We start from the raw sequence: 71585 nt of genomic DNA on the forward strand, positions 1-71585 counted from the left end.
AGGTGAAGGTAGTTGTCTGGCGTCAAGGTGGCGTCGATGGCGGAGTGGCCTGACAAGGTAGAAGCCTCAATATCTGCTCTGAAGACGGACCTGTGGAAGATGGCGGCGATGACACATGTGAGTGCGTCAGACCAGTTTATGCCCCAGACCCGGTATGTGGCTCGGCTGGGGCTTCTGGCTTTTAATGATAGGCTTAGGTGAGTAGATCGGGTATGTGGCCCAGGTAGCACCCTTCATCATATGGATAGGAGCAGTGGCATATGTTGCCAAGATGACGGATTCATGCATATTGTTGTAATACTTTGTAAGGTCCTCGAGAATAATCAATAAAGTGGCCGTATGCATCTGCCAGATGCAGAGGCCGGAGGTCATCCTCCTTTTCTAAAAATAAAAATAAAATGAATTTTAGGAAGATATGATCAGCCAGTAGGGTACGTAAAGGAAGAGAGTTGTACCTAGATCGGCGACATCGCATGTAAATCTTAGGGCGCGAGATCAATTACTTACCAGTTCCAATCCTTATGTCATAGGAGAATGGTGTACTCTCTCTGTAAACTTTTATAAGACGTCTTAGATCACAAATTATTCCACCTAGCTAATTAAAGACAGGCACACCATCGCAAAAAAATATTAAAGACAGGCACAGGCCGCTCCTAAACATAGCAGATACAGGACCAACAGATAGATACTCCCTCCATTTCAAAATATAGTGCACCCGCGCTTTCCGAGGTCCAACTTTGATCATAAATTTAACCAACGAGACCAACTGCGGCAGGAGAAAAAATTATATAATTGAAAACTTCTTTCGAATACGAATTCATTGATATAATTTTCGCTCCCGCTGCAATCGGTTTTGGTAGTTAAATTTACAGTTAAAGTTGAAGCACGAGGATATAGGAAGCATTACATTGTGGAATGGAGGGAGTATGTGAGAGGGTGACGTTTCGTCTTTCCTGCCGACCTTCTGCTACACGTTTGATACTGTACAACAACTGAGGTTACTGCTGAAAATGATTTCAAGGCTAGGGCTGCTGTATCTCCGTCTGCACGCGCGTGTCCACATCATGTAGTCGACCTCCGGGCTGATCAGGTCGAAGTCCCTCTCGTTCCAAAATAGTACTACTATTAGTAATTTCCTCATGACACGTGACTATGCTCTTCCATTTGTGCATCATTTAGTTCCAGGTTTTTCAACCCAAGCTTTCCATATTCTCAAAGAAATAATACTCTTAATGAGTGCAGCGATTCGGTGTCTAGGCTCGTCTGCACCCGGCCAGAAAAAAATCACAAAAAATACTAGAAAAATTCAAGAAAAATCTAATTTTTTCCCATGGTATACAATTTATTGTGTGAGGTCCGCTCCAAATTCTAGCTCATTTGAACATCTGAGTAGCACTCAGAAAAAAAAAGACAAATTGGGTCAAAACATTACATGAACAGTAAATTGTTTTACAGACCCCGAATTTGACTTTTTGCCGAGAGTTGCTCATTTGTCCAAAGGATTTGAAAATTGGAGCGGGTCTCACGCATCAAATTGTCTACCATCCGAAAAAAATTGATGTTTTTTAATTTTTCTAGTATTTATTTTGATTTTTTTATTCAACACAGGTGCAAATGAGCCCGGGCTCAGAAAAAGGATTTTCTCCTACATACTAGCAACTAAGAGGGTGTTTGTTTTCAGGGACTTATTGGTTTAGTGACTTTAAAAAGTCCCTATAAGTCCCATCTAAATCAAACAGGAGGAAATAGGGACTTAAAGTGGGCATTTGATACTTATGAAATAAGACTCACAAGTAAGGACTTATAGGGACTTATAGTTGTAATATGATCTTTTAGTCCACGTTAAGTCCCAGAAACCAAACAGGTAGGGACTTTTTAAAGACTTGAGACTTATAAATTAGAACTTAAAAAAGTCCTAGGATCTATGAAACAAACAGAGCCTAAGCAAATCAGACAAGAGGGCATGAACCAACAACTTGCACCATGCCAATGGTCCATCGTATCTTGCCATAATCTAATTAGTCAAGCATACGAGAATCCAATCATTGTGACATGACCAGGAAAAACACGCGTACTGTATGTCAGTTTTCACTGGTCAGGTTTCTATTAGTCTTGGAAAATCAAATCAATACCATCCTTTGCCTTGTCACACACTCTAGCTAGGATGCCTACAGATATTCCATCAAAATGTCATTACACTTTTAATAATTGTCACAAGCATCATTTATGGAAAGCAAAGAGTAAGCAAGAACGCTGTCTGTGTTCCTGAAAAAAAATGTACATTACAAATCGTGTCAATGGCAAATGTTTTTTTTGTGAGAAAATCACAAATCATGTTAACGGAAATCTCAGTAAGAACACAAATTACATATCCTTGTCTCGGTCATGACCTAAACAATGATAGTATATATATTTACAGAAAGCAATTTCTCATAATTAAAGGCATGGAGGTTGATACAAGACCAAGAGATACAGTCGCGAGACAGCTTCATGTCGAGCTTCTGGTACACGTTTGGTTTTCATATTCTCTCATGCTAAGCTAAATATAACAGCTGAGGTGTTCACTTAGTAGTAGTTAGGATATAACCATATTGATTACGGCTGAAAATTGTTGGAAGCTAGGGCTGCTGCATCTATCTGCCCAAGTCATCCCCATCATGTCTCCCTCCTGGTCATCCGCAGTCCCTGTCATTCCTACAAGAATTTCTTAATTACATGTGTGACATGCGTACGCAACATAGTCCAAGTTTCAAACCAAGGCTTCAATATTCTCAAAGGAATCAATCAAGCAACGACTGATGAGGCAAGAGAGCGACAACCAACTTACGTACATGGATGCTAATCCATATTTCACCATAATCCAATCTAATCGAGCACGCGAGGGTCCAATCGTTGTGACGTGACCAGGAAACAATCGCACACATGTTTTCTTTTCTATTCTTCAGGTATATTTTTGTAAAAGAAATGGGCAGCTCGCAAGATGCCTTCCTTTGCCCGGCCACGCACTCTAGCCAGGGTTCTTCTTTTTAGCAAGGTTGCATGCACACGCAGCGGCTAAGTACAAAGTCCTGGACCACCGTACAATGTCATGTACCGTACGCAACGGACGACCGGGACAAGGAGAAACGGCGTCGGCTGGACCGGCCGGCCGGCCGGATGCATGCGTCTTCACCGGTGACATCTCGCCACGTGGCCCCATGCAAGGGATGGCCTCGGCTCGATCCGGTCTTCCACGTGCATCACGCTACCCTCAAAACTTGTTTAAGCTTGACAAAGTTTATGGTAGTACGTACGTATGATTTTCTTTGTCACGTCTAGAGTGGCGGATAAAATACACTGGGGAAAAGAAGAACATTTCATGATGCACTCGATGATGTTGATTGCGTGAATTCATAATTGTGCGGCGGTGCATCCATTTTAATAGTAGTAGTATTCGGGTGTTCCAATATCCAATTCGGTGCCCGGGCTCAGAATGAGCCCGGTGAATAGTAACGCAATTAAAAGTAGAAAACAAAAATAAAAAATGATTTTTTTTCAAGCAAGATGTGCATATATGTGATGTTCGTGCAAAATTTGCTGATGTTTGAACATTTCAGGAGCGTGCGGCAAAAAAAATCCAAGCATGAACAATGTTGTTTTTCAGATGTTTCTTTCAGACCCGGATTTGTTTTTCTTTTGTCACGAGCTCCTTGAATGTTCAAACATCATCAAATTTGGCACGGACATCGCACACTCAAGCATCTTTCACCACAAATAAAATGGGAATTTCTTGAATGTTTTTAGTATTTTAAATGACTTTACTATTCACTCCCGGGCTCATCTGAGCCAAGGAGCCAAAACGCTGCTTCCTCGGGTGTTGTTGTTTTGTTGTATCCCAGGCTCCATTTTCATATTGAAAATGGGTCCATGTGGCCCCTTTGTCGATATTTTTTTTTTTGCGTGGATGCGGATTTTTTTTGTTTTATGAAATTGCTCAAGCTTAACTAAGTTTGACTTGAGACAAAGATAAACATGGCTTGTACTTAAGAACAACGGCGCATTTTGCTTTGTAAGTTACGAGCGGAATGTTGAATTCTCACAAGACAAATGATAATGGTCCTCGTGTTCAATCTCCTGACGAAAGCACCAAAGGAACCCTTCTTTGACATGCTAAAGGGAATTTAGCTAACACTCATGCATATCTGAGAGCACAAGACGGACTAATGTTCTTTTCCAAAATGAAAGCTGGTTTATATGATATCAATAAAACATCAAACACAATCCGATATGACGGGGGAAACTGAACCTAGAGGCACATAGGCATTGTTTCCAAAATGAAGATGCGGGTGAACCTATCGTCGTTGCACCACCGTAGATCATACCGACAATATAATGGACAACATGAAGAAATCCAGCCACCGAAATACTTGCAAAGGCATTAGAGGGACATGTCGCCGCAACAGTAAACTACCACGCACGATGGAGACTGGCAATCACGCCAAGCATATCGGCGAGGGGATCGCCCCGAGATTCAGGCAGACAGCCGCGCTACCAATTTGTTATGTATGGATGATGGATGAGATTCCATGGATAGAGAGCCTGTTCCAATAGACTTATGGAATGTTTCCGTTCATGTGCATCCAGCAGGGATTGAACCCGCAAATTTACCAATTATGAGTTGGACGCTTTAACCATTCAGCCATGGATGCTTAATAGGGATCACCGGACATAGTAAATAAACAATTTTCATATAGAAAGACATAGCATCGTCAAACCAATCCGATGTTGAAACTATTTTTCTTTCCTTATTTAGTGTACATAGATAGAGAAACCCAACACATACTAGATCACAAAATATGCTTTGCCATATAAATCATGTAATAATAGCTCTAAAAAAATCATGTAATAATAGGTCCATGGCCGACATGGCAGACCATGTGCTCGCATTCGCATTCCCCTCGGGGTGGGTCCCGCCTGTCAGTGCGTCGGGTACCATCTCCATCTCCCTCTTCCTCCCCTGTCCCCCCTCCGCTATAATACCTTCACCTAAAAATAATATGACGAGCTCGACGGAAGCAGCTCCCGGTCGCCGTCGTGGGGTCCTCCTGCTCCCCCCCTGCTCCTCCCCCGACCTCTCCGTCCAGCGCCGCCGCCGCCGCAGCATCCGTGTGGGTGGGAGGCCGAGATTTCCTCCTCCGAGCGCGCCGCATCCAGCCCCGTAAGTCCGAATCTCCGTGCGTTTCTCGCTGTTCTTGCTCTGCAATCCCCTTCTCCGGAACCAATGCCCGCCATTCCCCCGTTTCTTGGGCCCTCGGGTCCAGGAATCCGAGGCCAAGCTGCGTTCTTGCCCTCCCCTACTGGCCGTGGACTGACCCCCCGGCAATGGCGGCCGTCGCCGCCGGGCCTACTCCCGCCGGTCCTCGCGGTGTTCGACCGGTTGCCGCCGTGCCATGCCGTACCGTACCGTACCGTGTCGGTCGAGCTGGCCCTGGGGTTTCACTCCGTTTATGGTCAGCTGCTCAACTGACGAAATGCTGAAATTTGTGTCAGTTGGTTTGGCCCAAATCTGTGCACGCAAATGCTTCCATTTTTGCAGGCAGATGTTTCCCTTTTTGCAGGAAGCAACCTTGAGCGTCACTGGTAGTATCCTGGCCGGTATAATCTGCTGGCGTTCCTTTGTTCGCTTGCTGTCCGTCTGATTGACAAGAGAAAAGGGGTGAAGCAAGGAATAGAATAGATGCCTTGCTGCGTAATCTAAAGTTCGGCACCTGCAGGCTTTTGTTCTCCCTCGCGCCGTACCAATAGTGTGTGCGGAATCTGCTGGGTCACATGTTTTGGCTGGCAATCGAGGGCGGCCACATCGCTTCTTGCTTTTCTTGGATGAGTAGGTGTGAACAAAAATGCCGGCCCGGCCTAGGATCTGTATCTTCTTCCTGGGAGCAGTATGAGTGGATGACATAAATGGCACAAACCAAATGTTGTGTTGCTTACAAGAAATGGGTGTTTTTCACATTCTTGTTAACGAGTGAGTTTGGTTGAATCATCTGTTGTTGTTCTTTTAACTTGCTTTTCTTTGCGACATTCAGTTCGTTGGTTTTTTAATTGCTTCCTTCAGATTGGCACTTGCCTCTTTGTTACTGTTTTTCTTTCAACATTTGGATTGACCCCCTACTGGCTGTGGATTGATCTCCCGCTAATGGCGGCCCTGGTTGTTGTGATGGTGTTACCACTGGGTCGGTGTTCGGCTGATTGCTTCTTACGGTATCCGCTGGCCTGGTGTCTTTTGAGTTCTTCAGTCCGTTTATCGTCAGTTGCTAAATGAATGAAATGCTGGAATCTGTGCTTAGCTGGTTTGGTACTTTGCTCAGCTGGCATCTTAGGCAGTGTTTCCTTTTTGCAGGAAGCACCCTTAAGCATAGTATCCTGGTATAATATGTTTGTTTGTTTGCTGTCTGATGATTGACACAAGGGGTTAAGGATTAGAATAAATACCTTATACGTTACATAATCCAAAGTTTGTTCCCTGCATAGCAATAGTGTGTGCAAACTGAAATCTGTTGAGAGCAGTTTGTCCACACCATACGTTCGGCTTTAATTCAAGGACCACGATGATTTGTGGTTTTGTTGGATGAGTATATGTGAACAAAAATGCTGGATGCTTAACGGCCCAACCTACGATCTCTATCTTCTTCCTAGGAGCAGTATAAGCGGATAACATCAATGGCACAAACCTAAATGTTGTGTTGCTTACTACAAATGGATTATTTTCATTCTTAACGTGTTTGGTCGAAACATCTGTTGTTGCTCAGTTTAGTTGCTTTTTTTTTTTGCAATATTCAGTCCTGCTCTGTGATTTTTTCTTACAGGGGGATCCCAACTCATTAATAATCTGCTAAGATGCGAATAAGCATCCAGTAGCCTTTGCACTGTTTGAGGGACAATGGGGACAGCTTTTCCCATGTTGTTGGTTCTCTCTCTGCTCCTGTACCCTAATGGCATCTCCAAGAGCTTAGCTGCAAGGCCTCCAGTTGTGAATATTGGGTCTATTCTTCAATTGAACTCCACCACTGGAGGTGTTGCGGCGATTGCCATCAATGCAGCCTTGGAGGATATCAACTCTGATCCAACAGTTCTAAATGGAACAACATTAAAGGTTGAAACCAAGGATACAAATTGCTTTGATGGTTTCCTTGGCATGGTTCAAGGTAGACTAGCTTTAACGTCACTCATTCATTTTGTATTGTTAAAATAGTTGCTTCTGTTCTGGAGTTGTGACAATGATACCGTATTCCTTGTATCAGCTTTACAGTTCATGGAGACTGATGTTATTGCAATCGTTGGCCCCCAGTGCTCCACAATTGCTCATATCATTTCATATGTAGCAAATGAGCTCCGAGTCCCCTTGATGTCCTTTGCGTCTGATGCTACTCTTTCATCGATACAGTTCCCGTTCTTTGTCAGGACTGCTCCCAGTGATCTCTATCAAATGGCGGCTGTGGCAGCAGTTGTGGACTACAACCACTGGAAGATAGTGACTGCCATATACATTGATGATGATTTTGGTCGAAATGGCATTGCTGCTTTGGATGATGCACTCACTGCGAAGCGCTGCAAAATTTCCTACAAGATTGGATTTCCTGCAAATGCTAAAAAGAGTGAGCTTATTAATTTGTTGGTTAGTGTCAGTTATATGGAGTCTCGTGTTATCATCCTCCATACTGGTGCTGAACCTGGACTCAAGCTTTTCTCTATGGCAAACCGACTAAACATGATGGGCAATGGCTATGTATGGATTGCAACTGACTGGCTTTCTGCATATCTTGATGCTAATTCATCAGTTCCTGCTGAGACTATATCTGGTATGCAAGGTGTTCTTACTTTACGGCCACATATCCCCAGCTCAGAAATGAAGGGTAATTTGATCTCCAAGTGGAGCAGGCAAAGTCAGAAGTACAACCATAGTGATCTTCGTGTAAATACTTATGGTTTTTATGTTTATGATAGTGTATGGGCAGTAGCTCGGGCTCTTGATGCCTTCTTTGATGATGGTGGTAGCATTTCCTTCTCAAATGACTCGCGGTTGCGTGATGGAGCTGGGGGAACTCTTCACCTTGAAGCAATGAGTATTTTTGACAAGGGAAAGAAATTATTGGACAAGATTAGAAAGGTAAACTTCACTGGGCCATCTGGGAAAGTGCAATTCGATGCTTCAGGTGACCTCATTCATCCTGCATATGAGATCATAAATGTCATCGGAAATGGCATGCGGACCATTGGTTTTTGGTCAAACTATTCTGGCTTGTTATCAACTGTCCCTCCAGAGGCTCTATATTCAAAGTCCCCAAATACTTCTCTAGCCAATCAGCAACTCTATGATGTTATTTGGCCTGGGCAGACTGCACAGAGGCCTCGAGGATGGGTTTTTCCTTCTAATGCCAAGGAGTTAAAAATTGGTATTCCCAACAGATTCAGTTTCAGGGAGTTTGTCACGAAAGACAATGTTACCGGGTCAATGAAGGGTTATTGCATTGATGTCTTTACCCAGGCATTGGCTTTGCTTCCTTATCCTGTTACCTACAAGTTTGTACCTTTTGGGAGTGGTACTGAAAATCCTCATTATGACAAACTCATACAGATGGTTGAATCAAATGTAAGTATGTATGTTTTTTTTTCCTTTTTCTACACATTCCATCATACCGTACTGACCAGGGTTATCTTATTCTGCAGGAGCTTGATGGAGCTGTAGGGGATATCGCAGTTACAATGAAGCGCACAGTAATTGCTGATTTCACCCAGCCTTTCATTGAAACAGGATTGGTTATCTTGGCTCCGGTTAAAAGGCATATAACAACATCCTGGGCATTCTTGCAGCCATTTACTTTGGAGATGTGGTGTGTTACAGGGTTGTTCTTTCTTGTTGTGGGTGTGGTTGTTTGGGTTCTTGAACATCGAATCAATGATGAGTTCCGCGGCTCGCCACGACAACAAATGATAACTATTTTCTGGTAAGGAGCTTAGCTGCATGTTTTGTATCCTCACTAGAACAACTGCCAGTTAATGCACCCAAATGAAGCATCTTCTGATTATCAATTAACTATTATATATATGATGCATTGGTTTTATTGTCTTCTTTTTTCACATACTCTTGCAAAATGCTCTTATGACAGAGTCATTCCTTGCTCTCAAAACTGTGATTATAATCTCAATCTTCTATTGTCTGCAGGTTCAGCTTTTCGACTTTGTTCTTTGCACACAGTGAGTAAATGAACCTCTCTTGTGTTTTTTTGGCTATATATATAAAGTAATTTTGTTCTGACACATGGCTCGTGATTTTCGTCCAGGAGAAAATACCATGAGCACCTTAGGGCGCGGTGTGTTACTCATATGGCTATTTGTTGTTTTGATCATTCAATCCAGCTATACCGCGAGTCTTACTTCCATCCTGACCGTGCAACAACTTGATACTTCTATAAAAGGAATCGATGACCTGAAAAATAGCGATGCTCCTGTTGGTTTCCAAGTTGGTTCTTTTGCACAAGACTACATGGTTAATGAACTGAACATCTCACGGTCAAGGCTAAGAGCTCTCGGTTCCCCAAAAGAATATGCTAAAGCGCTCGAGCTTGGCCCTAAGAAAGGAGGTGTTATGGCCATCGTTGACGAGCGCCCCTATGTTGAACTGTTTTTGTCAACTTACTGCAAGATTGCGGTAGCTGGCTCAGATTTCACCAGCAGAGGATGGGGCTTTGTAAGTACATTTAAACCAAGTTATTTAATATAGCTTAAAAAATTATAACGATACAACATTTTGGTGTTAAAATCCTGCAATGACAGTTTTAACTTCCAATAGTTGTGTGTGCTGTCTAGTACAACCTCTGTACACTAATATAAGACGTTTTTGCAGTTCAATTTGAACTGTAAAAACGTCTTACATTAGTTTACAGAGGGAGTATTATGTAACCTTTCTTGCACTTATTTGCGGGTGAAATCTAAAATCTACACCCGCTTTATTTCATGAGCCAAGACATAGCACCTTACAAAGTTCATTCTGCCAGGCATTTCCACGGGATTCCCCTCTGCAAGTGGACCTGTCCACCGCGATCCTGTCACTGTCAGAGAACGGGGAGCTGCAGCGGATCCACGACAAGTGGCTCAAGACAGGCGAGTGCGCAGCCGACGAAAGCGAGATGATCAACTCGAACCAGCTCCGCCTCGAGAGCTTCTGGGGCCTGTTCATAATCTGTGCCATGGCGTGCGTCATCTCGCTGCTCATCTACTTCGGCATCATGCTGCGCAAGTACATGAGACACGAGCCGAAGAAGAGCCTCAGGAGGTTCATCTCGTTCATCGACGACAAGGAGCCACCGAAGAACCGGAAGAAGCGGTCCATGAGCCTGCCTGCGAGTGCGACGGCCACCACACCGATGACCGCCCTCGACATAGAGAGGCCGGCCAGACCGGTCAGGAACGGCAGCGTTATTGATATAGAAGGCTAGTTCTTGTGTACAAATCTAAGACATTATATATATACAGGTTTTCGACCCGAGGTACGCTAATCTTCGGGTCAGCTTACCCGATGTAATGGAGGGGGAAATAGATTCAGACTTCCAGAGGCTGTGTAGGGGAAATTATTCTGTAGGTTCCTGGCAACTGGGAACTTGTATATAAGCTGTTGTCCTTGATGGTGTTGTGGTGAAATGAAGGAATGTGTTTGTCTGAGTGCTTTTTTTCTCTTCAGAGTTTCTGCAGTTGCCTGCCTTGGCACTGAATGGATGTGAGAAGGCAGGTCTATCATTTAATTTTATTCTTGTGAAATTGCACAGATTTGAACTTCTACATCCCAGATTTTTATTTGATGTTCTTGGTTGGAATACAATTAGTTACAAGGATACATTCTGTAAAAAAAATAAAAGACACCACCTTCACTGCTTGTGAAAACACTATTAATAAAATAGAGTACTAAATAGGAAGCCAGGAAGAGAAATAAATTATGGGGAAACACTAAAAAAATATAATGTAATAAATGATGAAGTATAAAATGGGGAAAATGGAATATTCTGTTTTTTCTGATCCCTACCGTTTATGGATATGCTGATGTGGTGGCGGCAGGCGGCCGAGCGCGCGCCATTCCGACCCACCATCATCCCTTCCCCATGCCTCCTCCTCCGTCGTCCATGGCGCCCTCCGCCCTGCCTTCCAGAACCTTCCACCGCCGCCACCCTCTTCCCTCCCCAGCACCCCCTCCTCCTCCTCCCTCGACCGTCCCCTGCTGCGTCTCCCGGCGGAGGGCGGCCGCGCAGCTCCTCCTCTCGGCCGGCCTCCTCACCGCCGTCTCCTCCTCCTCCCCGCCGGCGCTCGCCGCCAGGAGGGGCCGCCGGACCATCGCGCCGGAGGACTACGCGTCCACACGTACGTCAGCGCCCCCCCTCCCCCTCAATTTCTGCTCAGATTTCTGCCCCAAAGCTTGGCCTTTTCCGACTGAAATCTGAGGCTAATTAGTCTCAGATTTTATTTCATTTTGGCTGTCAATTAATCCATATGATGTTAAGAATTGCAACTGCTGTTTACAGTAAAAATTAAAGACTTTACGACTCATGAATCATCATTACTACGGTACATTGGTTAAATTAAACTCTGATGTCTCTCGCAAAAAATAAAATAAAAAAATAAACCTCTGATGTGAGAACCATTGGAGGCAGCTGATGGCCTGAAGTACTACGATCTTATTGAAGGGAAGGGCCCAACTGCCGAGAAGGGATCAACGGTCCAGGTAATTGCTTTAACCTTCCATGCCACCTACACCCTGCTTTTCATTCTTGAGCTGGAACTAATTGCCATTGCTGTTTTTCTCAAGGTTCATTTCGACTGCATATACCGTAGCATCACTGTGGTGTCGAGCCGCGAGGCCAAGCTCCTGGCGGGGAACCGGAGCATCGCACAGGTTATGTGGCAAAATACTCCTGACACCATATACGGTAGTGCTGCTGGTTTAGCGCGGTAGGAACTAAGATTTTTGTCTGCCTTCCTCTAGTAGCCCTATGTGTTCACCGTCGGATCGCTGCCTGGAAAAGAGAGGAAGCGCGATTTCGCAGACACCGCCAACGGGCTGTTCTCCGCGCAGGCTTCGCCGAAGCCTCCACGGGCCATGTACATGATAACCGAGGGGATGAAAGTTGGGGGGAAGGTATGGACAAGGAGAACTAGCACATGTGAAGCCAAGATAATCCGGTGTTTTCGTCTTCGGTATGATACTGACCTGATCTACTGTTCTGTTTGTGTGTTGGTTATGCAGAGGAGGGTGATTGTCCCTCCAGACCTGGGTTATGGGAAAAAGGGGCAGGGCGAGATACCGGTAAAACCTCAGTTTCTTCTAGTTTGATGATTGAGCATCTGAGTGCATTCAGCTATTGATAAGTTATTTAATTCCATCCTGCTTTGCAGGCTGATGCTAGTTTTGAACTGGATATAGAGCTTTTGGAAGTGATCCCTCCTACAGATAGTTGAACATTTTTGCTTACACATGGAAAATACTGATGAGGTACCTGTGAAGCTTCACAAATTTTAGAGGGATGTATTTGCTTTATACATTTTTCATTCTTATCAACGAGAGCTGTAACCGAGAATATGTTAATATTATATTTTGGCTGGACATATATCGAAACGTTGGGACGCAAAGCTTTTGCATTTTGTCGATTTTGTTTGTTTGCCCTGAAAGGACTTGTTTCTAACAAGTACTCCCTCCGTCCCATAATGTAAGACAGTTTTTGACACTACACTAGAGTCAAAAAACGTCTTACATTATGGGACAGAGGGAGTAAAATCTAAGATTAGAAGCAAAACTTAAGTAGGTAGAAATGTTCACTTCAATGTATTTATGTTGAAGCAAACTGTATCACAGATAATCACCACAATGTCATGGTGCATGTATGACTCATAGCAGATTCTATATAGTAAAATTGATCTGCCATTGTGATGTCAGCATGTTCTGATGCTCATTTAAAGGTCCTCAGGGCCGTTGATATCCTGAAATAAAAGAAATATATATTTTGTTATAGCAAAGATGGATGGTGCTGGCAGCTTAGTTTTTGATTGGGACATATAAATGGACGTCTCAAATAAGTTGTTTTAGTTTGTTACCCAGAAACTAAATAATGAAATTTAGTCAATTATGTAAGACTTATGATTATTTTAATGATGTCAGTAATTCTTTCGTTTAATTTGAAACTTATTCCAATGGTGATAAACAAGTAAACAGACAAGAACTAAGATCTCTGTTGCTTTTAAACTGCTGAATTCATGAAACACCAATGAGAACATGCATCTTGGGAAAGATACCTTGTTCTCAATCACTTTTCCATCTGGGATTTCCAGCTTAACACCAGGTTTTGCTGTGATGGTCACCTTGCCCTACAAAAGTTTAAAAAACATACATCTTTACTCCAAGGTTTAAATACTTTTGAGATGTATATCTTCATAAATAGCCATAAGTCAGAACAGCAATCATATGAGAAGCGAAGCTACACATTATCCAGGTAATGCATGCATTGAAAATAGCAGGTCATAAATAGTCTGAACATGTTGTCTAAGAACTGCAACGACAGTAAAGATTGTAATAATTCAACAACTTTGTCTGAATACCTTCAGCACGATGCCAGAACCAAACCAAACATCACCGGAAACCTTCAAGCTGTCGAGCTCAACAATGCTAGGAATCGACTTGAAGCGGCCAAGGAAGCACCCAACCTGCCAGTGTTTGTATAAAAAAGATCGGATTACTTACATTTGGAGTGCAAAAGTCAATGGTAAAACTCTTTCGTTCTGGCGAGGAGTTAGTGTTGGAGCCTGACCTTCTTGAACTCAGGGCCAAGTTCAATTGAGGGATTTGATGGATTTGTTCTAGCTGAATTGCGTGTAACGAAGCCATCAACCAGGGTATACAGATCAGACTGCAGGGTAAAAGTAATTTGAGTTAGAATTAGGAGTGTTAACTTAAAGAATTTGTTCAGCATATAGCACAAACCTGTACTAGCTGCAAATCTGATGTTGCCTTCACTGGTAGGAACCGGGACCTCGGAACATTCATGCCGATTGCGTGGTCAAAGAACTGATTCAAAAAAAATATGATTTGTCATATTTATATCTAGCATAAGGCTATGATTATGGGTATATAGGTTAGTAGTAGTTTGTTAGTACCCTGATTGCGGCACCAGCTGCAGTTTCCAACTGAAGGACTTTCACGCCCTCAACTTCCTGAAATGATTTTATTGTCCATCAAAATTCATGTTAAATTATTCACAAATCATAGGTATAACTAACAAAGCTCATGAAGCAATCCTTGTGTAAAAGTAGTTCTCTAAAATGCATTATTACCTTCGGGTTTGGAATGATCTCCATCTTGAGGGCATCAGCCTCGACAAGGCGCTTGATAGCCTTCAAGCTCACCCATCTATCAATCCAGGTAGCTGTGTTATATAACAATCAAATGATCTTTTAAAAACTGAAATGAGAACTATGAATTCACTTACAAGTTGTTAGTGTTGAAGATCTTGAATTTCTCGATCGATTTGAATTCATCCACCTACATTCAGATAAATGTGGAAGTAATCTCATAAATTATCTACAGTAACTTCTATCTGTTTCTGATCATTTATATTATATCATTGCAATTACTAGCTTATTACTTACATGTGCATCAGGAACTTGTGCAATCTCCAGAAGCTGGAAAAATAAAATGGAAACTTGTTGTCGTTATATTTAGGGAAAGCTAGGAGAAATGAGAAATGCCTAGTCCTAAAAGAGCATGTTTCCAGACGCGATTCTCCACTGTCATTCATAAAATTGGTTTGCAAGCTTATGCTGCAACAAGGAACGAAATATAAGCTAACCTGAACCCTTCCTTCATATGAGATCAGTGTGCCACCTTTCACATCGGCCAAGGTTTTCGGGGTAACCTGAAGGAAGGCTGTTAAACTTCTTTACCACCAAACCAAATTTAATATATCTTCAATGTATATTTATGAAATTACATACCTCCATGCAGTATTCATTCTGCTTGTGGACCAAGTGGTTCAGTATCTCTATTCAATAGTTAAGTAAATAATCAGGGTATCTTTTTTCTGAGACCTAATTTTTTGTCAAAGTAAATATTGAATATACATAAGGATACTCATGTCGACTATAGCGCCCAAGTTGTCTGAGTTTGCGATGAAAACGTATTCTTTTCCCTGCAATTGTCAAAATAACAATAATGTTACATGCGTGGAAACTTGTGATGAAAACTTTTCCCCAGATGATTGCAAACCTGCGAGAGTAGTAAATCGAGCTTGCCGCTGTTCATCAGGGATGGGAAGATGTCACCATGGCCAGGAGGGTACCTTCATATTTGTGCAATGGAGAGGTAGTTAAGATTAATCTGTGATTGTTGTTAGACAAGAATTTGCTGATCAGGCTATGAATGAATGTCTTACCAGCCATCCTTGTCAGTCTTCCCCTTGGAAGACCACGGCAAGAACTCATCGGCCACGACACGAGGATACTGGCTCTGCATATCAGAACAGAATTGGTAAATGTCATGAGCATACATACCTGACTGAAGCACCAAAACAGAATCTGTCTTGACATACCTGGTTGAACGTATGGATTTGGATGTTTGAATTGGCGTATTTCTCGACAATCTGCGGCGCAAATGTACTATCAGCACGACGAGGGAAAAATGTTTTTCAAACAGGCTTCTAACCGCGAATGTCAGGAGAGATTCGGGTGATGGTAATTGATCTACCTTCGAGGTGTCATCATGGGTGTTGAAGGAGTTCATCAGGAGCAGCGGCACGTTGCTGCCATACTTCTTGTTCAGGGACTGCAAAAAGAAACAGTGTCAGTGAGTGCAGCCTTGCAAAAACAGGTAGAACAGCAGCATTTTCTTTGGATCTCAAAAAGAAAAGGACAATGGGTGATCATGCATGCATGATGCTCGACCCCGGCCCCCTACCTCGATCTGGACCACGATCAGGTCGAGGAAGGTGAACCCGTTTCGCACCTCGATGACCGACCTGTAATGTTCATCGAGAGATCAATGTACTAACTGTCAGCACCATGTATGTGGATAAGATGAATGTGGCAGCTTACTTTGGGCCTGTGCACCCCATGGTGGTGCCCAGGCCGCCGTTGAGCTTGAGCACGGCGAGCTTGTCGAGCAGCGCCTTGGTCGCCGCCAGGTCTGCAAAAAAAAAATCAGGAGACAGGTCAGCACAAAATTCAGTTTCGTGCCAAAGACGACGAAGGAGAAGGAGAAGGGGAAGGAGAAGATGGCCGTCTCATCGGCGCGCACCTTCCGGCGGGGCTGCTAGGGTGTCGTACGGCACCACCACCTCGTCGGTCGGCGTGTGGATCTTGCCCCACTCGATCTGTTCCTCATTGCCGCTTCTCGCCGCCAAAGAAAACCAACCATGGTCAGAACTCAAAACGGGAGCAGAACCATCGGTGATGCAACACAAAGAAAGAGAGATAGATTACCTGAGGTAGCGGGAGACGAGGCTGATGAACCCGGACTTCTCCTTGTCGCTGCACGCAACGCGGCACAGAGAAAGAAATTAAGCAAGCGGTCCATCGGACAAGACATGCATACAGGTAAAGACATGCGGCAATGGCGCCGGCTGGCGTCCGATTGACAGGGAGCGAGCGACCGACCTGATCTGGCCGAGGCCGGCGACGGCCTCGCGCAGCTTGGCGAGCTTCTCGTCCGCCATTGTCGTTGCGAGAGAGAGAGAGCTTGGCGCGTGTGCGGGGAGAGATGTGCGTGAGAAGAGGAGGATCGAGGACGATCGGAGGTAGGAGAAGGAGATGGCGCTGGCTATTTATACAAGGGAAACAGGGACGCCAAAGGAGGGGACGCGCGCGAAGTTAACGGCCGGACCGTTAACAAGCTTTGCCATTCAACAAAAATCTTGACAGCTAAAAATTAATAGTGCCAAAAACTAAATTGAAAAAATAGAAGACCCCACTAGCTATCATCTATTCTTTATTTGAAAAAGGCCGGCCCTATATTAAGTATCACAATACCTCACAAAAACACCCTTACAAAAAATAGAAATACATTTAAAATCATAGGGTGCCTCGGTACCTTTTCTCTTGCATCCACCGACGGCGTGTCGTGAGCATAGCTCGATGCCTCCTCTGGGCCTCGGCCTTAACGGAGCAAACTGTTTGAAACACAGAATTAACGGCCGAGAAGCCGTTGACGCCAACAACAACAATCTACCAAGCAAATCGTCGCCCTGGAGAAAGAAAAAGTCGATAAGGGCTTGTAGGAACTCCAAATACCACGAAAGCGGGCCGAATTCACTGGAAACCTAAATGGACCGGGTCCTAGAAGTCTCGCCGGAGACACGGCTCCACCCACCATCCGCTGGCGAAACACACACCAACATAAAGTAAATAGCATGAGGAGAGCATTATTCCTAAATTGGGGCAATGCCGCCTATTCGTCGCCCCACAACAACTACAATGACTCCCTAAAGAAAATTTGACAAAAAGATCACCATGCCGTTTACGACAGGTCTGAGTTTGATGTCGACCGGCCACTGATTCGTTGCCCCACCAGCACCGATGCCCTCTTCTTCGACGATCCAGCCAAACCGGCCCACGATGAAGATCTCCACGTTGGATCCCTCCAGCTTCACCAACGCCGCCGTCGCGCACCACCTGACGAAGACCGCCGCTAGAGCACATATCTTTTTCGCCGTCCCACAATAACCGTCCAACACTTCGATAGTAGACCTTGATCTAGACCTCCCCTCTGTATCTGGGGCCGCACGGGGCTTTGCCCGACGGTGAGAGGGGGAAATGTCAGGTGGTGGCTAGGATTTCTATGTTGCCTGTCTTAGAAAATGATTCGCTAAAATTACCCATCGTTTATCTATGAGCTTTAACTAAGTCTCATCTAAATAACATCAACATAAAAATGTTCTTTTTCTTCTTTCACTTTTATTTTTTACTCATTATTGTTTTCTTTCTTCACCTTATTATATTATATTTCTTCTCTTGAAGAAATACGCAAGGACACTTGGGCATGTAGATCGGGGATTTGTCAGTCCAAGCAAATCAGTGGTCAGTCAGAAAATTTTAAAAAAAAAGTCAAACAAATTCAAAAAAAAATGTGCGGTAGAAAATTTGATGCGTGAGGTCCGCTCCAAATTTCAAATCATTTGGACATCTGAGCAGCTCTCAGCAAAAAAGACAAATCAGACCAAAATAGTACATGAACAGTAAACTTTTTACAGACCCTCAATTTGTCTTTTTTACAAATCGGGCCAAAACATTTTTTCTAAAATGAAGTTAAGTTGAAAGCAATTAAATGACTTGACTCGAATTCGACAGAGATGGCATATGAATACTCTTCCTTCCCAACTTCCAGCAACAATTTCATACCACCATAAACCAGCATCGTGAACCGCAAAACAGGAATCGTTCCATTCATCAATCGTATTCAAGCCCGCACCGCACCGCACCGGGGGCTGCAGATCTTAACACACCTAAACGACCAGGATTTTACCATCTGTATGTATGTACAAACAAAAGAACAAGACCAGCAGGCCGTTCCTGGTCCTATGGCATCTAACCTTTTGTCTACTGTTCTTCTATCACCGTTACATTCCGAAAAAGGGTTCCCCGCTTTGTATACAAAGCAACCAACCGAACCATACATGGATAGGTGCTGGGGCGGAAGCAGCACAGTCACGCCCAAAAGAAACGACAGAGAAAAACAAAAGAAACAAATGCCGAAAACGGCGGATCAACAAAACGAAGAAGCCTCGCGATCGCAGCGCCCACTAGGATCTTCCACTAGACTCCAAGACTCCGAAGCGCCGGCACCTATCAACACCTCCAAAAAGGATCGCGACGATGACGACGCTGCTGCTAAGGGTTTCCCCCGGTACACGACGAGGCGAGGGGAAGGGTAGCTCCGACACCCTCCCGGAAGGTCAGGTGGCACCCACAGGCGCCACCGCGCCGGCGTTGGCCATGCCGACAGGGGTTTCCCCCGATCCCAACCCGCACCTTGGGCGCCCCGGAGCCTGCCACCAAACCAACCACCATCGTGCGCCAACGCGGTCTTGAGGTCCCCACGCCGTCTCACCACGGCACCGCGAAGTGAGAATAGCACGACGAAGAATCAGAGCCGGGACTAGGGCATCAGCACCATCGGCACGCGGGAGGGGCCCACCTCCACCGTCCGCGACGGTAGCCGTCCGAACGCAATAGGGGGAGCACACCAGGCCCGTGGGCCCACCGGCCCGGCCGAGCCCTCGTGGGCTCGCAAAGCTCCCGCCTTCGCGCTGCTGCCGGCACGCCGGCGGTGCCGCCGCCCCAATCCGAGCCACTCTTCCTCCTCACCGCGCCGCAGACAACGAGGCTACGCCCAGGGACCAGCCCGCTAGGACCCAGATGGAGCCCTAAGGGCCCAGATCTGGGCCGAGGACGCGCCGCCGGCCACCCTGCGCAACCAGGCCGCCCCGCCGCCAAAGGACGGCGCCACCACCGCGACGGGCCGCCGCCAGCCACCTCTAGGCCGCCGGGCCGCCGCCAGTCGAGGGGCACCCGCCGCCACCCCTGCCCCCGGGTCAGGAGGTGCGCGCGCGGGGTAAGGGAGAGCCCGCCGCCGCCAGCCCGCCCGGCCAGATCCAGGGGCGCCGCCGGCGGCGGCGGGGGGGAGGGGCACGGGGGAGGAGGAAGGAGAGGCGAGCGGGGGGAGCCGCCCCGGCCGCCCCCCGGGGAGGCGGCGCGGGCGCGGGGTCGGGGGAGGGGAGGGGAGGAGCTCGAGGACACTCAAGTCGTCGGCTGTAATCCAACAACTTACCTCATCATCACCGTTACATTCATGCGCCGATGTATACACAGACATGGAGGAAGCATTCGGGGTTCCTCAGGTTGTTGGCCACCCAGAGAAACGGCGTATCCAGGCCAAGCTCCATGCCTTGTATCCTCACCAGCTTCACTCTGGCCTTCTTGGCCACATCCATCTCCTGTGGACTTGCCGAAGCTGGTTCTCTGTCGCGAGGAGTCCCTGGAGTGGTATCTGAATCGCCAGGTGCCGAGTCTGGACCAGCAGCTCTAGCTGTGGGCTTCGAGCCAAAGAACTCTGGCAGCAACGTCTCCAAGGCATGTTCCAGGGTAGTTATCCTTCTACCTGCAAAACAGCACGATGTGTATATGTGAAGGAAATCTCACTGTTATCGCAGCTCCACAACAACCATCATGAAGCAAAGAATGTGAGCGGAAGGCAGTTGGTAACATGTAGTTTGGACAGTCTCAGGGGGTGATTATACTCAGTCACACTTGTTTCCTCGTTAAAGATAATAAAATGTTAGACCCATTAGTTTACAGCCCTTTGCCCTGGCTTGCTCAAAAGGGGTCGCAAAGCAGAAGGTTAAATAGTAGCAGGGTCTTTACAATAGATTGATAAATATCCACTTGAAATAACAGAAGCTTTCACTGGCCTCACAATTAACTTCCAAAAGAGCTCCTTTGTTCCCATTTGCGTCAATCCGACGGTCTGACAACAGATTGAACAAGTGTTACACTGTCAGTCTTCTGCCTTCCCTTGCACCTATCTGGGATTACCCTTATCTGCACACAAGATTACCCATGGACTGCTAATGCCGGTTATTCACAAGGTCGACAAACGCTTGTCAGGCTGGTTGGCCACTTTCCTATCCTGGGGGGGACGGCTCACTCTGATTAATGCCGTTCTAGCGACGATACCCAGCTACTTCATGGGCTGCTTACTCTGGCCAAAACAGTCTATACAGCAGCTTGAGCAAATCATAAGGGGCTTCCTATGGCAAGGGAAGAACCAGACAAAGGGGGGACAGTGTCTTGTGGCATGGGACTATGTGATTATGCCGCAGCAAAACGGAGGTTTGGGAGTATGGGATCTCGCAGCACACAACAGGGCAATGATATGCAAAGCAATGATGAAGATACTACAGTCCAGCAACGTGCCGTGCTACCAGTGGTTTGCATCAACATATTGTCGTACAGAACTGCCACTTACAGTACATAATGCAGATACTGCCATTTGGCAATGCTTCAAATCTTCTATGCAGTTAGTTATCCAGTCAACCAAGTGTGAGCTCGGGGATGGCAAGATGGTATCTTTCTGGTTTGACCATTGGATGGAAATTGGTCTACTCTCTCAGTCCTTTCCGACCCTTTTTACGTTCTCCAAAGCCAGGTACTGCACTGTTGCTTCACAGTACGACAACGGCCATTGGTTGATACAGTTGCATCCCAACCTGTCCTGCGACGCGAGTTGGGCACACTGATGGATCTTCTGGTTACCATCTCACCAACCCCTAGTACATCGGACGTTAGGAAGCCAGTGACGCTGGATAACAAGCTATCAACAGCCTATTTTTATAGGCTACTCACCTTCAGAGGCATAGATTGCCCCTCGGCTCCTTATATCTGGGATCGAATTATACCCCAACGACACCAGGTCTTTCTATGGTTGGCCATCAGGGACAGGCAGAATACTAGGGATAACATGGTGAGGAAACAATGGACAAGGATTGTAAACCACAACGGATGCGATATGTGTCCAGCAGCCGAGACCATGCACCACATTCTGCTCAGATGCAAACTCGCACAAGCTGTTTGGGCCAGGACTGGCCTCCTGGATTCGGCCACATCTGCTGAAACTACTGCAGCTTTCATGACCTCGGAGGTAGCAAGGGAAACGTATGGAACACTTTGGCATGTTCTCTTTGCTGCAAGTGCAGTAGCGCTTTGGGATGCCAGAAACGCAAGAGTCTTCCATAGCGTTTGTTGGACAACTGCAAAGGTTATCACTGAGATTGCTCAACTACTTATGCTATGGAGGTTGAGAGCACCAGAAGGAAATGCAAGGGAGGTCATAAACTCTTGGGCTAATGTAATGATGCAACAGTAGATATAGACATAGCTTACACCACTAGCCCCTGTCTCTTCTTCCGCCTTCCCTCCTTTTTTTGCTTTCCTCTTCAGGCTTGGCGATGGCCTGCTGCACACTCTGTGCAGCGCTTACATCGCCTTCATGTAAAACGACTCCGGTCTATCGGGCTACGGCCTGTTTTGAATGCATAAGGTACAACAAGATCTACCTTTTCTTTCAAAAAAAATAAAAAATAACAGAAGCTGCACCAGTTTCTCAATGGAAGAAATGTACATGTGCATGCTTCCCAGTTTGGGGATAACCTCCAGATGGCGGTAATACAAAATACTCCTACTTAATATTTTTCTGAAAAGCACTACTACATGGTTGGTGATTACGACAAGCAAAATCCTTCCTCAATCCATACTGGCATTCAAATGATAACATAAATGTTGGCAGCAGAGCTACATACCTCCCTCCTTTCGGATCTCGAATGGCCGATTTATATAGGATACACTTTCCCAGTCACTCACAGGAATCGCACCTTCTAAATACTCAAGGTCTTGTTGAACTCTGCGCACGTATAATCGAACAGGTACCCTGCCTAACCAGGTATTAATAGAATAGATCTATCAGAGCAGTGATTTCTTAATGTGGCACAAATCCATTTTTGTCATAGCCGTATTTTAATGGCATACGAATACAATAACGTATAGGTCCATCATTGTATAACTTGAAAATGTATATGAAGTTTTAAAAATGTGAAAAGCATGCAACAATTAACTAATATAAAAAATGCCTAGACCAAAAAAAAGGTATGAAACGTTCAACTAATACAAAAGTAGACAACTCAGTGACAGAAGAGCATACATGGTTTGACAGATCCAGGAGATTCAGGCTCATCAGAACCTTGTCGAGGCTCTAACGAGGAAGTCCAGAAGTGATCTTCAAACGGTCCAAGCTTAAGCTTGGTAGAGATATTCATATAACTATCCGTGTCTCCTATAATAAGTAATAACAAAATAACATGTCTGTAGTCAAAGCATTGAGAGAATGGATCTTCCACAAATGGTAGAAACTAGGTATACTTCATACAGAAAGGTAGTTTCTGGCGAGCATACTTTTCCTCACTGATTCCCACATAGCAAGTTGATCAGCCTGGGACATATTCATCACATTCTTACTGTTTCCAGTTATGATGAAGGCAGCCTGAACAAGAGAAAATATTACGTTATTGTTTGAGATCAGACGAAAGAGTTGTTGTGTAACACTAGTTCTCAAAACGAACCTCTTTCAGGGAATTGTTGTAGTTCCACTTTACACTATCTTCACCTTCGCATGGTGATAATATATCTGCAGGATACCCCCTAAAATGAACCTATAAATTTGATGCGTAAGTTGTGTGCATATGGCGAACAACTGGAGCAAGTAACAGGGGATACCACATAGAAACAGAATAGCAGATTCATGCCAATGACTTGTGTTTTCAGAAAGACAAACTTCTCAATAAAAAAATGTACCCTGTAAGAATAGATGGTTCTAAACTTGGTTTCTAATATTCGTACACTGATGGATGGCTGGTTGCAATTAAGCAAGGATTACAAAATGTGTGGCATGCATATAAATATTTTTACACTCTAATTGGTAATTTATTGAACTTAATTGCTAAGTAAGTAACTAACTAGATCCTGAGACATTATGGCATAAATCTCTAACAGTATTTCCAGCAAACTTAAACATTAAGAGAGTAAACATTTTTTTATCAAAAGGTTTCTCCTAATCCAGTATCACATTATGGCATAAATGAACCTTCAACACCAAGAAAAACACCTTGCAAATTAAACAAAACATAAAAGAAAAGATGTATAAACAAAAGTCCTAGAGGACTCATAGTCTTACCGTTAGATTCCATGGCCTTTCTGGTTCAGCACAAAGAAGGTCGAAAAGAACACCAATGGGCATATACCTAACAATGCGAAGATATAAAGTGCTGTCAGCAAATAAAAGCGACAGCAATAACATGGGTTCTGAAGATTTAATAAGGCGATAGACCATCGTTAATATTAGTAGGAGATAACATATGTTACCATTTCAGTGGCAGCCCTTTATACTCAAACCAAACAGTATCGACGCCTGGTGGGAGTGAAGTGCTGAAATGAGCCTTTATAATCGAGACCAAGAGTGGGAAATACCCAATTCTTGGCCCAAAAAGCTGTTGTAGACAAAATAAAGATCAATAAATGAAACAAACACTCCTATGGGAAGGAAGATGAATGCTTTGGCAGGAGTGAAAATAGAAGTAGTGTAGCATACGTGCCACACACAGGGGTATCGTCTTATTTTGTTACGCTTGCGGATAAGAAGAAAATAAACAGTGGCAATCATGTGGAAACTCTATGCAACAACAGATGCCAACAAAAGGCGAGCAGCAATTATCTAGCATACCACTATCAGCTCTGGCTTCAAGCCAAAATAGATTGCAATGTGAAAGAGGATTATAGGAGTATATTGTGTTCATACAGCAAATGTATATTTATCTTCAGCATATCAAACATATGCAGAGCATGCCAGCAGCAAACTTAGCCTCTTACATAAACAGGATACAAAACATACTTGAAAAGATCATGCAAGCTAACTGATAACTTCATTGCTTGTGAAGAACCACAAGCAGAATCACCTCCATGCTCATATGCAAGAATATACTAGTCCCACAGAGTTGTACTAAAACAGCGACAGTTAATATGGATTGGAGGGAGTAACAAAATTTGTCGAGGGTTTGCCTTAAAAAAATTTAGGCTTTTGGAGCTCACGGGCAGGCTGGACTAAAACCTATCAGCAACCGTGATCCTAGCATCCAGAACTCGAATCGCGCGGCGCCGAGATTTGGGATTTCGGATGGCGGGCACAGTGGATGGGGAGTGGCTTCTTACATGGAAGGGCGGGGGCGGTGGGAGCGCGGCGACGTCGGCGTCGTGGAGGTGGACCTGGAGCGGCACGGCGCCAATCCAGTGCCACCCCGCCGCCTCCTCCGACCACGCGTCCCGCGGCGGCGCCGACATTGCTCGCGCCGGCGGAGGACGACGGACCGGTCCCGCGCGCGCGCGGTAGACTCAGCCGAGCTCGCCGCCGGCGATGCCTCCTCCACCGCCGTCCCGCGGACCAATCTGCCTCGGCTCGGAAGTTCGGAGCTTCGGATGCTTTGCTTCTGCTTGCGGAGAGGAGGATTCTTCTGATGAAGAGGGAGGAGTTGGAGTCTCTCTTTTTTCTTCACGTTGCCGCGATGGATTTGATTCGATATCCACCGTCCGATTCTGAAACGTAGTTCATCCGAATCAAGTCTCTCCTCCAAAAATTCCATACATAACAGATCCAACCGCATATTTTTTTTTGGGTCCAACTATGTTACATCTAGATGTGAGATATTGATATTATCTCACATCTAAGTTGATTTCATCATCTGTTTTGTGGCCCCTTTCACTTGTTTTTTTTCATATTTTTTAACAATATATACACAAGAAAGCTATCACGATTCACGTATAGCTACACGCGCTCAAAAAAGTTCGGCCGTGGCCGCTACACATGCACGCTACTGTAGATCAATCAAAGTGCTTGCTTGTGTGCTTGGTTTGAGCTAGCTTTGCACATACGAGCGAACGGCAGGGAACTTCGAATATTTTTCTGTAAAAGGGAGCAAATTTAAAATACGAATATTTTTTGGAAGTTGTGGACATTTTGCGAACATATTTTGAATCTTGAACACAATTTTGATTCCATTTAAAAAAACGCAATCATTTATTATTATTTTTAATCTTTTTGAAAGTTTTAATTCTGAACATTATTTAGAAAACGTGAACAATTATTGAAATCTGAATTTCTAAACGAACAATTTTTAAAAAATACATTGACATTTTTCAAAATTTGACTTTCTGATAACAGAAAAGAAAAAATAATTAAATAAATAAAATTGCATGTTAATGGTGAACTTGCAACTAGGACAAAAAAGTTTCGACCCAGTTGTGAGTCGGTTGTGGATTTGCAACTCGGGTAAAAAAATGTCGAGCCCAGTAGTTAGTCGATGATGGACTTGCAATTGTGTCATAAAAATCTTGGCCTGTTGCGAGTCAAGGATGGAATTGCAACTCGGGAAGAAACATAATCTAGGGTGTGTTGTGTGTCAATGGGGAACTTGCAACTGGTTAAAAAATGGTCTGGCCTAGTTGTGAGTCGATGGTTGACTTGCAACTACGACAAAAAAATCAAAGGTCACGCTTGCATGTCGATGGTTGACTTGGAACTGGTATAAGAACCGAGACAAAAAAATGTCGGACCCCCAGTCGTGAGTTGAGGGTGGACTTGCAATTGGGATAAAAAAAAGTTGGGTCCTAGTTACGAGTCGGGGCTAGGATTGCAACTGGGACAAAAAAAAGGTCGGACTCTAGTTGCGAGTCAAGGATGGACCTACAACTGGAAGAAAAAATGATCGGACCCCAGTTGCGAGTTGAGGATGGACTTGCAACTGGGACAAAAAAGACCTGACCCCAGTTGCGAGTCGAGGGTGGACTTGCAACTAGTACAAAAAAGGTCGGGCCCGAGTTGTGAGTCGAAAAATGACTTGCAACTAGGACAGAAAAGGATGGGCCCAGGTTGCGAGTCAAGGGTGGACTTACAACTAAGCAAAAAAAAGTCGGTCCCTAGTTGCGAGTCGTGGGTGGACTTGCAACTGCGACAAAAAAGATTACGCCCCAGTTACAAGTCGAGGGTGGACTTGCAATTGGGACAACTAAGAAACAACGAGCCCAATTACAAGTCAAAGAGTTGACTTGCAATTGGGATGAAACAAACTATGGTCCTAGTTGCGAGTCAAGGGTGGACTTGCAACTAACATGAGAAAAACTACAATCACAGTTGCGTGCCAATGGTGGACCTGCAACTGGGATGAAAAACTAAAACACATGCTCTAGTTGCGAGTCGAGGGTGGGCTTGCAACTCTGACAACTACGAGCCAGTTGCGGGTAGATGGTGGTCTTGCACCTAGGAAAACTATAAAACTACGTGCTAAGTTGCGAGTCAATGGTGGGCTTGCAACTCTCACAACTACGAGCCCAGTTGCGAGTAGGTGGTGGTCTTGCACCTGAGAAAACTACGAAACTACGTGCTAAGTTGAGAATCAAGGGTCGACTTGCAACTAAGATGAGAGATAATATAGGCCCAGTTGCGTGTTAATTGTGGAGATGCAACTAGGATGAAAAACAAAAATACATGCTCCAGTTGCGAGTCAAGTGTGGACTTGTACCTGGGACAACTACGAAACTAGGAGTCCAGTTGCGACTCAAGGGTCGACTTGCAACTAGGATGAAACAAACTACATGCCCAATTGCATATCAATGGTGGACCTGCAACTAGGATGAAAATAAAAGCACATGCTCCAGTTACAAGTCAAGGGTGGATTTGCTCCTGGGCAATTACGAAACTATGCCTAGTTGCGAGTCAAGGATCGAGTTGCAACTAGGATGAAACAAACTACACGCTCAGTTGCATGTCAAAGGATGGACATATAATTGGGATGAAAAACAAAACACATGCAAAATGACAGGGCCAAAGTTTGGTCAGTGAGAAGATAGGGGATGAGCTTCACCGTCGAGCCCCCAAATGACGAGATATATAGGCCCAGGTGAAAAGAAACGCGAGAACATGACAACACAAAACAAACGAGACAGAAAGACGAGCGACAGAAAAGGACGAGCTAACTCAGACGCGCATGATCGAGTTTGTGCAAACATTAAAACAAACAAATCAGACATTTTATAGATTTAGATGAGCTAAAACTCATCTAGATTAGATTTAGCCAATCTAAAGAGAAAAATCTAGTTACAATCTTATCTTGCTACACGTCAAACCAAACAGAGAATAAAAAGATATGTGGCCCTCCACAAAAAGCCTAAGCCGCAAAAAAACAATACACAAAACATAATAACGGACCACTAAAAATGTCATATCGGGTCTCACTGCTTTACGAGGGACAAACAAAAAACAGGACACAATAACGACGAGCACGACTCAGAAGCACGTGCATCTAACAGTATTATGAGTTAGCTAAAACATTGTTAACTCTCATTTGGATGAGAATTAGCAAACCAATCCAAAGCAGGACCTAGACCACGCCGCGAAAATGGCACAACAAAGACATACGCACGAATAAGTCGACAAGTAGACACCAAACACATGACGCAACACAAAGTGCGCGTGACAAAATAACCGGTGATCAAAATTTGTATGACATTGAAAATTAACATATGACAAAGTGAAAACTAGTTCATGAATTTTAAACTAATAAGTAAAGAATAAATGGAGAAAGAAATAGAAAATGAGAAACTAGAAAATATAAAACAAATAATGAAGTAAAAAAGAAAACAAAAAACAAAATAAAACAGAAATGAACAAAAAAACAAATTCTAGGAGCCAAAATGGGAGTGTACAAAAATGAGAAGAACTAGGACGGAGTCGTAGCACAGACTTGTGAAATGAAATAGAAAAACGCAGCCAACAGCGAAAAAAACAAAGGACCACAACAACAAGGCCCAGGCAGACACAGGGGACGAGCTAGCAAAGCGAACAAAAAAGGCCCAACAAGACACAGAACACACATCGATGAGGACTGGAACAGTACGATACAGATTATTTCCCAATTGCACAAATCTTATTGCAAGTTTAATCCTGTGACTGTAAACTTAGATGTGAGATAACTATTTTACATCTAGATGTGAAATAGCAACCCCGATTTTTTTTTAAAGGATAAACTTCCGGCCTCTACATCGATTGATGCACATAGTCATAATCACATATACTACCTCTGTATCAAAATATGAGGCTTCTTGCTGTTCAAATTTAAACTGCAAAAGCGTCTTATATTTTGATACGAAGGGAGTATATGGATAACACTACATATACAAAATTAATGGTACCATCGAGAAAATGTGCTTTCACGCAAGTCCAAATATACCAATTTTGCAGAGTAAAGATGCGCCAACCTCGTAGCCTCGTCCACATCGGTAGCATACGACGAGCCCGAGCTGTCGGTTTGAACCGAATGTGTTCTCCAAAGCGAAAGTTAGGATGCCCAAAAACAAGTTTGGAAAGTTGATGAACTTGTATTGTAGACGTTGTTTACTCAAATACGATGAAGTAAACTTAATGGGATCGTGTCAGCAGACTATCCGAGACGTTGCATCTAGCTACATGTCGACTCGGGCGTGTGCCTACCTGTTTGCATGCCGACTCGATCATGGGCCTACCCCGCTGCATGCCGACTTGGTCGTTGGATTTAGGCCCATGACTACCTACACGGATGCCTATATGTTGAGGCGTTGGCTGGCCCCAACTCAGTCTCTCCTCATGCAACCCTAGCTGGTCCTACTGTTAGTCTCTTCATGTTACTTTCGGCAATCCCATCCCGACGGCCGTGTGCATATCCGGTCGGGAGAACAGGCCTCTGGAACATCGTTCTTTTGTGATCTTGCATGGGAAAGGTGATAAGGTTTCTGAGGAGTACGTCTCGGCGTGACTGCTCATGGTTCGTCTTCATCACCACTTCCCCGACTCCGACATCACGGCCGAGGATGAGGCCGCCAAGAAGAAGGCGCGGGCAACATCCGGCCTCAGTGGCGGAGACCCTCCCCAGCATGTTTTGACAACCCGGCCCCCATAATCCTATTTTTCTTGCTAAGCCACCGCCTGCCCTAACAGAGGGTATGATTTGTTCAGCCCCTTACTCATTCATGTGCTAGTCAGATATGCTTCATTCATAGATGTTTCCAACAGCGGAGCTACGTGAACCCCACCCCCCCAGCCCAAACGAAAATTTCTTTTCATCACGTACCCTCATCGAACGAATGACCATGATAGCAGGCACTGCTCAAAAAAAAAACCCGCTGTTGTGTTCAAAATGAACTTAAGTTGTGAGCATTTAAACGACTTAACTCAAATTTGACAGAGATGGCATATGAATTACACAGCATCACCATGCATCGAATGCTCTTCCTTCCCAACAATTCCATATCCATACCAGAACAGTACATCAATAATTGTGAAACAGGAATCATTCCATTCATCATGGTATTCAAACCCCGCAACACTGCAGATCTTACATCGACACACCTAAACGATAAGGATGTTACCATCTGTATATGTACAACCAAAGAACAAGACCAGCAGGCCATTCCTGGTCTCACTCCTCCTATGGTATCTAACCTTTCGACACTGTTCTTGTGTCACTGTTACATTGTATTCATGCCCCAACATATACACAAACATGGAGGTAGCATTCGGGGTTCTTCAGGTTGTTGGCCACCCAAAGGAATGGTATGTCCATGTCGAGCTCGATGCCTTGCACCCTCACCAGCTTCAGTTTGGTCTTCTTGGCCACATCTGTCTCTTGCGGACTCGCCGAAGCTGGTTTCTCGTCATGAGGAGTGCCTGGACTGGTACCTGAATCGTCGGGTTCTGAGTCTGGTGTCGTCGCCCCAGGTTCAGGATCAGCAGCTCTAGCCGTAAGCTTCGAGCTGAAGAACTCTGGTAGCAACGTCTCCAAGGCATGTTCCAAGGCAATGTAGCTTCTACCTGCAGAACAGAGCAAAGTGAACTATATGTCAAGAAGAAATACTGTTATCGCAACACCATAACCACCGTGAAACAAAGGGTGTGAGTGGAAGGCAGTTGTAAACATGTAGTTGCACAGTTTCAGGGGTCAACTCTGATTACAGTCACACTTGTTTCTCGTTAAAGAGGAAATCTTAAACCCTTTACCCTGGCTTTCTCGAAAGATGTCGCAGAGCAGAAAGTAAAATACAGTAGTAGCATAGGTAGATAAATATCCTCTCAAAATAAATGGATAAACAGAAGTTGCACCAATTTTCCAATGGAAGAAATGTACATGTGCATGCTTCTCAGTTTGGGGATAATCTCCAGACAACGGTAATACAAAATATTTAACATTTTTCTGAAAAGCACTATTACATGGTTGGTGATTACAACAAGCAAAATCCTTCCTCAATCCATACTGGCATTCAAATGATAACATAAATATTGGCAGCAGAGCTACGTACCTCCCTCCTTCCGGATCTCGAATGGCCGATTTATATAGGATACACTTTCCCAGTCACTGACGGGCTTCGCATCTTCTAAATCCTCAAGGTCTTGTTGAACTCTGCGCACGTATAATCGAACAGGTACCCTGCCTAACAAGGTATTAATGGAATAGATCTATCAGAGCAGATGGTGATTTCTTAATGTGACACAAATCCATTTTTATCATAGACGTATCTTAATGTCATACAACTCCAATAATGTATAGGTCCATTATTGTATAACTTGAAAGTGTATGTGATGTTTTACGAATGTCAAAAGCATGCATCAATTAACTAATATAAAAAATGTGCGAACAAAAATAAAATAAAATAAATTTGGTTTGAAACGTTCAATTAATACAAAAGTAGAGAGTTCAATGACAGAAGAGCATACATGGTTTGACAGATCCAGGAGATTCAGGCTCATCAGAACCTTGTCGAGGCTCTAACGAGGAAGTCCGTACTAAGAAATCCTCTTCAAACGGTCCAAGCTTAAGCTTGGTAGAGATATTCATATAACTATCCAAGTCACCTATAATAAGTAATAACAAAGTAACACGCTGTAGTCAAAGCACGAAAGTTACAAGCATTGAGAGACTGCATCGTCCATAAATGGTAGAAACTAGGTATACTTCATACAGAAAGGTTGTTTCTGGGGAGCATACCTTTCCTCACTGATTCCCACATAGCAAGTTGATCAGCCTGGGACATATTCATCACATTCTTGCTGTTTCCAGTTATGATGAAGGCAGCCTGAAAAAGAGAAATTATTACACTATTGTTTGAGACTGGAAGAAAGAGTTGCCGGATAACACTAGTTCTCAAAATGAACCTCTTTCAGGGAATTGTTGTAGTTCCACTTTACACTATCTTCACCTTCACATGGCGATAATATATCTGCAGGATACCCCCTAAAATGAACCTACAAATTTTATGCATAAGTTGTGTGCATACGGCGAACAACTGGAGCAAGTAACTGGGAAAACCACATATAGAAACAGAATAGCAGATTCATGCAAATGACTCATGTTTTCAGAAAGAATAACTTTCAAAATATACAATAAAAGATGTACCTGTAAGAGTAGATGGTTATAAACTTGGTTTCTACTATTCGTATACTGATGGATGGCTGATTGCAATTAAGAAAGGATTACATAATGTGTGGCATGCACATGAATATTTTTGCACTCTAATTGGTAATTTATTGAACTTAATTGCTGAGTTAAGTAACTAACTAGATCCTGAGAACATTATGGCATCAACATCTAACAGTATTTCCAGCAAACTTAAATGTTAAGAGAAAATGCACATGGTTAATCAAAAGGTTTCTACTAATCCAGCGTCCCATTAAGGCATAAATGAACCTTCAACACCAAAAATTCGCCTTGCAAATTAAACAAATCATAAAAGAAAACGTGTCTAAAGAAAAGTGCTAGAGGACTCATAGTCTAACCGTTAGATTCCATGGCCTTTCTGGATCTGCACAGAGAAGGTCGAAAAGAACACCAATGGGTATATACCTAACAATGTGAACATAAAAAGGGCTGTCAGCAAATAAAAGCGGCAGCAATAACATGGGTTCTCAAGATTAAATAAGGTGATAGACCATCAATATTAATATTAGTAGGAGATAACATATGTTACCATTTCAGTGGCAGCCCTTTATACTCAAACCAAACAGTATCAACACCCGGTGGGAGTGAGCTGCTGAAATGAGCCTTTATAGTCGACACCAACAATGGAAAATACCCAATTCTTGGCCCTAAAGTCTGTTGCAGACAAAATAAAGGTTAATAAACGAAACAGATACTCCTGTGGAAAGGAAGATAAGCGCTTTGGCAGGAAAGGAAGATAAGCGCCTTGGCAGGAAAGGAAGATAAGCGCTTTGGCAGTAATGATCTCACATGGCTATCAGCTTGGACTGCGAGCTAAAACAGATATAAGATATGATCTCTTAGCAACAAATCTCTCACCACATTTTTAGGAATATCTAGTTAATAGAGATGAGATTATGAGACAACCCATTGTACACCATTTTTTTTGCCATCTCTAGATTACATGGCAGGATTAAGATAAGAGCGCCTTATCAACCATTGAACATGCCCCTAAAATAGATAGCAATGTGAAAGAGGAACACAGGAATTTCATACAGTAGCAAGTGAGATTTGTAAATGTTTTATCTCTTTTTTCCAGCACATCAAACATATGAAGAGCATGCCTGCAGCAAACTCAGCTAATTACCTAAACAGGATGTGGAGCATACTAGAAAAGACTCTGTAAGCAGAATCAACTCCATGTTCATATGCAAAGTACCAAACTTTGGTGAGGGTTTGCCTTGAAATACAGGCTTTTGGAGCACACGGGCAGGACAAAAGACCTCAAAATCTTCAGCTAAGGGTCTAAAATTCCGAGGAGAGCAAGCAATCTGGACTATAACCTATCAGCAACCGTGATCCTGGAATCCAAGAACGCAGTGCCGAGATTTGGGATTTCGGACGGCGGTGGGGGGTGGCGTCTTACCAGGAAGGGCGGGGGCGGTGGGAGCGCGGTGACGTCGGCGTCGTGGAGGTGGACCTGGAGCGGCACGGCGCCGCCCCAGACCAGCCGCGCCGCCTCCTCCGACCACGCCGCCGCCTCCTGGCCCCGCAGCGCCGCCGCCATTGCTCGCGCCGGCGGAGGACGACGTATCGGTCCCGCGCGCGGTAGACCCGGCCGAGCTCGCCGCCGGCGATGCCTCCTCCGACGCCGCCCCGCGAACCAAATCTGCCTCGCGTCGGAAGTTCGGATGCTTTGCTTCTGCTCGCAGAGAGGATTCCTTTTTTTTTTCCCCTGAGCTGTTCTGGAGACTAGAGAGAAAGAGGAGTTGGAGTTGGGCCCCGCTTTGTTTTTTCTTCACGTCATCGCGGTGGATTTGATTCGATATCCACCGTCCGATTCTTCATCCAAAATCAAGTTTCTTCTCAAAAAAATTGATTAACTATATATAGGGGCGTGTGTTACGTATCCGCCGGCTGATCTTTTTAAAAGATCAACCGAGTCGTGAACCGTCAGATCTGCCGTATCGACCGGCCGATCGCGTCTCCATCATTGCAACACGGATCTTGTTGCAAAACTATTTATGCAACACACGTCTTTTGCATATATTTTTTTGGCAACAAGTATTTTGTTGCGAAAAGATTTTTGCAACTGAGATTTTGTTGTATTTTTTTTTTCAAATGAGGTCTCGTTGCACAAAAAAAATGTGAGAGGTTTTGTTGTATTTTTTTTTAAATGAGGTCTCGTTGCAGAAAAATTTCGTGAGAGGTTTTGTTGTAAAGCAAAAAACCGCATAGACCATTGCGACACCACATATGTTTCAGAAGCATGGCCCCTGTTGCATGAAGGATGGTATGTAGGCCTTCACTTGATGCGTGTCATCCAGGCAAGGTGGTGAACGTGGCCGCTGCGATCTGCGGGTTGATAGTAAGTGTTTCTCTTAACTATACCGATTTTATATAGAGTAAAAGTTCACCAACCTCATAGCCTCTCGTGGAATATTCAGCTATGATTGTTGTGAAGGTGCGATGCTGAATTATGAACATCAGTAATTGCACATGGCGCTGAATTTTTGTAATATAAGGTGTAGCATATGAAATTTCATGGTAATTGGCTGAATAACAAGTAGTAACATGGGCAATTACCCTATCCATCGACATGTTTAGACTAGTGTATTGTGAATTAGTTGTCGATGATTAAATGGTTAAATACTTCTTGCATGCTATTAAAGGTCCTAACATGGGGTATTTCAAATTGATTAACCGAACTCATCATGCTATTCATTGGTGTAGCATATGAGGGAGGAGTTGGAGTCAGACCCCTGCTTTGTTTTTCTTTCGCATCATTGCGGTGGATTTGATTCGATATCCGCCATCCGATTCTAAACGCAATTCATCCAAATCAAGGTCCCTACCCCCAACAATTCCAAACATAACAGATCCAACCACAAATACGTTTTATATTTTTCGAAAAAATGAGGACAGACCCTAGCCTCTGCATTAACTGATGCGCAGTCATAATCGTATATACATGGATGATTCAGCATAAAAAGTTAATGTTACAATCGAAAAACATGACGCAGTGGTGAAGTCCTCCCCACTTGTGCCAAGAGGTTCTGGGTTCGAACCAGCCTCTCTGCATTGCACTTTGCAGGGGTAAGACTAGGTTCCTATAATCCCTCCCCAAACCCCACCTTGTGTGGGAGCTTCTATGCACTGGGTCTGTCCTTTTACAATCGAAAAACATGAAAAGTGTGCTTTCACACGAGTCCAACTATACCAATTTTGTATAGAGCAAAAGTGCGTAACCTCGTAGCCTCGTCCACGCCGGTAACCAACTATACCGATTTTGTATAGAGTAAAAGCGTGTCAATCCTCTTGTGGAATTTTCACTTACTAGAACAATGTCATGCTTTGCAACAGGATATAAATATTATAGTACGTAAGCTTGTGATTTATTTGTCAAGAATAATGCAATTATGTAAATAAATGTTCATTAAATTTTGTCCATGAATTACCTTATATTTTGATTAAAAGTTTGGTAAGTAAATTAAAGTGGAATTGGTTCAGAGGTAAATAATTAAGGTGATTGATTATCATATACATGAAAAGGTGGACGAAGGATTGGTGGGTAAAAAGGTGAAATGGAACCTTACATTCTTTTTAAGTAGTAGAGGTTCAGCTATGATCGTTGTGAAGATGCGAAGCTGAATTATGAATATCAGCAGTTGCACATGGTGTCCTATTGAGGGCTTCAACCTTCTGTTAAGAGTCAGATATTGGTTGGCTATTGGTCAGAATGTCCGGCCTTATTTTTTTAAGCTTCTATCCTTGACATTGCGTCGGCTCTCCATGTCGGCGGCATGCCATGAGCAAAGCTCAACACTCATTTTCTGGACTTCTGAATCTGAGAAATTGATCGCCATCTCGAAGAAGAAGGCAGTGCAGAGGGCTCGACGACTGTCCCAAATCCAGCCAGATAGATCGAGCAAGACATATAACCTCATAAGCATCGAAACTGGCTAGACATCGCCGGTCAGAGAAGGAGCCAGAGAATCAAAACTAGAAAAGGCATTGCCTGCTCCGCCATAAGACACCTTCGATGACCACCTTTATCTAATACTCCCTCCATCCTAAATGACTTGTCATGGAAATAGATAAAAAAAATGGATGTATTTAGAATTAAAATATGTGTAGATACATCTATTTTCACGACAAGTAATACCGGACGAAAGGAGTACTCCCTCCGTTCCTATATACAAGCCCTTTTAGAGATTTCGATATAAAATATATATAGATGTAAATAGACGTATTTTAGAGTGTAAACTCACTCATTTTAATCCAAATGTTGTCCATATTTCAAGCTCTAAAAAGACTTATATTTAGGAACGGAGAGAGTATAACACAAAGATGCAACCAGATCCCCCACTCCATAAAAAGTAGCGACCAGACAACCCCCACCCTCTATGCCGCCACGAGTTGGACCAAGACTCAGGAAAGCATCATTCTTAGCCACCATTGCCATGGGAAGTGAATGGATGAACCTGGATACATATAAACCCACTTTGAAAAACACATTTTGAAATGCCAAAAAATTCTGGAAAAAGGTGCACGCAGACATCTCCATGTTCTATGTGCGTGCATAAAGTTTAATGGAAAAACAACTTTTTTTGTGGCCTGTGCAAAAAGACAAAAAATTATGCCTCAAAACGCTATTTAGAAGCACTTAATTTGTCTTTTTTCAGAGACAAAATAAAAAAAATACTTTTTCTCACAAAACTTTGTGCCGCGGACATATTATTGCGAACATGCATGATGCACAAAATTGTGTTTTGATTTTTTCTTGACATTAGAAAACACGTTTAAAGTACATTTTTTAAAAGCGGGTACACATTTTTGGAAAGCGCGTTCATATGTACCCGTGTTCAGGATGTGCCGACTCCCATTGCCACCACTAGGAATGAAATTCTAATCCTAAGAGACTTAACACAGCGCTGCAACGAATTTTGGATTATTTTTTTGGTTGCATGCACGCATTCCAATTAAACATGGTGCCAAATCTTCTTGTTTCTTTTGCAATTTGCGTAAGTTTTTCAGGTCCTCCAGACTAAACCGCCTATTAGAAAGCATGACTGCAGTGTCAGAGGAAGACGAGAAAAACTGAAGAACATAATCATGCAACACTCAACATTCAGTGGCCGTGAGCCGAGCTGTACGTTCAAAAATATGCTGCATTTACAGTTACAGAGAGATGCCTAGTCGCAGTCCAGTTTTACGTCTGAAATTTTGAGGGCTGCAATTTGTTCCAAAGTGCAATCCCAAAATCAGTATGACAGACCAATTACACCAGCATTGTTCAGCATATCATCTTCCTTCCAGCAGACAATTTACAGGCCTGAACTTCAGCGCACACGGCGTCAACCTTCACCCTGCTTGAAGTAGTGCAAGATCCGCGCAGCCAAGATGTCGACCCACGTGTCCGGTACGCCTGGCAGGCACCAATGCATGCAGTCCTGCCCCCAGACGGCCACCGCGTCCTTCTTCCCGAGCCAGATAGCTGGATGGGCGTCGGCGCGGAACTCGCTCATGTACGTCAGGTTGAGCAGCTGGATATCCGTGCCGACTAGCGCTTCCTGGATCACTGAGTTTACTAGTCTCGCTTCCTTGTTCACTCCCCCAAACCTGGGATCGAACCAGGAATCCAGCTGCACAGGATTTTAGGGGGGTCATGACTATTTTTTTTTTGAGGAAAATGTCAGATCATGAAAAGCTTGGACCTAGAATGGTACCTCGTGTTCTTCGAGGAGCCTCTTAGACAAGCAACTGCCGTTGTGATCCCATTCGCCTCCATCAAAGTGCCTGGGTGATTGTGTGCGCCACAGCTTCATTGTTGTACTTGGGACCTCCCTTTCGATGTACGAGCTCATACTTTTGAGGACTACCTTCAGTCCATCAAAGATGCCGAGTGGAGGCTCGATTGGTTTTCCTCCTCGGTAGAAAACAAGGGGAGTTTCTTTTGGGAATTTATCCGGACCCCACCTGATAATGAGAAACGCAGTCATGACTCGTAACCAAACTACAAATATAGTTGCCACAAAATAGAAGGAATGTATAAGAGCAATACACATTGCCATGCTAGCTAACACAGGATTTTTATTTCACAATGGTAAGTATACCCAGAAATTTAAAACAAATAACATTTCAACACTGAAAGGAAAAAGGCTTTTTCTAGACACAAACAGCCCAGTTTCCAAGTAGTTCCAACATAGAGAATATGCAGTGTTAACACTTACTAAGTATTATTATCTTACGAAACTCATGAAGAAACTCAGTACCTCTTGAACGAAATTAAAGTTTCACCCTATGTTAGCGTGCACACAGCAACAAAATTTCAAGTAAATACTTACCAGTGTCCAGTGTTGAAAATGAGTACGTCGTAGAACTTGGTGATATTTGCCCAATCCTCAGCAGGAATGTCAACATCAACTCTGTAAGTTCCCATTATTCCATCACTCTGAGGTTTGGAATTCTCTACAGGCTGCCACCTTTGTATCATTAGTTATCACCATGTGAGTTTTAAGATTTTATCATATAAGCCATATAGTCCCATTCGTGTACAAAAGCACAAATGCATGCAGTTTCGCAGTTGAAATGTCAGATGCTATCAGTGTAGGTTTAATAAGTATGGACTTTTAAATTACTGATACAAAAATCCACATTACTGAAGCTCATACATCACGAAAGTACGGAACTGTCTATGCATCCCTAACATATGGATATAGGAAACAAAACACACAGTAACAGTAGGATAAAATGCTAACATCTACAAAGAAATCATCAAAGTAAAGGATGTGGCAGACAATCAGAATCATAAGGATGTAACGATAGGTAGATCTCAATTTCATAAAATTGACAAAGATGTATTCTTATGCATTAATATACTTCTGCAACTGGAAAATGCCTTTTCTTGTGTGGATCTGAGAGTAAAGAGCATGTGTTGCAACCTACAATAAAAAGCAATAGCACAAGAATTCACTGTCCGGCAGACAAAACTACAGAACTGTGCTCAGCAGCCAACCAGTGCAGAGATTAAGCATGTAGCACCGTGACGCCACTTGCTATGGAATAATTCCTGATTTCTCTAAGAGAGCAGAACTACCGCCACAGTTAAGTTTGAGTCCCTCACACACCAATGATCATGAATCATGAAGCCAACCACAGATCTTCGAAACCAAATAACTAGAAGTGCAACTCATCCTATTCCTAGAGGGTAAAAGAAATGCATCACCCGAATTATCTTCCGAGAATATTTAAAAAATAATAGTATTGCACACTCATGTTTGCGACATCCCCTGTCACAGTAACTGTCCCTGATTATCAAACTTCCTCTCTTTTACATACACATATCACAAGCAAACCAAGCAAATTGTATCTATCTACAGTTCATCCACCGTACTAAAAGACACAAAGATGCATTCTAGCTGTCCGGATCCTAAATGCAATCCTAAGCAAGATAGATCTACAGTTCATCCTAATCAAAGTTTCTCACATAAAGCATTGATCTTGTGTTGCAATCTACAAGAATCATGGAGCAGCACTGAGCAGAGATGGTGGTACGACTCACGTGTACTTGGCGAGCAGCACGGCGCGGTGGTACCCGACGACGACGTTCTCCCGGGGGAAGTAGCCGCCCCGCCACGCGCCGCGGCGCTTCCACTTGCGCGCGCCGCCGTCGCCGGACCGGAGCGCGCAGAGCAACGCGACGACCAGGTTCTCCGACAGCGAGTCCCCCACGAACCCGATCCGGCGCCTCCTGGCCGCCGCGAGGAACGCGGCGGGATCGAGCCTCGGGATGGCGCCGCAGCGAGTGGGGGCCCAGGAGAGCGCGGCGACGGGGCGGCGGCCGTTGCGGAGGCAGTTCCAGGCGTTGCGGTGGAAGGGGCATGACTGGGAGTAGAGGGGTGGCGGCGGGGGAGACGGGGTCGGGACCCAGCGGCCGGCGGTGGCGTCGGAGGGGGCGGCGCCGCAGGGGATGGGGGGCTGTGGCGGGGGCGGGGGAGGGGAGGAAGAGAGGAAGAGGAGGACGGAGATGGTGAAGGTGACGGGGAGGAGGAGGAGCAGGGGCAGGCGGAGGCGCGGCATTGCGGGATGGGGTCCGGCCGGCGATCCCCCGGCGGCGAGGCGGATGAGACGAGAGAGAGAAGGGAAGAAAAGATTTTATTTTTCTGTTCTTTTTCCCGCTGGGCAGAGCTTTCCCTTTATCAAAAAACTAGCACAAATAATCGTGCGTTGCAACAAAAGAAAAAAAATTAATATATGTCCATTTAAAAATTCGCTGGAATGGCACAACGGCATACTTAAATCTTATATCTCAGCCACAACCTACAATCCAATTTAGATCTCTCTCTCACTCACTCACTCACTCTCTCAACCTACAATCCAATTTAAATCTCTCTCTCACTCACTCACTCACTCTCTCAGGTCTTCCGCTTTTAGTATGTCTTCATTCCATGCAGCTCACAGAGCGTTCATGTGTCCTCCTCTATTTTTTCACGAGAAAACTTCCGATCTGTTCATCAACTATGAAGATAGTACAACAAACACCAGGAGTAAAAATTACATCCAGATCCGTAGATCACCTAGCAACGACTTTAAACACTGGAGCGAGCCGCAGACGCGCCGCCATCATCTCTCCTCCATCACCGTAACAGGGCAAAACCTTATTGTAGTAGACAGTCAAGAAGTCACCTATTTCATCTTCAGGGAGGTGCCATCGCCTCATCTTTTTGAGGAGAACATGAACCCTACCCTTCTATTGTCTTAAGGCTACATGAGACGAGGCTGCCTGGCGACTGCTGGGCGAGAGCCCGCGGAAACCCTAGGTTTTTTTTGCTCTCCTCTATTTATCTCATGCAGCCCCCAATTCAGATTAATTTTTGCGGATTACCGGTTGTTTGTTGCTTCTCCAAGCGACTCATTGTTTGTACAAGCACCTCACACAAGTATATTGACCACATTCATGTCACGATTAGTGAAAAACAACCACTTTATGATTTATGACATTTTGCATCGAACCGAATTTCTGACGGTGGCAAAAAACACTAACAGAAAATTCTTCTAGTGACTTTGATGACGTCATCATTTGGTCGGGCTCACACACCTGGCTAAGTTCGCAAAAAAAAACCCCACCTAGACCCTTGAACTTGGTCTTCTTCCTTCTCTTCTCTCTCTCTAGCATTATCACAAACACCTCGCATGCATACCCGATGTGGTCATCCTCCGACTCCTTCCTCCCCTTCGCTACCACTGTTGCGTGGCGTGGACCCGATCTCGATCCTCATGGCGGCGGCCGCGCTCTCCTCCTTGTTGAAATAGAGTTGTATAGGGATAGGACTAGTGTTTGAATTGTAAACCTTTCCTATCCTTTCTTCTGTCTAACTTCTCCTCTACCGACCTTCTCTGTATCTCTCGATCAAACTCTTGATCGATCATCTTGTAAGCCACGACAACATCCATATAAATATAAGTGCGGTCCGAGAAAAGGGTTTAACGCTTCCCACGATTTATTTCATGGTAATCAGAGCATCTTCTTCCTAGATCGAGAAAGAGATCGCATCTAGCCTACCCAAACCTCGCCATGACCACCGCCTCCACCCAATCAAGCACCATGAGTGCGCTCACCACCTCCCTCGCCTCGTCATCCACCTTTGCGCCTTCATCCAGTAGCACCCAAGCCATGTCCCTTGGGCCACCACCACAGGAGAAGCTCACGAGGAACAATTTCCTCATGTGGAAAGCCGTCGTGCTGCCGCAAATCAAGGGCGCACAGATGGCTCACCACCTCGATCCGACGAGCCAGGCGCCGCCGGAGACCCTCACCGTCACCAAGGACGGGAAGGAGGAACAGATCGTCAATTTTGCACGCCACCTCTGGTACGCTCAACAGCAGCAAGTTCAAGGTTTTCTGATGGGCTCATTATCTCGCGAGATCCTTGCACAGGTGGTCACATTGCAGACGCCAGCGGAGGTATGGGCCGCGATTCATGCCTCTTTTGCTGCCCAAACTCAAGCCCAAGCCATTAATACCCGCATTGAATTAACAAACCTGAAAAAAGGAAACCTGAGCATGACAGATTATCTTGCCAAAATTAAGATGCTCTCGGACGAGATCGCATGCACAAGAGCGGGGCTGGGCGATGCAGAGATCGTCTCCCATGTTCTCGCTAGCCTCGACCTCGACTACAACCCGGTCGTGTCGGCTCTTGCAGCGCGGGTCGAGCCCGTGACTGTCCAGGAATTATTCAACCAATTACTCAGCTTCGACGCCCGCCTCAATCTTCTTCACGGGATGAACGTTCGTCAATACTCCATCAACGCTGCTTCACGTGGTCGAGGAGCTGGTCGCGGGCGCGATCACTAGGGGCGTGGCCGTAGCAGCGGCAACAGCGGCCGCGGACGCGGCAACAACCAGAGCGCGCATCCTGGCAGGGGCGGCTACACCAATAGCAACGTCCCCGCACGATCTGGAGGGGGCGGCTACTCCAACACCAACGCCTCCTCTGGATCATCTTCTTCAACTCGCGTTCGGTGTCAACTATGCAAGAAACCAGGACATGAAGTCGTGGATTGTTGGCACCGGTATGACGAGGATTATGTTCCTGATGCTCGTCATGTAGCCGCTGCAATCAGGGAACAAGGTGGTGGAGATGACACCATATGGTATGCAGATTCAGGAGCTACTGATCATGTCACCAACGAACTAGAAAAGCTGGCCATGAGGGAGAAGTACTACGGCAATGACCAGATTCACACCGCTAGCGGTGGAGGTATGGATATTTGTCATATTGGTCAAGCATCTATTAATTCCCCTAGTCTTAAACGTGATCTAATTCTTAAAGATGTCCTTCATGTTCCACAAGCCGACAAAAACCTTGCATCTATGTCTCGTTTGACTTACGATAATAATGTCTTTTTTGAAACTCATCCTACGTATTTCTTTATAAAGGATCGGGAAACGAGGGAGCTCATCCATCGCGGTAGATGCATTGGAGGCTTGTATCCCATTACATCCGGAGCACTTAACCGAAAGCGTCGTCGTCATCAAGTTCACTCCGCTGTCAAGCCCTCCTTGGCGAGATGGCATCAAAGATTAGGGCATCCTTCTCCGATCATAGTCAAGAAAGTAGTAAATAAAGGCAATCTTCCATTGTCATCTAGTCAAAGTATTGAGTCAGTTTGTGATGCTTGTCAATGTGCAAAGAGTCACCAACTCCCCTATCCTAGGTCAAATAGTGTGTCTCATGCTCCGTTGCAACTTATTTTTAGTGATGTATGGGGTCATGCAAGAGATTCTTTTGGAAGAAAAAAAAATATTATGTTAGTTTCATCGATGATTTTAGCAAGTTCACTTGGATATACCTGCTTAAATTTAAGTCTGAAGTTCTTTCTGTTTTTCAAGAATTTAAAAAACTTGTTGAACGTCACTTTGACAGGAAGATTATTGCAGTCCAAAGTGACTGGGGAGGAGAGTATGAGAAACTCAACTCTTTCTTTAGCAATATTGGTATTGCTCATCATGTTTCTTGTCCCCATGCTCATCAACAAAACGGTTCTGCTGAGCGTAAGCATCGTCATATTGTTGAAGTCGGCCTATCTCTTCTAGCTCATGCATCCATGCCACTCAAGTATTGGGATGAAGCCTTTATTGCCGCCACTTATCTTATCAATCGCCTTCCTAGCAAAGTAATTGGGAATATTACTCTTTTGGAAAAATTATTTCATCAAATACCTGACTACAACTATCTCAAAATCTTCGGGTGTGCATGCTACCCCAATCTTCACCCATACAACCGACACAAACTTGAATTCCGTTCCACTCAGTGTGTTTTCCTTGTCTATAGTAATCTTTGTTGGGGAACGTTGCAGAAAACAAAAATTTTCCTACTCGTTTCACCAAGATCATCTAGGAGTTCATCTAGCAACGAGTGATTAGATGCATCTACATACCTTCGTAGATCGCAAGCGGAAGCGTTCAAAAGAACGGTGATGATGTAGTCGTACTCGACGTGATCCAAATCACCGATGACCAGCGCCGAACGGACGGCACCTCCGCGTTCAACACACGTACGGAACAGCCACGTCTCCTCCTTCTTGATCCAGCAAGGGAGGGAGGAGAGGTTGAGGGAGATGGCACCAGCAGCAGCACGACGGCGTGGTGTTGATGGAGCTGCAGTACTCCGGCAGAGCTTCGCTAAGCACTATGGAGGTGGAGGAGGTGTTGGGGAGGGAGAAGGAGGCAACCAAAGGCCAAGGCGTTCAGGTATGAAGTCCCTCCTCTCCCCCACTATATATAGGAGGGCCAAGGGGGGTGACCGGCCCTAGGAGATCCAATCTCCTAGGGGGTGCGGCGGCCAAGGGGGGTTTCCCTCCCCCCCAAGGCACCTAGGAGGTGCCTTCCCCTCCTAGGACTCTTCCCCCTTCAAACCCTAGGCGCATGGGCCTATGTGGGGCTGGTGCCCTTGGCCCATTAGGCCAAGGCGCACCCCCTACAGCCCATGTGGCCCCCCCGGGACAGGTGGACCCACCCGGTGGACCCCCGGGACCCTTCCGGTGGTCCCGGTACAATACCGATAACCCCGAAACTTGTCCCAATGCCCGAAACAGGACTTCCCATATATAAATTTTACCTCCGGACCATTCTGGAACTCCTCGTGACGTCCGGGATCTCATCCGGGACTCCGAACAATATTCGGGTTACTGCATATACATATCCCTACAACCCTAGCGTAACTGAACCTTAAGTGTGTAGACCCTACGGGTTCGGGAGACAAGCAGACATGACCGAGACGACTCTCCGGTCAATAACCAACAGCGGGATCTGGATACCCATGTTGGCTCCCACATGCTCCACGATGATCTCATCGGATGAACCACGATGTCGAGGATTCTATCAACCCCGTACGCCATTCCCTTTGTCTATCGGTATGTTACTTGCCCGAGATTCGATCGTCGGTATCCCAATACCTCGTTCAATCTCGTTACCGGCAAGTCACTTTACTCGTACCGTAATGCATGATCCCGTGACCAGACACTTGGTCACTCTGAGCTCATTATGATGATGCATTACCGAGTGGGCCCAGTGACACCTCTCCGTCATACGGAGTGACAAATCCCAGTCTTGATCCATGTCACCCAACAGACACTTTCGGAGATACCCGTAGTCTACCTTTATAGTCACCCATTTACGTTGTGACGTTTGGCATACCCAAAGCACTCCTACGGTATCCGGGAGTTACACGATCTCATGGTCTAAGGAAAAGATACTTGACATTGGAAAACTCTAGCAAACAAACTATACGATCTTGTGCTATGTTTAGGATTGGGTCTTGTCCATCACATCATTCTCCTAATGATGTGATCTCGTTATCAATGACATCCAGTGTCCATAGTCAGGAAACCATGACTATCTGTTGATCAACGAGCTAGTCAACTAGAGGCTCACTAGGGACATGTTGATGTCTGTTATTCACACATGTATTACGATTTCCGGATAACACAATTATAGCATGAATAAAGACAATTATCATGAACAAGGAAATATAATAATAATGCTTTTATTATTGCCTCTAGGGCATATTTCCAACAGTCTCCCACTTGCACTAGAGTCAATAATCTAGTTACATTGTGATGAATCGAACACCCATGGAATTCTGGGGTTGATCATGTTTTGCTCTAGGGAGAGGTTTAGTCAACGGATCTGCTACATTCAGGTCCGTATGTACTTTACAAATCTCTATGTCTCCATCTTGAACATTTTCACGAATGGAGTTGAAGCGACGCTTGATGTGCCTTGTCTTCTTGTGAAACCTGGGCTCCTTGGCAAGTGCAATAGCTCCAGTGTTGTCACAGAAGAGCTTGATCGGCCCCGACGCATTGGGTATGACTCCTAGGTCGGTGATGAACTCCTTCACCCATATTGCTTCATGTGCTGCCTCCGAGGCTGCCATGTACTCCGCTTCACATGTAGATCCCGCCACGACGCTTTGCTTGCAACTGCACCAGCTTACTGCCCCACCATTCAAAATATATACGTATCCGGTTTGTGACTTAGAGTCATCCAGATCTGTGTCGAAGCTAGCGTCGACGTAACCCTTTACGACGAGCTCTTCGTCACCTCCATAAACGAGAAACATTTCCTTAGTCCTTTTCAGGTACTTCAGGATATTCTTGACCGCTGTCCAGTGTTCCTTGCCGGGATTACTTTGGTACCTTCCTACCAAACTGACGGCAAGGTTAACATCAGGTCTGGTACACAGCATGGCATACATAATAGAACCTATGGCTGAGGCATAGGGGATGACGCTCATCTCTTCTATATCTTCTGCCGTGGTCGGACACTGAGCTGAGCTCAATTTCACACCTTGTAACACAGGCAAGAACCCTTTCTTGGATTGATCCATATTGAACTTCTTCAATATCTTATCAAGGTATGTGCTTTGTTAAAGACCTATGAGGCGTCTTGATCTATCTCTATAGATTTTGATGCCTAATATATAAGCAGCTTCTCCAAGGTCCTTCATTGAAAAACTTTTATTCAAGTAGGCCTTGATGCAGTCCAAGAGTTCTATATCATTTCCCATCAAGAGTATGTCATCTACATATAATATGAGAAATGCTACAGAGCTCCCACTCACTTTCTTGTAAACGCAGGCTTCTCCATAAGTCTGTGTAAACCCAAACGCTTTGATCATCTCATCAAAGCGAATGTTCCAACTCCGAGATGCTTGCACCAGCCCATAAATCGAGCGTTGGAGCTTGCACACTTTGTCAGCATTCTTAGGATCGACAAAACCTTCCGGCTGCATCATATACAATTCTTCCTTAAGGAAACCATTAAGGAATGCCGTTTTGACGTCCATTTGCCATATTTCGTAATCATAGAATGCGGCAATTGCTAACATGATTCGGACGGACTTCAGCTTCGCTACCGGTGAGAAAGTCTCATCGTAGTCAACCCCTTGAACTTGTCGATAACCCTTAGCGACAAGCCGAGCTTTATAGATGGTCACATTACGATCCGCGTCTGTCTTCCTCTTAAAGATCCATTTATTTTCTATGGCTCGCCGCTCAACGGGCAAGTCAGTCAAAGTCCATACTTTGTTTTCATACATGGATCCTATCTCGGATTTCATGGCTTCCAGCCATTTGTCGGAATCCGGGCCCGCCATCGCTTCTTCATAGTTCGAAGGTTCACCATTGTCTAACAGCATGATTTCCAAGACAGGGTTGCCGTACCACTCTGGTGCGGAACGTGTCCTTGTGGACCTTCGAATTTCAGTAGGGGCTTGATCAGAAGTATCTTGATCATTTTCATTAACTTCCTCTCTAGTCGGTGCAGGCACCTCAGGAACATTTTCTTGAGTTGCGCCATTTTCCGGTTCAAGAGGTAATACTTCATCAAGCTCTACTTTCCTCCCACTTACTTCTTTCCAGAGAAACTCTTTCTCCAGAAAGGACCCATTCTTGGCAACAAAGATCTTGCCTTCGGATCTGAGGTAGAAGGTGTACCCAATAGTTTCTTTTGGGTATCCTATGAAGACGCATTTTTCCGACTTGGGTTCGAGCTTTTCAGGTTGAAGTTTCTTGACATAAGCATCGCATCCCCAAACTTTTAGAAATGACAGCTTAGGTTTCTTCCCAAACCATAATTCATACGGTGTCGTCTCAACGGATTTCGAAGGAGCCCTATTTAAAGTGAATGCGGCAGTCTCTAAAGCATAGCCCCAAAAAGAAAGCGGTAAATCGGTAAGAGACATCATAGATCGCACCATATCTAACAGAGTGCGATTACGACGTTCGGACACACCATTACGCTGAGGTGTTCCAGGCGGCGTGAGTTGTGAAACTATTCCACATTTTCTTAAGTGTGCCCCAAACTCGTGACTCAAGTATTCTCCTCCACGATCTGGTCGTAGAAACTTGATTTTCCTGTCACGTTGATTTTCAACCTCACTCTGAAATTCCTTGAACTTTTCAAAGGTTTCAGACTTGTGTTTCATTAAGTAGATATACCCATACCTACTTAAATCATTAGTGAGGGTGAGAACATAACGATAGCCACCGCGAGCCTCAACACTCATCGGACCGCACACATCAGTATGTATGATTTCCAATAAGTCGGTTGCTCGCTCCATTGTTCCTGAGAACGGAGTCTTGGTCATTTTACCCATAAGGCATGGTTCGCACGTGTCAAATGATTCATAATCAAGAGACTCTAAAAGTCCATCAACATGGAGCTTCTTCATGCATTTGACACCTATGTGACCAAGGCGGCAGTGCCACAAGTATGTGGGACTATCATTATCAACCTTACTTCTTTTGGTACTCACATTATGAACATGTGTAGCATCACGTTCGAGATTCATAAAGAATAAACCATTCACCATAGGAGCATGACCATAAAACATATCTCTCATAAAAATGGAACAACCATTATTCTCAGATTTAAAAGAGTAGCCATCTCGAATTAAACGAGATCCCGATACAATGTTCATGCTCAAAGCTAGCACTAAATAACAATTATTAAGGTTTAAAACTAATCCCGAAGGGAGATGCAGAGGTAGCGTGCCGACGGCGATCACATTGACCTTGGAACCATTCCCGACGCGCATCGTCACCTCGTCCTTTGCCAGTTTCCGCTTATTCCGCAGCCCCTGCTTTGAGTTACAAATGTGAGCAACTGCACCGGTATCAAATACCCAGGAGCCACTACGGGCACTAGTAAGGTACACATCAATTACATGTATATCACATATACCTTTCGTTTTGCCGGCCTTCTTATCCGCTAAGTACTTAGGGCAGTTCTGCTTCCAGTGACCGCTTCCCTTGCAATAAAAGCACTCAGTCTCGGGCTTGGGTCCATTCTTTGGCTTCTTCCTGGCAGCTTGCTTGCCGGGCGCGGCAACCTCCTTGCCGTCCTTCTTGAAGTTCTTTTTACCCTTGCCTTTCTTGAACTTAGTGGTTTTATTGACCATCAACACTTGATGTTCCTTCTTGACTTCTACCTCTGCTGATTTCAGCATAACAAATACTTCAGGAATGGTCTTTTCCATCCCCTACATATTGAAGTTCATCAGAAAGCTCTTGTAGCTTGGTGGAAGCGACTGGAGGATTCTGTCAATGACCGCATCATCCGGGAGATTAACTCCCAGCTGAGTCAAGCGGTTATGCAACCCAGACATAGTGAGTATGTGCTCACTGACAGAACTGTTTTCCTCCATCTTACAGCTGAAGAATTTGTCGGAGACTTCATATCTCTCGACCCGGGCATGAGCTTGGAAAACCATTTTCAGCTCTTCGAACATCTCATATGCTCCATGTCTCTCAAAACGCTTTTGGAGCCCCGGCTCTAGGCTGTAAAGCATGCCGCACTGAACGAGGGAGTAGTCATCGAAACGTGCCTGCCAAGCGTTCATAACATCTTGTTCTGCAGGGAGAACGGGTGCGTCACCAAGCGGTGCTTGTAGGACATAATCTTTCTTGGCAGCTATGAGGATGATCCTCAGGTTCCGGACCCAGTCCGTATAGTTGCTGCCATCGTCTTTCAGTTTAGTTTTCTCTAGGAACGCGTTGAAGTTGAGGACTACGTTGGCCATTTGATCTACAAGACATATTGCAAAGATTTTAGACTAAGTTCATGATAATTAAGTTCAACTAATCAAATTAAGTTCATGATAATTAAGTTCAACTAATCAAATTATTAGTGAACTCCCACTTAGATTAGACATCCCTCTAGTCATCTAAGTATTACATGATCCGAGTTAAACTAGACCGTGTCCGATCATCACGTGAGACGGACTAGTCAACATCGGTGAACATCTTCATGTTGATCGTATCTTCTATACGACTCATGCTCGACCTTTCGGTCTTCTGTGTTCTGAGGCCATGTCTGTACATGCTAGGCTCGTCAAGTCAACCTAAGTGTTTGCATGTGTAAATCTGTCTTACACCCGTTGTATGTGAACGTCTGAATAAAACACCCGATCATCACGTGGTGTTTTGAAACAGCGAACTGTCGCAACGGGGCACAGTTAGGGGGAACACTTCTTGAAATTAGTATGAGGGATCACCTTATTTACTACCGTCGTTCTAAGTAAACAAGATGCAAAACATGATAAACATCACATGCAATCAAATAATAAACGTGACATGATATGGCCAATATCACATAGCTCCTTTGATCTCCATCTTGGGGCTCCATGATCATCTTGTCACCGGCTTGACACCATGATCTCCATCATCATGATCTCCATCATCGTGTCTCCATGAAGTTGCTCGCCAACTATTACTTCTACTACTATGGCTAACGCGTTTAGCAATAAAGTAAAGTAATTTACATGGCGTTTCTCGATGACACGCAGGTCATTAAAAGAATAAAGACAACTCCTATGGCTCCTGCCGGTTGTCATACTCATCGACATGCAAGTCGTGAATCCTATTACAATAGCATGAACATCTCATACATCACATATAGATCATTCATTATTCATCACAACTTTGGCCATATCATATCACAAACCACTTGCTGCAAAAACAAGTTAGACGTCCTCTAATTGTTGTTGCAAGTTTTACGTGGCTGAATTAGGGTTCTAGCAAGAACGTCTTCTTACCTACGTTAAAGCCACAACGTGATTTGTCAATTTCTATTTACCCTTCATAAGGACCCTGTTCATCGATTCCGCTCCAACTAAAGTAGGAGAGACAGACACCCGCCAGCCACCTTATGCAACTAGTGCATGTTAGTCGGTGGAACCGGTCTCACGTAAGCGTACGTGTAAGGTTGGTCCGGGCCGCTTCATCCCACAATACCGCTGAAGCAAGAAAGGACTAGTAACGGCAAGAAAGTTGACAAATCTACGCCCACAACAAATTGTGTTCTACTCGCGCAAGAAGAACTACGCATAGACCTAGCTCATGATGCCACTGTAGGGGAACGTTGCAGAAAACAAAAATTTTCCTACTCGTTTCACCAAGATCATCTAGGAGTTCATCTAGCAACGAGTGATTAGATGCATCTACATACCTTTGTAGATCGCGAGCGGAAGCGTTCAAAAGAACGGTGATGATGTAGTCGTACTCGACGTGATCCAAATCACCGATGACCAGCGCCGAACGGACGGCACCTCCGCGTTCAACACACGTACGGAACAGCCACGTCTCCTCCTTCTTGATCCAGCAAGGGAGGGAGGAGAGGTTGAGGGAGATGGCACCAGCAGCAGCACGACGGCGTGGTGTTGATGGAGCTACAGTACTCCGGCAGAGCTTCGCTAAGCACTATGGAGGTGGAGGAGGTGTTGGGGAGGGAGAAGGAGGCAACCAAAGGCCAAGGCGTTCAGGTATGAAGTCCCTCCTCTCCCCCACTATATATAGGAGGGCAAAGGGGGGGTGGCCGGCCCTAGGAGATCCAATCTCCTAGGGGGTGCGGCGGCCAAGGGGGGTTTCCCTCCCCCCCAAGGCACCTAGGAGGTGCCTTCCCCTCCTAGGACTCTTCCCCCTTCAAACCCTAGGCGCATGGGCCTATGTGGGGCTGGTGCCCTTGGCCCATTAGGCCAAGGCGCACCCCCTACAGCCCATGTGGCCCCCCCGGGACAGGTGGACCCACCCGGTGGACCCCCGGGACCCTTCCGGTGGTCCCGGTACAATACCGATAACCCCGAAACTTGTCCCGATGCCCGAAACAGGACTTCCCATATATAAATCTTTACCTCCGGACCATTCCGGAACTCCTCGTGACGTCCGGGATCTCATCCGGGACTCCGAACAATATTCGGGTTACTACATATACATATCCCTACAACCCTAGCGTAACTGAACCTTAAGTGTGTAGACCCTACGGGTTCGGGAGACAAGCAGACATGACCGAGACGACTCTCCGGTCAATAACCAACAGCGGGATCTGGATACCCATGTTGGCTCCCACATGCTCCACGATGATCTCATCGGATGAACCACGATGTCGAGGATTCTATCAACCCCGTACGCCATTCCCTTTGTCTATCGATATGTTACTTGCCCGAGATTCGATCGTCGTTATCCCAATACCTCGTTCAATCTCGTTACCGGCAAGTCACTTTACTCGTACCGTAATGCATGATCCCGTGACCAGACACTTGGTCACTCTGAGCTCATTATGATGATGCATTACCGAGTGGGCCCAGTGATACCTCTCCGTCATACGGAGTGACAAATCCCAGTCTTGATCCATGTCACCCAACAGACACTTTCGGAGATACCCGTAGTCTACCTTTATAGTCACCCAGTTACGTTGTGACGTTTGGCATACCCAAAGCACTCCTACGGTATCCGGGAGTTACACGATCTCATGGTCTAAGGAAAAGATACTTGACATTGGAAAACTCTAGCAAACGAACTATACGATCTTGTGCTATGTTTAGGATTGGGTCTTGTCCATCACATCATTCTCCTAATGATGTGATCTCGTTATCAATGACATCCAGTGTCCATAGTCAGGAAACCATGACTATCTGTTGATCAACGAGCTAGTCAACTAGAGGCTCACTAGGGACATGTTGATGTCTGTTATTCACACATGTATTACGATTTCCGGATAACACAATTATAGCATGAATAAAGACAATTATCATGAACAAGGAAATATAATAATAATGCTTTTATTATTGCCTCTAGGGCATATTTCCAACAATCTTCACAAAGGATACAAGTGTCTTGAAGTTTCCAGTGGACGCATATATATTTCTCGTGATGTCGTATTTGATGAAACAATATTTCTGTTCTCAAAAACTTCATGCAAATGCCGGAGCTCTACTTCGTGCAGAAATTGCACTTCTTCCTGATTATATGCCTAGTACTGATCATGGGGGCGAGTTAAATAGTGCTGATCATATGACTAGTTCCAATGAAAAAGAAAGTTTTAATTTTGGTGCTAAGTGTGTAGATATAGACTGTCATTTTATGCAAGAGAATACAGACAAGGGCAGCAGATCCCAGGCTGATTCAGGTGGCAGCGAAGGTGCGTGATCCAAGGAAAATTCTGTTGACAACGCGGCAGACGCGCGATTCCAGGATCCCAGCGTGCAGCATGCAGCAAATGATATGGTGGCCGGCAGCTCCAGCAGCGCGGGCCCCTCCACCCCAGCCAGCGTGGGCCAGCGTGCCTCGCCAATCGGTACTCATGCGCCGGACGGGCCATCGGCCGACCGAGCGACCAGTCTGGGGCCCAGCATGGACGGCGCGCCCCGCCCGACCGAGCGGCTAGTTAGCGAAGGCGCCACGCGGTGCGCGCCTGCTGGTGCGATAATCCCGAGAGGGACTCCTGGCTCCCCGGTTGCCTCGGATCGGGAGCAGGGCAATGCAGTGGATTCGGCGGGATTGTCTGTGGCTGACGATTCTACTGCTGAACCAACTACACCGAGATCTTCTGTGCCAAGGGATACCCGACCTACTATACCAGTGCAAGGACCTGAACTCCCACGTCGTCATACCAGATCCAAATCAGGTATTGTCAAGGAAAAAGAGTACAAGGATGGTACTATAAGGTATGCTAAAATCAAACGTGCCTTTCTTACTAGTATGGGTGAACCAACTCATTTGCATGATGCACTTGCTAATAAAGATTGGAAAGATGCTATGGATAAGGAATATGAGGCACTCATGAGAAATAAAACTTGGCACTTGGTACCGTCAAAAAAGGGCAAAAATGTCATAGATTGTAAATGGGTGTATAAGATTAAAAGGAAGTCTGATGGGAGCATAGACAGATATAAGGCTAGATTGGTTGCGAAAGGATTCAAACAAAGGTTTGGTGTTGACTATGAAGATACCTTTAGCCCTGTTGTTAAAGCAGCTACTATTCGTCTTGTATTGTCTATTGCTGTTTCCAGAGGTTGGAGCTTAAGGCAGCTAGATGTCCAGAACGCGTTTCTTCATGGTGTTCTGGAAGAAGAGGTTTACATGCGGCAACCACCAGGTTATGAAAATAAGAGCACACCTCATTATGTTTGCAAGTTAGATAAAGCTTTGTATGGTTTGAAACAGGCCCCAAGAGCCTGGTACTCAAGGCTGAGCACAAAGTTACAACAACTTGAGTTTACACCATCGAAAGCTGATACCTCACTATTCTTCTATAGTAAAGGCAATGTTACTATATTTGTTTTGGTATATGTTGATGATATAATTGTTGCTAGTTCAAGTCCAGATGCCACTACCTGCTTGCTTAAGGATTTAAAGATGGAGTTTGCTCTTAAGGACTTGGGGGATCTTCATTACTTCCTTGGCATAGAGGTTAAGCAGTTGAAAGATGGTATACTTTTGTCACAGGAAAAATATGCCAATGATATTCTCAGGAGAGTAGGATTGGAAAATTGCAAGCCTGTAAATACACCAATCTCAACTTCAGAAAAACTCACAATTGACATTGGAGAGGCACTTGGACCTGACGATGCAACAAACTACAGGAGTGTTGTAGGTGCTTTACAATATTTAACTCTTACACGTCCTGATATTTCTTATTCTGTGAACAAAGTATGCCAGTATCTACATGCACCAACTACTGTTCACTGGAATGCAGTTAAAAGAATTGTGAGGTATCTCAAATTTTCAGGAGGGCTTGGACTAAAAATTGTCAAGTCTCCTTTCATGCTTGTGTCTGCCTACTCTGATGCAGATTGGGCAGGGTGTGCTGATGATAGAAGGTCCACAGGTGGTTTTGCTATGTTCTTGGGTACTAATCTTATATCATGGAGTGCAAGAAAACATGCTACAGTCTCAAGGTCAAGTACTGAGGCTGAGTACAAAGCTTTAGCAAATGCTACAGCTGAAGTCATGTGGATTCAGACTCTACTTTATGAGCTTGGAATTAACACTCCACGAACTGCTAGATTATGGTGTGATAACATTGGTGCTACCTATCTTTCAGCCAATCCTGTTTTTCATGCACGCACAAAACACATTGAGGTTGATTTTCACTTTGTTAGAGAAAGAGTTGCTCGCAAGTTGCTTGGCATAAGATTCATTCCTACTGGTGATCAACTAGCTGATGGTTTTACAAAACCACTTACTATGAGAAGGCTCGATGAGTTCAAGTACAATCTCAATCTTGGAGTTTCTTAGGTTCAGATTGAGGGGGAGTGTTGAAATAGAGTTGTATAGGCATAGGACTAGTGTTTGAATTGTAAACCTTTCCTATCCTTTCTTCTGTCTAACTTCTCCTCTACCGACCTTCTCTGTATCTCTCGATCAAACTCTTGATCGATCATCTTGTAAGCCACGACAACATCCATATAAATATAAGTGCGGTCCGAGAAAAGGGTTTAACGCTTCCCACGATTTATTTCACTCCTCACGGCGAGCCCTCCACAACCTCCACTGCCACCCTCCCCCTCCCTCCGTGCTCCTCCTACTCCCGTCCCTCACCACTTTCCGCACCGGCAGGGAAGGAACCACCAGCCGCCCCGCCCCCGGAGAAACGTCGCCGCACTCTGACGCCGAGTCAAACCAGTTCCCATCCAGAGGCTAAAAGCGATTCACACGCACCTGTGAGAGAACCAACCATGTCAGCAATGGCGGGGCAGAAGGCAGGGGGCAGGGGAGAAGTAGAGACAGAAACAGAGGCCGGGGAGGAGGGATGAAGTGACGAGGCGTCGGCGACCACGTGGTCGGAGCGCAGGCAGGGGAAGGGGGAGCCAGAGCGAGAGACATCCTCCGTTACGTTGTGCAGGGGAACTCTCATGTTGGTGGTTCTTCACTTTTTCCTAGAGATGGTTGTGGAATCTAAGTAGGATGTAGTGTGCAATGGGGACAATGCAGATCCTGTGCTCACTCATGCGATGTTAAGGACAAGGACTGTAAGTCTGTAACACATGTATGGCCGACCTGATGCATACTGCAGTTGGTGGCGGGTCATTGTTTCTTGAGTTCGATCAGGACCTAAGTGTACCTCCCGCTCATCAAGTGTTTCCTGATGAACTCCCATGGAGTAGCAGTGTGGAAGGTACTTATTTCTTACTCCCTCCGTAAACTAATATAAGAGCATTTAGAATACTAAAGTAGTGATCTAAACACTCTTATATTAGTTTACATAGGGAGTACTTGCAAATATGCCACGAAATGCCTCCAGTTCTGGATGCAGTGGCACACAGAGCCGTATTTGTTTTAGTCCTAAATAGAGATGGAGTGGTTCTAGCTGCAACACTATTTTCATCAGATACTTCATGATTTTCTTCCAATTTGTTGACCATGATGGGAGTTTAACCTTGCCATGGGGCCCTGGAGGTGCGCTGTTTGTATTCGAGTTGTCCAGACATTCTACACAGTGGCGGAGCTAGCGCAGGATGCAGGGGTGGGCAGAATAGAAAATATGAAGCTTTGGGGGGCCAAATGACTATGATACGTCTCCAATGTATATATAATTTTTGATTGCTCCATGCTATTATGTTATCTATTTTGGATGTCAATGGGCTTTATTTTACACTTTTATATCATTTTTGGGACTAACCTACTAACCGGAGGCCTAGCCCAAATTGCTGTTTTTTGGGTCTATTTTAGGGTTTCGAAGAAAAAGAATATCAAACGGAGTCCAAACGGAATGAAACCTTTAGGAACGTGATTTTCTCAACAAACGTGATCCGGGAGACTTGGAGTGGCCGTCAAGAAACAAGGGAGGAAGGCACGAGGCAGGGGGCGCGCCTACCCCCCTGGGCGCGCCCTCCACCCTCGTGGGCCCTCCGTTGCTCCACACCGACGTACTTCTTCCTCCCATATATATCCACGTACCCCCAAACATCGAGGAGCACCACGAAAACCTAATTCCACCGCTGCAACCTTCTGTACTCGAGAGATCCCATCTCGGGGCCTTTTCCGAAGCTCCGCACTACAAGAAATATGTCAACTTGCGACCATCACTATTGGTCACTGAAAGGTCATTGTTTTTCATTTGCGAACTTTTTGTGACCAAAAACAGAAGGTCAAAAGTTGGCGGTCTTAAACTGAAATTAACGACCTTCCCTGTGATATGTAAAAGGTCGTTGGTTCTTTGACCAAAATTTTGGTCACTAGCAGCCTCCCCAAGCCACGCAGGATTCCAGCGTGGCAAGCTGACGTGGATAAGAATGAGCCCGGTCCGATTAGGTGTCTATATGGGCCAAGCCCATTAATTCATCCTATTTATTGTTTTTTCCTTTCATTTTTTGTCAGCTACATGGGCCAAGCCCAACAACCATTTATTTTTTTGGGCCAGTCTTTTACATTATACATTTTTTTGGGCCTCAACATTTTTCCAGCCCACGTGTCAGTTTTATTTTATTTCTTTTTCATTTTAAAGTAGGTTGCCAGGATCACTGAGGGAGTCCTGGATTAGGGGGTCTCCGGATAGCCGGACTATATCCTTTGGCCGGACTATTGGACTATGAAGATACAAGATTGAAGACTTCGTCCCGTGTCCGGATGAGACTCTCCTTGGTGTGGAAGGCAAGCTAGGCAATACGGATATGTAGATCTCCTCCCTTGTAACTGACTCTGTGTAACCCTAGCCCCCTTCGGTGTCTATATAAACCGGAGGGTTTAGTTCGTAGGACAAGATATACAATCATACCATAGGCTAGCTTCTAGGGTTTAGCCTCTACGATCTCGTGGTAGATCAACTCTTGTAATACTCATATCATCAAGAACAATCAAGCAGGACGTAGGGTATTACCTCCATCAAGAGGGCCCGAACCTGGGTAAACATCGGGTCCCCTGTTTTCTGTTACCATCCGCCTTAGACGCACAGTTCGGGACCCCTTACCCGAGATCCACCGGTTTTGACACCGACATTGGTGCTTTCATTGAGAGTTCCACTGTGTCATTGCCATAAGGCTTGATGGCTCCTTCGATCGTCGATAGCGATGTGGTCTAGGGTGAGGTTTTCCTCCCCAGACAGATCTTTGTATTCGGCAGCTTCGCACTGCGGGCCAATTTGCTTGGCCATCTGGAGCAGGTCGAGAGCTACGCCCCTGGCCATGAGGTCAGATTCGGAAACTTAAACTACACTGCCGACATCCGCGGAGACTTGATCTTCGACGGATTCGAGCCCGTGTCAGGTGCGTCGCACAGTCACGACGAGCATGACGTAACTCTGCCGTCGGACAGTGTTTGGGAGATCGCATCTGCAACTCCTCCGACCTTCAATCTGGAGCAAATTGCTCCATCCAAGGACGGAGGGATAGACCCCGCCATGGAGGATGCACTCTCAGTGGCGATGGAGCCGGATACTGACCTCAACCCTTACGAGAGCTGTGTCGCCGAACCACTGGATTCGTCTCCGGCCACGGACTCCGAGCCACCTACATCCGTGCCCATCGAATCCGACTGGGCGCCGATCATGGAGTTCACTGATACGTCTCCAATGTATCTATAATTTTTGATTGCTCCATGCTATATTATCTACTGTTTGCGACTATATTGGGCTTTATTTTCCACTTTTATATTATTTTTGGGACTAACCTATTAACCGGAGGCCCAGCCCAGAATTGCTGTTTTTTGCCTATTTCAGTGGTTCGGAGAAACAGAATATCAAACGGAGTCCAAACGGAATAAAACCTTCGGGAACGTGATTTTCTCACCGAACGTGATCCAGGAGACTTGGACCCTACTCCAAGGAGTCAAAGAGGAGGTCACGAGGGTGGGGGGCGCCCCCCCTAGGGCGCGCCCCCTGCCTCGTGGGTCCCTCGGTGCTCCACCGACGTACTCCTTCCTCCTATATATACCTACGTACCCCCAAACGATCAGAACAGGAGCCAAAAACCTAATTCTACCGCCGCAACTTTCCGTATCCACAAGATCCCATCTTGGGGCCTGTTCCGGAGCTCCGCCAGAAGAGGGCCGTCATCACAGAGGGCCTCTACATCATCCTAGCCCCTCCGATGAAGTGTGAGTAGTTTACCTCAGACCTTTGGGTCCATAGTTAGTAGTTAGATGGCTTCTTCTCTCTCTATTGAATCTCAATACAAAGTTCTCCTCCTCTCTTGTGGAGATCTATTTAATGTAATCTTCTTTTTGCGGTGTGTTTGTTGAGACCGATGAATTGTGGGTTTATGAGCAAGTCTATCTATGAATAATATTTGAATCTTCTCTGAATTCTTTTATGTATGATTGGTTATCTTTGCAAGAGTCTTCGAATTATCCGTTTGGTTTGGCCAACTAGATTGGTAGTTCTTGCCATGGGAGAAGTGCTTAGCTTTGGGTTCGATCTTGCAGTGTCCTTTCCCAGTGACAGAAGGGGCAGCAAGGCACGTATTGTATCGTTGCCATCGAGGATAACAAGATGGGGTTTATTTCATATTGCATGAATTTATCTCTCTACATCATGTCATCTTGCTTAAGGCATTACTCTGTTTTTAACTTAATACTCTAGATGCATGCTGGATAGCGGTCGATGAGTGGAGTTATAGTAGTAGATGCAGAATCGTTTCGGTCTACTTGTCACGGACGTGATGCCTATATACATGATCATGCCTAGATATTCTCATAACTATGCTCAATTCTGTCAATTGCTCAACAGTAATTTGTTCACCCACCATAGAATACTTATGCTCTTGAGAGAAGCCACTAGTGAAACCTATGGCCCCCGGGTCTATTCTCATCATATCAATCTCCATCACTTTAATCTTGCTTTGCCTTTTACTTTGCTTTTACTTTTTACTTTGCATCTTTATACCAAAAATACCAAAAATGTTATATCTATCAGATCTCATTCTCGTAAGTGACCGTGAAGGGATTGACAGCCCCTAATCGCGTTGGTTGCGAGTAGCTATCGTTTTGTGCAGGTACGAGGGACTTGAGCGCGGCCTCCTACTGGATTGATACCTTGGTTCTCAAAAACCGAGGGAACTACTTACGCTACTCTGCTGCATCATCCCTTCCTCTTCGGGGAAAACCAACGCAAGCTCAAGACGTAGCAAGAAGGATTTCTGGCGCCGTTGCCGGGGAGTCTACGCAAAAAGTCAACATACCAAGTACCCATCACAATCCCTATCTCTCTCATTAAATTATTTGCCATTTGCCTCTCGTTTTCCTCTCCCCCCAATTCACCCTTGCCGTTTTATTCGCCCTCTCTCTCTATCCTCCCTCTCTATTTGCCTCTTTTGCCCGCTTGCTTTTTGTTTGCTCGTGTGTTAGATTGTTTGTTTGTCGCGATGGCTTAAGATACTACCAAATTGTGTGACTTCACCAATACCAATAATAATTATTTCCTTAGCACTCCGATTGCTCCTCTTACCGTCGCTGAATCTTGTGAAATTAATACTGCTTTGTTGAATCTTGTTATGAAAGATCAATTCGCCGGCCTTCCTAGTGAAGATGCCACTACTCATCTGAATAGCTTCGTTGATTTATGTGATATGCAAAAGAAAAAAGATGTCAATAATGATGTCGTTAAATTGAAGCTATTTCCTTTTTCGCTTAGAGATTGTGCTAAAGCTTGGTTTTCGTCTTTGCCTAAAAATAGTATTGATTCTTGGAACAAGTGCAAAGATGCTTTTATCTCTAAGTATTTCCCTCCCGCTAAGATCATCTCTCTTAGAAACGATATTATGAATTTTAAACAACTTGATCATGAACATGTTGCACAAGCTTGGGAGAGAATGAAATTAATGATACGTAATTTCCCTACTCATGGTTTGAATTTGTGGATGATTCTACAAATTTTTTATGCCGGATTGAATTTTGCTTCTAGAAATCTTTTAGATTCGGCTGCGGGAGGCACTTTTATGGAAATCACTTTAGGAGATGCTACTAAACTCCTAGATAATATTATGGTTAATTATTCTCAATGGCATATTGAAAGATCTTCTAATAAAAAAGTGCATGCGATAGACGAAATCAATGTATTGAGTGGAAAGATGGATGAACTTATGAAATTATTTGCTACTAAAAGTGTTTCTTCTAATCCTAATGATATGCCTTTGTCTACTTTGATTGAGAATAACAATGAATCTATGGATGTGAATTTTGTTGGGAGGCAACCCAATTTTATTTTTATTCCTTGCTTTTTGCTCCTGCTTAGTAATAAATAAATTATTTAGCCTCTGTTTTGGTTGTGTTTTTTGTGTTTATTTAGTGTTTGTGCCAAGTAGAACCGTTGGGAAGACTTGGGGAAAGTCTTGTTGAACTTGCTGTAAAAAACAGAAACTTTAGCGCTCACGAGAACTGCTGTCATTTTTATTTGAAGAGCGCTATTTAGTTAATTATTTTTGAAGATGATTAATAGATAAATTCCTCACGTCCAACAATTTATTTTAGAATTTTTTGGGTTCCATATCTTGCTCTAGCTACATATTACTACAGACTATTCTGTTTTTGACAGATTCTGTTTTTCGTGTGTTGTTTGCTTATTTTGATGAATCTATGGTTAGTAAAATAGTTTATAATCCATAGAGAAGTTGGAATACAGTAGGTTTAATACCAATATAAATAAAGAATAAGTTCATTACAGTACCTTGAAGTGGTCTTTTGTTTTCTTTCGCTAACGGAGCTCACGAGTTTTCTATTTTGAGTTTTGTGTTGTGAAGTTTTCAAGTTTTGGGTGAATTCTTTTGATGGATTATGGAACAAGGAGTTGCAAGAGCCTAAGCTTGGGGATGCCCATGGCACCCCCAAGATAATCCAAGGACACCAAAAAGTCAAAGCTTGGGGATGCCCCGGAAGGCATCCCCTCTTTCGCCCACTTCCATCGGTAATTTACTTGGAGCTATATTTTTATTCACCAACATGATATGTGTTTTGCTTGGAGCGTCTTGTATTATTTGTGTCTTTGTGTCTTAGTATGCCACAATCATCCTTGCTGTACAAACCTTTTGAGAGATCCATACATGAATTAAAATTTGATAGAATACTCTATGTGCTTCACTTATATCTTTTGAGCTAAAGTAGTTTTGCTCTATGTGCTTCACTTATATCTTTTGAGCGTTATAATTTTGCTCTATGTGCTTCACTTAGATCTTTTAGAGCATGGTGGTGGATTTGTTTTAAACAAACTATTGATCTCTCATGCTTCACTTAAATTATTTTGAGAGTCTCTTAATAGCATGGTAATTTGCTTAATAATAATATGCTTGGTATTCAAGATTTGTGACACTTTCTTTTGAGTGTGTTGAATACTAAGAAAAGATTGAAGCATGATAATTGTTTTGAGATATGGAGGTGATAATATAAAAGTCATGCTAGTTGAGTAGTTGTGAATTTAAATAATACTTGTGTTAAAGTTTGTGATTCCCGTAGCATGCACGTATGGTGAACCGTTATGTGATGAAGTCGGAGCATGATTTATTTATTGATTGTCTTACTTATGAGTGGCGGCCGGGGACGAGTGATGGTCTTTTCCTACCAATCTATCCCCCTAGGATCATGCGCATAATACTTTGCTTTGATAACTTCTAGATTTTTGCAATAAGTATATGAGTTCTTTATGACTAATGTTGAGTCCATGGATCATACACACTCTCACCCTTCCACCTTTGCTAGCCTCTCTAATACCGCGTACCTTTCGCCGGTATCATACACCTACCATATACCTTCTTCAAAAAAGCCACCATACCTACCTATTATGGCATTTCCATAGGCATTCTGAGATATATTGCCATGCAACTTTCCACCATTCCGTTTATCATGACACACTCCATCATTGTCATATTGCATATCCCGGTACACCGCCGGAGGCATTCATATAGAGTCATATTTTGTTGTAAGTATTGAGTTGTAAGAAAAATAAAAGTGTGATGATCACCATTATTAGAGCATTGTCCCAGTGAGGAAATAATGATGGAGACTATGATTCGCCCATAAGTCGGAATGAGACTCCGGACGAAAAATAAAATAAATAAAAAAAAGGAGGCCAAAGAAGCCCAAATAAAAAGAGGCCATAAAAAAAGAGAAAAGGCCCAAATAAAAAAATGATGAGAGAAAAAGAGAGAAGGGACAATGTTACTATCCTTTTACCACACTTGTGCTTCAAAGTAGCACCATGATCTTCATAGTAGAGAGTCTCTCATGTTATCACTTTCATATACTAGTGGGAATTTTTCATTATAGAACTTGGCTTGTATATTCCAATGATGGGCTTCCTCAAATTTCCCTAGGTCTTCATGAGCAAGCAAGTTCGATGCACACCCACTTAGTTTCTTTTTGAGCTTTCATATACTTACAACTCTAGTGCATCCGTTGCATGGCAATCCCTACTCACTCACATTGATATCTATTGATGGGCATCTCCATAGCCCGTTGATACGCCTAGTTGATGTGAGACTATCTTCTCCTTTTTGTCTTCTCCACAACCACCATTCTATTCCACCTATAGTGCTATATCCATGGCTCACGCTCATGTATTGCGTGAAGATTGAAAAAGTTTGAAAAAGTTAGAGTATGAAACAATTTCTTGGCTTGTCATCGGGGTTGTGCATGATTTAAATATTTTGTGTGGTGAAGATAGAGCATAGCCAGACTCTCCAACGTATCTATAATTTTTGATTGCTCCATGCTATATTATCTACTGTTTTGGACTATATTGGGCTTTATTTTCCACTTTTATATTATTTTTGGGACTAACCTATTAACTGGAGGCCCAGCCCAGAATTGTTGTTTTTTTTTGCCTATTTTAGTGTTTGGAAGAAACATCATATCAAACGGAGACCAAACGGAATAAAACCTTCGGGAACGTGATTTTCTCACCGAACGTGATCCAGGAGACTTGGACCCTACTCCAAGGAGTCAAAGAGGAGGTCACGAGGGTGGGGGGCGTGCCCCCTAGGGCGCGCCCCCCTGCCTCGTGGGCCCCTCGATGCTCCACCGATGTACTCCTTCCTCCTATATATACATATGTACCCCCCGAACGATCAGAACAGGAGCCAAAAACCTAATTCCACCGCTGCAACTTTCAGTATCCACGGGATCCCATCTTGGGGCCTGTTCCAGAGCTCCGCTGGAAGAGGGCCGTCATCACGGAGGGCTTCTACATCATCCTAGCCCCTCCGATGAAGTGTGAGTAGTTTACCTCAGACCTTCGGGTCCATAGTTAGTAGCTAGATGGCTTCTTCTCTCTCTTTGAATCTCAATACAAAGTTCTCCCCCTCTCTTGTGGAGATCTATTCGATGTAATCTTCTTTTTGCGGTGTGTTTGTTGAGACCGATGAATTGTGGGTTTATGATCAAGTCTATCTATGAATAATATTTGAATCTTCTTTGAATTCTTTTATGTATGATTGGTTATCTTTGCAAGTCTCTTCAAATTATCCGTTTGGTTTGGCCAACTAGATTGGTAGTTCTTGCCATGGGAGAAGTGCTTAGCTTTGGACTCGATCTTGCGGTGTCCTTTCCCAGTGACAGAAGGGGCAGCAAGGCACGTATTGCATCGTTGCCATCGAGGATAACAAGATGGGGTTTATTTCATATTGCATGAATTTATCTCTCTACATCATGTCATTTTGCTTAAGGCGTTACTCTGTTTTTAACTTAATACTCTAGATGCATGCTGGATAGCGGTTGATGAGTGGAGTAATAGTAGTAGATGCAGAATCGTTTCGGTCTACTTGTCACGGACGTGATGCCTATATACATGATCATGCCTAGATATTCTCATAACTATGCTCAATTCTGTCAATTGCTCAACAGTAATTTGTTCACCCACCGTAGAATACTTATGCTCTTGAGAGAGCCCACTAGTGAAACCTATGGCCCCGGGTCTATTCTCATCATATCAATCTCCATCACTTCAATCTTGTTTTGCTTTTTTACTTTGCCTTTACTTTTTACTTTGCATCTTTGTACCAAAAATACCAAAAATATTATATCTATCAGATCTCACTCTGGTAAGTGACCGTGAAGGGATTGACAACCCCTAATCATGTTGGTTGCGAGTAGCTATCATTTTGTGCAGGTACGAGGGACTTGAGTGTGGCCTCCTACTGGATTGATACCTTGGTTCTCAAAAACTGAGGGAAATACTTACGCTACTCTGCTGCATCATCCCTTCCTCTTCAGGGAAAACCAACGCAAGCTCAAGATGTAGCATTCACCTCTATGCTCTATCTTCACCACACAAAGTATTTAAATCATGCACAACCCCGATGACGAGCCAAGCAATTGTTTCATACTCTAACTTTTTCAAAAAAAATTCAATCTTCACGCAATACATGAGTGTGAGCCATGGATATAGCACTATAGGTGGAATAGAATGGTGGTTGTGCAGAAGACAAAAAGGAGGGGAAGATAGTCTCACATCAACTAGGCGTATCAACGGGCTATGGAGATGCCCATCAATAGATATCAATGTGAGTGAGTAGGGATTGCCATGCAACGGATGCACTAGAGCTATAAATGTATGAAAGCTCAACTCAAGAAACTAAGTGGGTGTGCATCCAACTCGCTTGCTCATGAAGACCTAGGGCAATTTGAGGAAGCCCATCATTGGAATATACAAGCCAAGTTCTATAATGTAAAATTCCCACTAGTATAAGAAAGTGATAAATGGCACAAACATGAAGATCATGGTGCTACTTTGAAGCACAAGTGTGGTAAAAGGATAGTAGCATTGCCCCTTTTTATTTATTTTCTCTTTTTTAGGCCTTTTTTTTTCTTTGGCCTTTCTCTATTTTTTTGGGACAATGCTCTATTAAATGATGATCATCACACTTTTATTTATTTACAACTCAATGATTACAACTCGATTCTAAAACAAAGTATGACTCTATATGGATGCCTCCGGCGGTGTACCGGGATATGCAATGAATCAAGAGTGACAAGTATGAAGAAATTATGAACGGTGGATTTGCCACAAATACGTCAACTACATGATCATGCTAAGCAATATGACAATGATGAATGTGTCATGATGAACTAGATGGTGGAAAGTTGCATGGCAATATATCTCGGAATGGCTATGGAAATGCCATAATAGGTAGGTATGGTGGCTGTTTTGAGGAAGGTATATGGTAGGTGTATGATACCGGCGAAAAGTGCGTGGTATTAGAGAGGCTAGCAAAGGTGGAAGGGTGAGAGTGCGTATAATCCATGGACTCAACATTAGTCATAAAGAACTCATATACTTATTGCAAAAATCTAGAAGTTATCAAAGCAAAGTATTACGCGCATGCTCCTAGGGGGATAGATTGGTAGGAAAAGACCATCGCTCGTCCCCGACCGCCACTCATAAGGAAGACAATCAATAAATAAATCATGCTCCGACTTCATCACATAATGGTTCACCATACGTGCATGCTACGTGAATCACAAACTTTAACACAAGTATTCTTTAAATTCATAACTACTCAACTAGCATGACTTTAATATTATCACCTCCATATCTCAAAACAATTATCATGCTTCAATCTTTTCTTAGTATTCAACACACTCAAAAGAAAGTTTCACAAATCTTGAATACCAAGCATATTTTTATTAAGCAAATTACCATGCTATTAAGACTCTCAAAATAATTTAAGTGAAGCATGAGAGATTAATAGTTTCTTTAAAACAAATCCACCACCGTGCTCTAAAAGATCTAAGTGAAGCACATAGAGCAAAATTATAACACTCAAAAGATATAAGTGAAGCACATAGAGCAAAATTACATAACTCAAAAGATATAAGTGAAGCACATGGAGCAAAACTACTTAGCTCAAAAGATATAAGTGAAGCACATAGAGTATTCTATCAAATTTTAATTCATGTATGGCTCTCTCAAAAGGTGTGTACAGCAAGGATGATTGTGGCATACTAAGACACAAAGACACAAATAATACAAGACGCTCCAAGCAAAACACATATCATGTTGGTGAATAAAAATATAGCTCCAAGTAAATAACGATGAAAGTGGACGAAAGAGGGGATGCCTTCCGGGGCATCCCCAAGCTTCGACTTTTTGGTGTCCTTGGATTATCTTGGGGGTGCCATGGGCATCCCCAAGCTTAGGCTCTTGCCACTCCTTGTTCCATAATCCATCAAAAGATTTCACCCAAAACTTGAAAACTTCACAACACAAAACTTAAAGTAGAAAACTCGTGAGCTCCGTTAGCGAAAGAAAAGAAAAGACCACTTCAAGGTACTGTAATGAACTCATTATTTATTTATATTGGTGTTAAACCTACTGTATTCCAACTTCTCTATGGATTATAAACTATTTTACTAACCATAGATTCATCAAAATAAGCAAACAACACACGGAAAACAGAATCTGTCAAAAACAGAACAGTCTGTAATAATCTGTAGCTAGCGCAAGATCTCAAACTCGAAAAATTCTAAAATAAATTGCTGGACGCGAGGAATTTATCTGTTAATCATCTTCAAAAAGAATTAACTAAATAGCACTCTTCAAATAAAAATGACAGCAGTTCTCGTGAGTGCTAAAGTTTCTGTTTTTTACAGCAAGTTCAACAAGACTTTCCCCAAGTCTTCCCAATGGTTCTACTTGGCACAAACACTAATTAAACACAAAAAAAACAACCAAAACAGAGGCTAAATAATTTATTTATTACTAAGCAGGAGCAAAAAGCAAGGAATAAAAATAAAATTGGGTTGCCTCCCAACAAGCGCTATCGTTTAACACTCCTAGCTAGGCATAAAAGCGAGGATAGATCTAGGTATTGCCATCTTTGGTAGGCATTCCATAAGTGACTCTCATGATAGTTTCATATGGAAATTTTATTTTCTTTCTTGGAAAGTGTTCCATGCCCTTTTTAATGTAAATTGAAATCTAATATTCCCTTTCTTCGTATCAATAATCGCACCAACCGTTCTAAGGAAAGGTCTACCAAGAATAATAGGGCAAGAAGGATTGCAATCTATATCAAGAACAATGAAAACTACGGGCACATAACTCCTATTTGCAACAATAAGAACATCATTAATCCTTCCCATAGGTTTCTTAATAGTAGAATCCGCAAGATGCAAGTTTAGAGAGCAATCATCAAAATTATGGAAATCTAGCAAATCACACACAGTCTTGGGAATAGTGGAGACACTAGCACCCAAATCACACAAAGCATAAAACTCATGATCTTTAATTTTAATTTTAATAGTTGGTTCCCACTCATCATAGAGTTTTCTAGGGATAGAAACTTTCAACTCAAGTTTTTCTTCATAAGATTGCATCAAGGCATCAACAATATGTTCGGTGAAGGCTTTATTTTGACTATAAGCATGTGGAGAATTTAGCACGAATTGCAACAAGGAAATACAATCAATTAAAGAGCAACTTTCATAATTAAATTCCTTGAAATCCAATATAGTGGGTTTAGCAACATCTAGAGTTTTATTTCTTTCAATCCCACTTTCATCAATTTCATCATTAAGATCTAAATACTTCGAATTTTTAGAATGCCTTCTAGGTAAAGGAAGATCATATTCAGTTTCATCAAGATTCATATTGCAAAACAAAGATTTAATAGGAGATACATCAATAACTTTTAGATCTTCATCTTGATTTTCATAGGAATTCGGTTTAGCGGCCATCTTATTGACTAAGGTGGCTTGCATATCCGAAATTTCAGCAGTCATTTTTTCTAGATGAGCAATTTGGGATCTTATACCCTCAAATTCTTTAGACATATCATCAAGCTCTTTATTCATATAACTCACAAAACTTTTTTGTTCCTTAAGCTCGTTTCTAAAGAAATTATTATGCTCAAATTGCAAAACCATAAACTTCCTAACGTTGGTTTCGATCTCCTCTAACCTTTTAAGGTGAAGATCACCAAATCTTGGTTGAGCCATCGCGACAAACAAGCAAACTAGCACACAAGCAAACAAGATGCAAGCAGGCAAAAGAGGCAAAATAGAGAGGGAGGATAGAGAGAGAGAGAGGGTGAATAAAACGGCAAGGGTGAAGTGGGGGAGAGGAAAACGAGAGGCAAATGGCAAATAATGTAATGCGAGAGATAGGGATTGTGATGGGTACTTGGTATGTTGACTTTTTGCGTAGACTCCCCGGCAATGGCGCCAGAAATCCTTCTTGCTACGTCTTGAGCTTGCGTTGGTTTTCCCCGAAGAGGAAGGGATGATGCAGCAGAGTAGCGTAAGTATTTCCCTCAGTTTTTGAGAACCAAGGTATCAATCCAGCAGGAGGCCACACTCAAGTACCTCGTACCTGCACAAAACGATAGCTACTCGCAACCAACGTGATTAGGGGTTGTCAATCCCTTCACGGTCACTTACGAGAGTGAGATTTGATAGATATAATATTTTTGGTATTTTTGGTATAAAGATGCAAAGTAAAAAGTAAAGGCAAAGTAAAAAGCACAACAAGATTAAAGTGATGGAGATTGATATGATGAGAATAGACCGGGGCCATAGGTTTCACTAGTGGGTTCTCTCAAGAGCATAAGTATTCTACGGTGGGTGAACAAATTACTGTTGAGCAACTGACAGAATTGAGCATAGTTATGAGAATATCTAGGCATGATCATGTATATAGGCATCACGTCCGTGACAAGTAGACCGAAACGATTCTGCATCTACTACTATTACTCCACTCATCGACCGCTATCCAGCATGCATCTAGAGTATTAAGTTAAAAACAGAGTAATGCCTTAAGCAAGATGACATGATGTAGAGAGATAAATTCATGAAATATGAAATAAACCCATCTTGTTATCCTTGATGGCAACGATGCAATACGTGCCTTGCTGCCCCTTCTGTCACTGGGAAAGGACACTGCAAGATCGAACCCAAAGCTAAGCACTTCTCCCATGGCAAGAACTACCAATCTAGTTGGCCAAACCAAACGGATAATTCGAAGAGACTTGCAAAGATAACCAATCATACATAAAAGAATTCAGAGAAGATTCAAATATTATTCATAGATAGACTTGATCATAAACCCACAATTCATCGGTCTCAACAAACACACCGCAAAAAGAAGATTACATCGAATAGATCTCCACAAGAGAGGGGGATAACTTTGTATTGAGATTCAAAGAGAGAGAAGAAGCCATCTAGCTACTAACTATGGAACCGAAGGTCTGAGGTAAACTACTCACACTTTATCGGAGGGGCTAGGATGATGTAGAAACCCTCCGTGATGACGGCCCTCTTCCGGCGGAGCTCCAGAACAGGCCCCAAGATGGGCTCGTGGATACAGAAAGTTGCGGCAGTGGAATTAGGTTTTTGGCTCCTGTTCTGATCGTTTGGGGGTACATATGTATATATAGGAGGAAGGAGTACGTCGGTGGAGCACCAAGGGGCCCACGAGGCAGTGCGGCGGGCCCTAGGGGGGGGCGCCCCCACCCTCGTGACCTCCTCTTTGACTCCTTGGAGTACGGTCCAAGTCTCCTGGATCACATTCGTTGAGAAAATCACGTTCCCGAAGGTTTTATTCCGTTTGGACTCCGTTTGATATTCTGTTTCTCGGAAACACTGAAATAGGCAAAAACAGCAATTCTGGGCTGGGCCTCCAGTTAATAGGTTAGTCCTGAAAATAATATAAAAGTGGAAAATAAAGCCCAATATAGTCCAAAACAGTAGATAATATAGCATGGAGCAATCAAAAATTATAGATACATTGGAGACGTATCACCCGTCCGGTGGGTCCCAGCTGTTAGGTGGAGGAATCATTATTTTCTGTGTAATAAGGAGGCACTTCCTTGCTGCGGCCATGGACCCAGCTGTCAGCCTCTCCACATACAGTCCATGTCTGATGGAAGTCGTTCCTTGACCACGTTGACCACGCCGTGCCGAGAGCACCGGGGCGGTGGACGACGGCGAGGCCTAGGAAGGGGATGACGGGGAGCCGGGGAAGATGCGGCAGTGGAAGCCCGCGCGGAGAGGAGTACGAGGGTTCACTGGTTCGGCTGCGGTGTGAGGCTGCTGTCGCCGCAGGGCCTGGCCAGCGGTGGGAATAGTAGGGGCGGTGAGGCCTCCGCGGCAGCACAACCGGCCACGGGAGGCAGGAGCATGCGGCACGACCGGCGCTGCTTTGGGCAGCTGGAGCAAGAAGACCAGAGGTTGAAGAAGCACTACGACCGTTGGATGGACATCGTACGGTCACTGGAGCTCGAATCGTTCATATTGACTAAAGTTGACAAAGGCCCCCGTCCCCGTCAACTTAGTAGGCCCACAAGTCAGCCTCCCACCATGGTGGGTCCCAGCTAGCAGGGGGAGTATTCATTTTTTTGTGCGTAATAAGGAGGCACTTCCGGTGGGTCCGAGCTGACAGCGGGGGGAACATTTTTTTCGCGAAATACGCTGGTGTAACACCCCGAGACCGATGCGCCAGGTGTCTTCCAGTTATTCGCTGTTGTTGCCATGTCATTCGCTTGCGTGTTGCATCTTGCCATGTCATCATGTGCATTGCATCATCATGTTTTCAAACTTGCATCCGTCCGGGTTTCCCCAGTTCCGTCCGTTGTCCGTTCTGAGCCCAGACACACTCGCACGCGCCCGCGGCACGCCCGAATATTATTTTATAAGTGGCTGGAAAATGTTCTCGGAATGGGATGAGAGTTGGCGTGCGGTCTTATTATATTGTAGATAGACCGCCTGTCA

The 71585-nt window shown here is 44.3% G+C and overlaps 4 protein-coding genes and 1 pseudogene across 4 annotated transcripts; 2 read left to right on the forward strand and 3 right to left on the reverse strand.

The window, feature by feature from the left end:
* Nucleotides 1–5041: 5041 nt before the first annotated feature.
* Nucleotides 5042–10703, forward strand: LOC119314243 (glutamate receptor 3.1-like). The gene is made up of 7 exons (XM_037588990.1): nt 5042–5197; nt 6846–7184; nt 7281–8629; nt 8707–8984; nt 9203–9234; nt 9321–9727; nt 10035–10703. Exons 2-7 carry the CDS (start codon nt 6920–6922, stop codon nt 10473–10475), a joined length of 2772 nt encoding a protein of 923 aa, XP_037444887.1. The 5' UTR covers nt 5042–5197; nt 6846–6919; the 3' UTR covers nt 10476–10703.
* A 379-nt stretch (nt 10704–11082) lies between these two features.
* Nucleotides 11083–12672, forward strand: LOC119314246 (peptidyl-prolyl cis-trans isomerase FKBP18, chloroplastic-like). The gene is made up of 6 exons (XM_037588992.1): nt 11083–11388; nt 11679–11749; nt 11834–11920; nt 12014–12163; nt 12272–12331; nt 12421–12672. The coding sequence occupies exons 1-6, from the start codon at nt 11133–11135 to the stop codon at nt 12481–12483; spliced, it is 687 nt and encodes a 228-aa protein (XP_037444889.1). The 5' UTR covers nt 11083–11132; the 3' UTR covers nt 12484–12672.
* A 147-nt stretch (nt 12673–12819) lies between these two features.
* LOC119314245 (UTP--glucose-1-phosphate uridylyltransferase-like) lies at nt 12820–16789 on the reverse strand. The gene is made up of 21 exons (XM_037588991.1): nt 16666–16789; nt 16492–16539; nt 16307–16398; nt 16105–16195; nt 15968–16028; nt 15758–15835; nt 15603–15653; nt 15447–15520; nt 15281–15353; nt 15146–15203; nt 15010–15056; nt 14865–14930; nt 14665–14697; nt 14505–14557; nt 14350–14425; nt 14173–14229; nt 14000–14083; nt 13827–13925; nt 13618–13722; nt 13315–13386; nt 12820–13002 (listed from the first exon to the last, which is right to left on the reverse strand). The coding sequence occupies exons 1-21, from the start codon at nt 16722–16724 to the stop codon at nt 12976–12978; spliced, it is 1404 nt and encodes a 467-aa protein (XP_037444888.1). The 5' UTR covers nt 16725–16789; the 3' UTR covers nt 12820–12975.
* A 3016-nt stretch (nt 16790–19805) lies between these two features.
* LOC119315546 lies at nt 19806–33818 on the reverse strand (annotated as a pseudogene).
* Nucleotides 33819–37223: 3405 nt separating this feature from the next.
* LOC119314247 (protein trichome birefringence-like 12) lies at nt 37224–40250 on the reverse strand. Its single transcript, XM_037588993.1, has 4 exons — nt 39670–40250; nt 38453–38590; nt 37835–38084; nt 37224–37750 (listed from the first exon to the last, which is right to left on the reverse strand). Exons 1-4 carry the CDS (start codon nt 40185–40187, stop codon nt 37463–37465), a joined length of 1194 nt encoding a protein of 397 aa, XP_037444890.1. The 5' UTR covers nt 40188–40250; the 3' UTR covers nt 37224–37462.
* Nucleotides 40251–71585: the final 31335 nt, after the last annotated feature.

Source organism: Triticum dicoccoides, chromosome 6A, assembly GCF_002162155.2.
Source record: "Triticum dicoccoides isolate Atlit2015 ecotype Zavitan chromosome 6A, WEW_v2.0, whole genome shotgun sequence".
Taxonomy (NCBI): domain Eukaryota; kingdom Viridiplantae; phylum Streptophyta; class Magnoliopsida; order Poales; family Poaceae; genus Triticum; species Triticum dicoccoides.

Coding starts and splice junctions, on each gene's coding strand:
- LOC119314243 (XM_037588990.1), top strand. CDS start 6,920: ATGGGGACAGCTTTTCCCATGTTGTTGGTTCTCTCTCTGCTCCTGTAC. Junction 8,985..9,202: donor CAAATGATAACTATTTTCTG/GTAAGGAGCTTA, acceptor TATTGTCTGCAG/GTTCAGCTTTTCGACTTTGT. Junction 9,235..9,320: donor GACTTTGTTCTTTGCACACA/GTGAGTAAATGA, acceptor ATTTTCGTCCAG/GAGAAAATACCATGAGCACC.
- LOC119314246 (XM_037588992.1), top strand. CDS start 11,133: ATGCCTCCTCCTCCGTCGTCCATGGCGCCCTCCGCCCTGCCTTCCAGA. Junction 11,389..11,678: donor GGAGGACTACGCGTCCACAC/GTACGTCAGCGC, acceptor CATTGGAGGCAG/CTGATGGCCTGAAGTACTAC. Junction 12,164..12,271: donor GGATGAAAGTTGGGGGGAAG/GTATGGACAAGG, acceptor TTGGTTATGCAG/AGGAGGGTGATTGTCCCTCC.
- LOC119314245 (XM_037588991.1), bottom strand. CDS start 16,724: ATGGCGGACGAGAAGCTCGCCAAGCTGCGCGAGGCCGTCGCCGGCCTC. Junction 14,084..14,172: donor CAGCTGGTGCCGCAATCAGG/GTACTAACAAAC, acceptor TTTTTGAATCAG/TTCTTTGACCACGCAATCGG. Junction 13,723..13,826: donor TTGGCCCTGAGTTCAAGAAG/GTCAGGCTCCAA, acceptor AAACACTGGCAG/GTTGGGTGCTTCCTTGGCCG.
- LOC119314247 (XM_037588993.1), bottom strand. CDS start 40,187: ATGCCGCGCCTCCGCCTGCCCCTGCTCCTCCTCCTCCCCGTCACCTTC. Junction 38,591..39,669: donor GTGCTGCTCGCCAAGTACAC/GTGAGTCGTACC, acceptor AATGATACAAAG/GTGGCAGCCTGTAGAGAATT. Junction 37,751..37,834: donor GGCTCCTCGAAGAACACGAG/GTACCATTCTAG, acceptor AATCCTGTGCAG/CTGGATTCCTGGTTCGATCC.